This window comes from Hypanus sabinus, chromosome 2, assembly GCF_030144855.1.
Source record: "Hypanus sabinus isolate sHypSab1 chromosome 2, sHypSab1.hap1, whole genome shotgun sequence".
Classification (NCBI taxonomy): domain Eukaryota; kingdom Metazoa; phylum Chordata; class Chondrichthyes; order Myliobatiformes; family Dasyatidae; genus Hypanus; species Hypanus sabinus.
In genome coordinates, this window is record NC_082707.1 from 66,069,987 (window position 1) to 66,122,250 (window position 52,264).

Here is a 52,264-nt window from a genome sequence, read left to right on the forward strand (position 1 = left end):
CCGTCCTTATTTTGGAAGATTTCTTGCTTCCACACGTTTACCGTGAGCCCGACATTCTTCTCGGATTCTTCCTTTCCCGTCCAGCATTACTTGAGAGTAATATAAAAGGCTTATTTTCCCTGATCCTTGATGAACAACGGCATAACATATGTGTTTAATTATAAGTGGGGAAGCCTGTCTGTCAGGGAAGGTGACGTCAGGGGGCGGGGGGTGTTACTATTATCAACCTGCGGGGAAACAATTAAAGCGAAGCTTGGAGTTGGTGCAGTGCAATGAACGGTGGCGGGTACAGTCGCTAATGTTGCGCAAAGGCATGATGATGAGGAGGCGAATCGGCGCCGCGGAGGATTGCGCCGATTCGGGAGCTGAGACCGGAGGGTGAGTGGGTAAAATTTTCGGCTCCTCTAGTTGGGCCCTTTATGGTTGGAAGGTAACAGGGGCAAAGAGGCGGCTTGTTGCACTGTTTCCAGGCGGGGCACGACAGAGGGGGAGGGGCGCGACAATAATAAGGCTGCTGTCAATGTGGGAATAGTATAGCTGTAGAGGTTGCTCACTGTAATAGTCTTTGAACTCGCCTGCTTAAAACGCAAATATTTAAAACAAAGATGGTAAGTTCCCTTCACAATTCATCCCGTCCCTTACACTGTCAACAAACTTTAAATTGCCTTCTGGGAGGTTGGGGCCACAGTGAAGTGAACCAGAGATTGGTAAGATTAGAAAGAACGGCCCCTTTGAAAATGCTAAGTAAATACATGGTGTGTGCGCGCACAGAGGAAGGACCATTTTCTGGGAGAGGCTGATTTGCAGGAAGTTGCTTTCTTCAGGAAACTTCGCACAATGAGCTTCTCACAATGACAATGTTTTGTAAGACGATTGACTTAAAGAATTATAATTTTCCACAAAATATGTAACAGAAATCTTGGAGCTTTTGTCTCTGACGTAATTTCGCCCCCCGGCAAAGGATAAAGCATTTCGGTATACGCTGGATACCGCAGTTTGACTTCACTCATTGTTCCCAACATGAGATGCCACAGTCTGAGCCAAATTGCAACTTGCATGGCGCGTCTCTCCCGAGGAGTATTACAAGAGATCAAATTTCAAACTTAACAGCATTATCAACAAAAAGTCTTACATAATCGAGGAATATACACTAGTGGTTTTATTTGCTGAGCGGCTATGGGAAAAAAACTGCTTTGGCATTGTACGCAGAGATGTTGGAAAGTTGCGGTCAGATGCGGTGAAAGCAGAACACGCACGCTGTTTGGAAATAATACTTTATCACGCGGTGTAAATAAAATTCTAAATCAAAATTCAGAACACAAAGTTAACAGTAGTTGTCCTGGTAACTCCTGAGAATTTGCATCGCTTTTCCCCTACGGAGCTGGCCTTTTGGTTATTTATGCATGTTATCTCTACACTAGGAAAACAGAATGTTCAAATTAAACATCAAATAAGGACATTCTTTAGCGAATGAAATGAGTTGCATGTTACCCCTTTTTTTTGGAGTCCGATATGCATAAATTATTGAATTTAACCAGACATAAAGACGTACATTTTTAATCTCCGATGAAACTTTTAATGTTTTTCTGCCATAGAAAGTTGAATATTTAAATTTGCTCTATAACGTAGATGATTACTTGAAAAACATTACGAGAAAGTAATTTCATATTTACTAATCAGAATTTTGTTTAATTAACTTGAAGGCTTTTTACTATATTCAAGGTGCAAATTTAATTGATTCACAACGGGGAAGAAGTAAAATATTTCAACTCTGACCTTGTTGGAGACGTTTGAATGTTCTTGCTTGGTGCATTATTTTCACGTTTGTCTCTTTCCTCAGTTCATTTTGCTGAAAGGGCAGCAGTTTTTTTTATTAGAATGTAAACTTTAAGTTGATTTTTTTTTATATAAACAAGAGAAAATCTGCAGATGCTGGAAATCTCACGCAAAATAATGGAGGAACTCAGCTGGCCAGAGTACAGCTATGGAAAACTAAAGTACAGTGGATGTTTCAGGCAGAGATCCTTTGGCAGGTGCTTTTTTCACCCATTGGAAATGCCAGAAATCTATCAAGTTATCTGTCTACTTCTGAGAAATAAATAGAGTTGTAAACTTACTTATTGACCCCACCAGCCACACAAAATCAAAACTGGATTGTAATCAAGCTCAAAGTGTAGAAAAGGAGCCACTAATCCATTTATTGGTTTCCCTATTAGTTGGTAAAGTCTATTATTTGTGCCAAAAACTGAAGGTATTATTAGAAGATAATTTTCTCTCAATGGCAAAGTAAATAAAGGTTGTTGTTGAATAAAATGGATACATAGGTTGAGCAATCTTTATGATGAGGATTTCTGATTTTTTTGTGTAGTGGTTGCTACTGTTGAGCTTTGGTTTCAGAGGAACCTTGCCATGTCATTAAGCTGGCTGAGCAGTTCTCACAAAGCATAACTTTAATTAACTTTTTTTTTATAGATCAGGTAGTGTGTTTTTTTAAAAAAATCATATAAACATATTAATATTGAAGCTGAAAGGCAAAAGAAAGCTACCCTTCTATTTGAAATATTAATTTATTATTCAGATTAGTATGGGTGTGGTTGACTAGATGTAGTTTTCTAAGTAGGACTAATGGCTTCATTTAAACTTTAGCACCTACAGATTGCAGCATAGTGATTCACTGAATAGTGATAACAAATACTGATAATCAGCATGGTAATTGCAAACTTCGAGGGAAAGTGCTTTTAAAATTGTTAATTGTAATGGTGTATATAAATCCATTACATGCTTGATTTAATAGTGAAATTTTAGTTTGCTAATTCTCTGGCCACTCTTTCAGAAAATGAAGAATGTTTGTAAAGACAGCAGTCTAGATTAGCAATGCAAGTTCCGTTGATGCAGGAAAGTATCCAGCTCTGGCATTTTCCTTCTATGTCAACCATTTTAATTTTATCTCTTCTTTTGATAGTGGTCATGGCTAATTAGGATTTTAAACTAAAGCATGCTTACTGATTACTATTGAAACATGCAGATCACTGCCCGAAAAAAGTGTAATTTTCATGTCATTTGTAAATGAAGTTTATTTTGAAATCTTGTTGCAATTGGTTAAGAGATTGACAGAATTATGGCAAATAAAGCCTTGTGCTATGTATCTGAAATGTTTCTAAAATCACTAAATAAACAGAGTTGATCCCTTTAAATGGTGCCAAGATGTTTGAAACAGTCATACTGAATTTGTTTACATTTCCTTCTTATTGGTGTATATTTTGTTGTTTTTTTGTATTGTGCATTATGTTGTCCTTAACTTTGCATTCATATCATTTCTTTGCAGATCTGATTCCAGCAGAATGTCTTCAAGTAGTAAGTACTAATTACATTAGTGACCATTGTATCACCATGTAGATCCCTGGGAAATGTTTAAAAGACAAAACTGTTGTTGATCAAAGAAAGGGAAGGAAGTGCTTTGTATTGTAAGGTGTAAACCTATATGGATGCACTAAGGCATGTGGATTCGGGTGGGGGTGATGGTGGTGAGATGCATATTTACAGAGACCTCAATCTTCATAGTAACTTTTTTCTACCTATGTTGTATTATCGATGATGCCATTTCTAAATTGAAGATAGATGCCTTGATAGTTGTTCTAGTTGTAGAAAGAAGATTTTATTTATTTACATGCTATTTTAGGGAAGCAATTTTCTATTGCTTGGAATATTGAACTTATCTCCTTAAAATCATCGTGCTTAAATAGCCTGACAGAAGAAACAGCATTCTCATCTGTGGATGTTGCTATTCACTTCCATCAGCAATACACACTCATCAGTTAAGTCAATAGCTGCTGCGTTTGGTAATGGAATCTTGCTTATCATTTTTAATCACCCCATAATTTGGCTGATCAGTGAGAGATGTGGTGAGATCATGTAATATGTACAACAATATTATTGATGAATTCAATTAATTAAATACCAGCATCAGGATTATCCATCTGCAATTTTCGGTATACCAAATGAAGATGGCAATCAGCTTTCCCCTTCAATCAGACGAATGATTGCTTTTGTAACATTAATTGCCAGAAGGTCTATATTACAAAACTGGAAAGAAGTAAATCCTCCTACTACATTTCAGTGGTTCTCCCAAACTATTTCTTATCTGAGTTTGGAAAAAATCAGAAGCACTATCTTTGATTCTTCAATTAAATTTGAAGAAACCTGGGGACCATTTATTCGACACTTTCATATGAATTAATTTGGCTTATTTCAGATCCTTTTCTCTACTTATACTTGTTCAGGTATGGAGTTCTGGAGTTCTTTTCTTGACACCTTTATATATTTATAAAGTGCTATTATTGCCCATGTTAGTTTTAGTTTAGTATTTTTTTTCATTATATATTTTTTCTCATATATAATTTCAATTTTTTTTTCTTTTTTCGACGATTATTTTTGTTTTTCATATATATTTATATAGACTTGATTGATTTATGTACCTTTTGTTGATGGATGTTTTAATAGGATATTATTATCCTATTACTAATGTAATCTCAAGTTTATTGAATCTGTAATCTATTCATTATTTTGTGTTGTTTTTTTTATATATGAAATTTAATAAAAAGATTGAAAAAGAAAGAAGAAAGGATTATCCATTATGTTCTACTCCAATGTTCAAGCAAGGAGAGTGTGTTTTTTATGTTTTAATGTCAGGTTGCTTTCAGTAATATAGCAGATACACTTCGCAAGTCTGGTGGTGTAAAGCATTTTCATGAACTATATCCAACAATTTTTGTCTGTAATTCCAAATACACCATTCTCTTGCTGATGCTGAACATATAGTAGAAACTCTCAATCAGATTTATACTCTTCTAGGTTTAGATTGAGTTTCAGCATAAAGCCAAGAAACATTTGGAGTGTCTTTTGTGTCTGGCTTTTCCTCCCGTACTTTACTATTTCTACTCTATTGAGTTTTAGGCTGTTTACCTCAGCTGCCCAAATAAGCACCAGGGTCCCATTCTGATTTTGGTTGCAAGATCAATTAGAATTCTCTTAATCTTGTTCCAAATCTCCTGGAGACCACTGTAACAAGCACAACTTCAGTATGAAATATAGCGGAATGGTTGAATTTTTTCCCCCCACTGGAATTAGTTAATCCTGAGGTATTTTCACGAAACATTATAGAATCATGGTAGAGGCTTTATTCTTCATATACCTGAGATATATTAAGTGTTTTACAAAGTCAAAAGTGAAATGACAATAGAATGCACATAGGCAAGGACTTCGACTATGGCATATGTGAGAAAACTGAAGACTTTAAAAGTGCTGAGTATGCTTTTTAAACACCATTACAGTGGGAAACTAAGGTTCACAAGAAAGTTCTGTGCAGAATAATTTATGTAGTATTGAGTAGTCATTGAGAATGTACTGGATTCCAGGTATGAGTATCAGCTTTAAAGTATAATTATTAGACTATTGTACTGGTTGGTATTTTACTAATTCTTAACTAACAATTATTTTTAAAGTAAGCAAAGTATTTCATATATGCATATGGAACAGTGAATAAAACCACATTAGATTTATTTATCACATGAGTGGCATGAGCGTCCCAACATCTATTTAGCTTGTCAAAGAAAATAGGCAATATACATCAGAAGCTGCTGTATTACTTATAATATATTGAAGGTAGTGCATCATGCCCCTCTAGCTAATTTTCAGTTTACTGAGAGCTAAAAGGATCACTGGGAGCGAAGATGAAATATACGCAAGAATCATTCAGATAAATACTTGATATCTCTTGGAAAGATATAACAAAAGGTGAAAGTGGTTCCGTTTTTGGACTTGGAGCATTTGCAAGGAAATGAAGAGAAATAACACATGATATTAACAATAAACTAAGTTTATACTGCACTGAGGTTTCCTTGGGCTAAATGTCATTGAACCTTGCCCACTTGCAGATAAAGTTCATTCTTTTCTTCCAGTGCTTTAAGATTTTCTGGCACTTAAAATACTCTGGAAACTACATATTTCTTATAACACATGGGTGTGCTCTTAAGCTGAAATATTTAATGGATACTCACCTTTCCATAGGCAAAATGGCTATTCCCAGCTTGAAAATATTCAACTACATTTTGCATGCTTTTCTGTCTTAGAAAATGCTGAGTTGTTTGAACCATAGACGGAGAAATTCTTAATGCTATGATGTCTGTGAGTCATTTCATTTGTCAAAGCTGCCTTTAGCTCCCATCCTCCTCCAGTGTAAACTAAACCACTAAAACTATTTCGGAAAATTAAATAACCACATTAGTCTGTGGCTTTCAGCCTGGAACGATAACTTGGAATGATAATGGAATCAGTTAGGTTTTTACCATCATGAAGGAGAGTTGGAAATTTCTTAGAGAGTGCTCACTGATTAAAAGTAAAATAGTAATAATAGTAGTTGCATTAGGCATTTAATAAATGGAGACTGGCAGAAATTCCAGTAATGAAAATTCATTATGAACTGATGTAGAATTTATGCTGATACACTGCCCTTCACAGACCATGAGGGTATAAACACTTTCCCGTCTTTCTTGCAGTCCTGCCCACACTGACACTGCAAATAGGAAGATAGTTAATCTGAACAGTGCTGTGATTAAAGGGGAAAAAACTGCAACCTTAAAAGGTACAATTGAAGTGAAATCTATATATTTTCTTGCAAATGTGCACAGCACGATTTTCCCCTTTAGTGCTGAAAACCCAGCCTTTTGCATTATAACCACAAAATTGTTTTCCCAGTTAATAGGCAAAAGTTATAAATTGCTGCTGCCCTTAAGTGGAAATGTCAGCTTTGTAAAGGTTCAGTATTCATGCACCGATACCTGCTTTTTGCCAAAGGTGCTCTATGACAGTAGTTATATAACATAACATTGCTTTTGGAAATGCAAGTTGAATTTTGCATATAATGGTATCCTGGTGTAAACTCCAAACCCTCCGAGAAAGATTTTTTTGGAAAGAGTAGTCTGTAGATAATTTAAAGTCAACTCTTGCAGCATTTATTGGGGGAGGAAACAGACCTGTCTGTACATTAAGTCACCTACCCCACATGAGATTTAAAGATGAAAATTGTTGTGCAATTAGACTTGATCTTTGAATCCAATATAATCACAAGGGTAATGCCAGAGCACTGGAGAAAATGTAGATAACTATATTCAAAAGGATAAACTCACCAAATGGAGGTTAATCAGTCTCAACTCCCTGGTAGGGAAACCTATAGAATTGATCATCAGGGACAAAATTGGCATCAAATGTGTTGCTTCCTGTCCGTCTTTTGCCTACTATCATGCCCAGAAATTTATTCCAGTTCAGTAAGGTGTATTGGAAACCATTGTAGGAGTAATACCGGGGATATCTGCATATAAGATGCCAAACTGGTGAAGCAGGATGACATCTGGCTAAACACCAAATCAAAAATTTCCTGTCACACCTCATCTAGTCATATACGGCAAACATATAAAAGTGAAGATACTAGAATCAAAAACAAAAATGTTGTAAGTACTCAGCCAATTAAACAGCATCTCTGGAAACCTTCAACTCTCAGCTTCTTGAAGTTTTCCTTTCCCCCACCGTCCCCCTCTCACTTAGATTCACCTATCACCCAGCAATTCCAGCTCCTCCCCACCCTTTTATACTGACTCCTGCCTGCTTTCTTCCCAGTCTTGATGTAGGGTCTCAGTCTGAAATGTCAGCTGTTTTATTTCCCTCCATAGATGCTGCCTGACCTGCTGAGTTCCTCCAGCATTTTATATGTGTATCACTATATCTCATTACTAATGATGAGTTTTTGACCTGAGATGTTATCTGGTTTCCCCTTCCACAGATGTTGCTTGATGAATAGTGCTAGACAGTTAGTGATTCAAGTAGGTGCCCACTTTTGATACTCTCATGTGGGATTTCAGATGGGCATTTGAAGGTTCATTCCTGACACAAAGGAAAATAGTGCTGGTTGTCAGAGGACAGTCATCTCATGCCAAAACATTACTCACCCTTAGCTGCTTCATCAAAGACCTTTCCCTTTTAAGGTCAGAGTAGGGTGTTTGCTGACAATAGCATGATGTTTAATTCCTTTCAAGTATATAAAGATGAGAATCATAGAATTTTGGGCACATACAGCACAGGAACAGGCTCCTGAGTCGGTAATGATTGAGCATGTATTGCACTAATCCCATTTCATTCTTCCTGTGCTCCTTTAAATTTCCCCAGATTGTACTGCTCGCTACGCACTGCCACTTGAGTTAGTCAGTTAATCTCCCAATCCATTCATCTTTTGGATGTGGGAGGAAATTAGCGCACCACATAGTCTCAAAATTATAATGCAGACTCCACACTGAAAGCACTGTAGTTGAAGAATGAAATTGGGTAACTAGATCTTGTGAAGGTGCAGTGTCACTGACTCAACTGCAATTGAGGTGAAATGTGATTGGACAGATAAGTAAGCTCGAGTTGGAGGATTAGAGAGGCTTCATCTACCATTTGTAATGTTTTGTTTTTTGGCTGCCTCTATGACTCAGACTACATAATAAAAGGTTCAAAGGTCCAATTTAATGTCAGAGAAATGTATACAATATACATCCTGAAATGCTTTTTCTTCACAAACATCCACAAAAACAGAGAAGTGCCCCAAAGAATGGACAACAGTTAAACATGAGAGCGCCGAAGTCCCTCCCCAGTTCCCTCTTCCCGTGTGTAAGTGGCAGCAAGCAACAACCCCCCTCCCCCCACCAGCAAAAATATAGTACCGTCATGATCCCAAGCATGTGCTAAGTGATAGCAAAGACACAGACCACAGTTACTCCAAAGGCTTCGCATTCATCCAACATTCAACAAACCACAGGTTCTCTTTCTCCCTACTAAAGGAGAGGGAGGTGTCCCCCATTTTCACAGTGAGCAGGAGACATAACAACCACCCGCTGGTTTACAATGTTAAAAGTTCGTTTCGTTGCTCTTTTCGAGCTCTGTGTCTGAAGATGGCAAAGGCCTCGGGTCTTTGGGCCCACAGCGTAAGATTTTCCAGCCTCTGCAACGACAGATGAATCTCCTGCCATGACACCAACCCTCGATCCGCCCGTCTCCAGAGCCCCAAGAACTTAGACTTCCAAACACGAGTGAGACTCTCAAGCAAAACCCTTGGCATGTTGAATAACAGCCAATCGTGGAACCCTGAGAATGGGTCCCATTCCCGGATAGAACCAAAGCCTGTGTTTAACTCCATATCAGGGTCTTCAAAAGAACCCTGAAAGGGAAAAATAAAGATATTAAAGGTGGAAATAGAGCTGTTTCTGAAGATGCAAGCAAAGGAGTTGCTGTTGGGTGCCATTAACACTCCAAGCTCTGCCTTCTCCGTCCTTTTTATGGAAGCAGCACCTTTTTTCATACCTTGCTCTAAAAGCAAGCCCCTCATTCCCGCTGCAGGTATGAAGGATTTTGTAGTTCTATGGTATAGAAACAGGCCCTTCAGCTTGACTGGTCCATGCCAAACAAGATGCTCCAAGCAAGCTTGTCCCATTTGCCAGTATTTGGCCCATAACTTCTAAACATTTCCTGTCCATAAAATGGGTCCGGAGGAAGTGGTTGAGAAAAAGTAAATTTTTAAAAGACAATGTGGCAGGTATTTTTTTCCGTACCTGCCTCAACCACATCGGCTGGGAGTTCATTCCATATACATATGTAATTACCCATGTTGCCCCTCAGTACCTATTAATTTTTTTCCCTTCTCCCCATATATCTATGTGCTCTGGTTCTAGATTCCCCAACCCTGGGAAAAAAGACCAAGTGCATTCCTGCTATCTATGCCCCCAGTGGTTTTATACATTTCCATCAGGTCACCTCTGTCTCCAATGTTGCAACAAATAAATATCTAGCCTGTCCAACTCTATTTATAACTTAGTCCCTCAAATTCTGCCAAAGTCCGTGTAATTTTTTTGCATTCTTTACAGTTAAATAACATCATTGCTGAGGCAGGATAACCAAATCAGAACACATTTCTCCAAGTGTGGTCTCACCACTGTCCTGTGCAAGTGCACCATGACCTTCCAACTTTTACACTCAGTGCCCTGACTTTGGAAGGCTAATCACCCTGTTTGCTTGCTCATACCTTCACATTCAGGGAACCATGTACAGTACATGTATTCAAAGCCCCTTCTGTTCTGCACCACTCCCCAGGGCTCTGTCATTCACTGTGAAAGTCTTATTCACCTCTGATTATATTTTTCTTTCGCACTGCCTTGTTTTGTGCAGTTGTGTTTTACTATCTTATATAATTTATATCCTGTGTTCTGAGCCAATGCCTGTTATTCTCCCCCACCCCCACCTCTCAGTTGATTACTTGATGCCAGGACTAGTCTGATGCAGTGTGTGAATTTGTCACAGTAAGATTGGTGCAAAGCCAGAGTCATTATAATGAATTGCACGCAAACTGTACCTTTACATTCCTAGGAAAGCTGGTTTGCAATGTAATGGATTTACTTTGTGTCTGTTGACTTGAGGTGGCCTGTAATTATGAGCAGAACCTGACTACTTAACCAAGCCTGACAGACCCGACCATATGTGTTAAGTTTGGATGGGGTACCAGGGAAAAATTAAAGGGCTTACGTTGGGGTGTCAGATCGGATAAGGTTTACATTTTATACTTACTTCCAGAATCTTTACTGAGTTTTTTTTGAGTTCTCGCATTCTTTTGAGTCAAGCACCAAATGTTATTTGTTAACAACTTTTCAAGGTTAGTCATATTTAGAATATCATTTGACTAAGTAGACGGAATATCTGAAAATTGGCTATAGTTATATTTAAAGGAGAAACTCAAAGGGGAGAAAAAGGAGTTTGACTTAATTATTCAAAGGAAATAGTTGATCAAACAGTACATACAAAATGCTAGAGCAACTCAGCAGGTTAAGCAGCATCAGTGGAGAGGAGTAAACAGCGGACATTTCAAGCCGAGACCTATCATCAAGGCTGGAAAGGAAGGGGGAAGACACCAAGATAAATTGTGGGGGGGGGGGGGTACCATCTAGGTGATAGATGAAACCATGTTGGGGGTGGGTGGGGGAGAAGGGATGGAGGGATGAAGCTGGTAGGTGTTTTATAGATGTGGTAAAGGGCTGAAGAAGTAATCTGATAGGGGACAGTGGACCTTGGAAGAAAGGGAGGGAGGTGATGGACAGGTGAGGAGAGAAGTGGTAAAGGGAGAGCCAGAGAAGGGAATGGAAACATAGAGGGGATAGGAAGAAATTACTGAAGTTAGAGAAATTAATGTTCATGCTATCAAGACGGAGATGTAATATGCAGTTGATCAATCATTTGAAGGTGAATTCTAAGAAGAAAGTTGGATTGACTTTATAAAGGGGGTATTTTGGTGTGGCAACTTCTAAACATTTGCAATGGGTTGTTTTCCTTCTCCCTTTAAAATAAGGTTTAAATTTGAATTATTTTGGAAATTTACTTTGAGCTAGCAATCAGTCAGGATTTCTTGATTGCTACTGCTGTAATGTAGTAAGTATTTTCAAAGACCTTATCAGGCAGCAGCAGAGAAGGCATTACCCCAGCTTCATACTCGGTTACATATCAAAGGCTTGCAGTGCAAAAACTTTGTGAAAGTATTTGTTTCTTCAGGAAACATGCTATCTAAAAATGTTCAAGATCAATCATTGTTTTCACTGAGGCAGTGAGATGGAAGTAATTTTACACGTGACCATTTTTTATTAAAGGGATTTCACTGATGGAACAAAACATTTGTTTTTTAAGCCTCCAGTACTCGTTTGAAATATAGGTTCTATTAACAGTGCTTAAAATTGAGGTAAGAAGAGTTTTTTTTTAAACTGCCATAAAACAAATGTCTCAATTAGAAAACTTTATAGCTCAAAATTAAATATGGCAGATAACTAATTCTGATTACTAATTACAATTGCATATTTTCCAATTATAAAGAGAAGCAATAGTTTTGTGCTGATTTGAGAGCAAACATTTTAGGAGGCATTCCTACCTTGTCAAGAGTTATAATTTATATTGATGATGGTACTATATTAGACACATGTACTATCTACCCTACAAGATAAATAATAAATCATGGACTAACTTACAATAAAAGCAACCCATTTAGAGCTCTAACTATTGTTATCTTATAAGCTACATAATTTAACATATTCTTAACGAAGTTGAGTCATTACAATAATGCTGGAAAAGGTTCAATTCTCTGCCACCTTCCTCCAGGAGGGCCATGTGTGACTATAGTTTCGTACAAACATTTTGTTCTGGGCCTGACTTAATTAAGATAGATTTTGATTGTTTAGTTGTTCATTTGTCTTATGCCCTGATAAAGTCAATCTTCTGGAATCTGTTGTGTGTAGTATAATGCTATGGCCAGAAGATTTACTCAACTATTTAATTACTTTTAGCAGACTAAATTAAAGCTGGCTGTCTCCATTAGCAAATTTAAACTTTTACTTATGAGGTGTAATTGGCTCCAGATTAACCCTGAACTGAATAATTTCCTTGGTTACCTATTCATAAGGCAGGAATGTTAAAAGGGGAAATGTATTACTGGGCACAGTCAAATAATAGTCTCACGCTGAAAGTTAATAAAGTCTAATAACCCTGTTTCTTCTTTCCTTTAAGTTTATTTTCAAAATGTTCATTGAAGAGATTTTAATGAAAAAAGTTACATGATAAAAGTGAATGTGTAGCCCTGAGCATTACTGGGAAAATAATGGGTCAAAAAATCAAGGATTGATTTTCTTTTCAGAATTCTCTGTAAACCATTTTGGACATAGAACTTAGAACATAGAACAATACAGCACAGTACAGGCCCTTCAGCCCACAGTGTTGTGCCCACCCTTAAACCCTGCCTCTCATATAATCCCCACCTTAGATTCCTCCATATACCTGTCTAGTAGTCTCTTAAATTTCACTAGTGTATCTGCCTCCACCACTGACTCAGGTAGTGTATTCCACACACCAACCACTCTGAGTAAAAAACCTTCCTCTAATATCCCCCTTGAACTTTCCACCCCTTACTTTAAAGCCATGTCCTCTTGTATTGAGCAGTGGTACCCTGGGGAAGAGGCGCTGGCTGTCCACTTTATCTATTCCTCTTAATATCTTGTATACCTCTATCATGTCTCCTCTCCAAAGAGTAAAGCCCTAGCTCCCTTAATCTCTGATTGTAATGCATACTCTCTGAAACAGGCAGGATCCTGGTAAAGCTCCTCTGTACTCTTTCCAATGCTTCCACATTCTTCCTATAGTGAGGCAACCAGAACTGGACACAGTACTCCCAAGTGTGGCCTAACCAGGGTTTTATAGAGCTGCATCATTACCCCGCGACTCTTAAACTCTATCCCTCGACTTATGAAAGCTAACACTCCAAATGCTTTCTTAACTACCCTATCTACCTGTGAGGCAACTTTCAGGGATCTGTGGACATGTACCCCCAGATCCCTCTGTTCCTCCACACCACCAAGTATCCTGCCATTTACTTTGTACTCTGCCTTGGAGTTTGTCCTTCCAAAGTGTACCACCTCATACTTCTCCAAGTTGAACTCCATCTGCCACTTCTCAGCCCACTTCTGCATCTTATCAATATCTCTGTGCAATCTTCGACAATCCTCAACACTATCCACAACACCACCAACCTTTGTGTCGTCTGCAAACTTGCCAACCCACCCTTCTACCTCCACATCCAGGTCGTTAATAAAAATCACGAGAAGCAGAGGTCCCAGAACCGATCTTTGTGGAAAACCACTAGTCACAACCCTCCAATCCGAATGTACTCAAGGGGACAACATTCGGTACCGTTCCTGTGGACAACGAGGACATCAAAGATCCTAGCTAGAGGATCAGCAGTCTCTTCCCTTGCCTCGTGGAGCAGCCTGGGGAATATTCTGTCAGGCCCCAGGGACTTATCCGTCCTAATGTATTTTAACAACTCCAACACCTCTTCTCCCTTAATATCAACATGCTCCAGAACATCAACCTCACTCATATTGTCCTCATCGTCATCAAGTTCCCTCTCATTGATGAATACTGAAGAGAAGTATTCATTGAGGACCTTGCTCACTTCCACAGTCTTCAGGCACATCTTCCCACCTCTATCTCTAATCGATCCTATGTTCACTCCTGTCAACCTTTCGTTCTTCACATAATTGAAGAATGCCTTGGGGTTTTCCTTTACCCTACTCATCAGGGCCCTCTCATGCCCCCTTCTTGCTCTTCTCAGCCCTTCTTAAGTTCCTTTCTTGCTACCCTATTTTCCTCAATAGACTCATCTGATCCTTGTTTCCTAAGCCTTACATATGCTACCTTCTTCCATCTGACTAGATTCCCCACCTCACTTGTCACCCATGGTTCCTTCACTACCATTCTTCATCTTCCTCACTGGGACAAATTTATCCCTAACATAATGCAAGAGATCCCTAAACATCGATCACATGTCCATAGTACATTTCCCTGCAAAAACATCATCCCAATTCACACCCGCAAGTTGTAGCCTTATAGCCTCATAATTTGCCCTTCCCCATTTAAAAATTTTCCTGGCCTTTCTGATTCTGTCCTTTTCCATGATAATGTTAAAGGCCAGGGAGCGGTGATCACTGTCCCCCAGATGCTCACCCACTGAGAGATTTGTGACCTGACCCGGTTCGTTACCTAATACTAGATCTAGTATGGCATTCCCCCTAGTCAGCCTGTCAAGATACTGTGACAGGAATTCATCCTGGACACACTGAACAAACTCTGCCCTGTCTAAACCATTGAAACTAATCAGGTCCCAATCAATATTAATATATAAAGTCAATATAAAGTCACCCATGATAACAACCCTGTTATTTTTGCACCTTTTCAAAATCTGCCTCCCAGTCTGCTCCTCGGTATCTCTGCTGCTACCAGGGGGCCTAAAGAATACTCCCAGTAGAGTAACTGCTCCCTTCCTGTTCCTGACTTCTACCCATACTGACTCAAAAGAGGATCCTGCTACATTACCCACCCTTTATGTGTAATAGTATCCCTGACCAGTAATGCCACCCCTTCTCCCTTTTCCCCTCTCTCTATTCCTTTTAAAGCACTGAGATCCAGGAAATTTGAGAATCCATTCCTGCCCTGGTGCCAGCCAAGTCTCTGTAATGGCCACTACATCATACTTCCATGTATGTATCCAAACTCTCAGTTCATCACCTTTGTTCCTGATGCTTCTTGCATTGAAGTACACGCACTTTAGCCCTTCTACCTTACTACCTTTACAGCCTTCCGTTTCTCTTTCCTCAAAAGTCTCTTTATACATTAGATCTGGCTTTACTCCATGCACTATACTTGCAGCTTTCGCATGACCTTTATCCTCCTCCACCTCACTATCTGCTCTAACACTCTGGTTCCCCTCCCCCTGCAAATCTAGTCTAAACCCCTGGAGCAGCACTAGCAAACCATCCCACAAGGATGTTAGTCCACCTCCAGTTCAGGTGCAACCTGTCCCGTCGGAACAGGTCCCACCTTCCCTGTGTCAAGGCCCAACTGTCCAGAAACATGAAGCCCTCCCTCCTACACCAATTCCTTAACCATGCATTTAGCTACATTATCTTCCTATTTCTAGCCTCACCAGCACGTGGCATGGGTAGCAATCCTGAGATTGCAACCCTGGAAGTCCTGTCCCTCAACTTTGCACCTAACTCCCTAAATTCTCTTTGCAGGACCTCCTCCTCCTTCCTATCTACATCGTTGGTCCCTACATGGACCATGACATCTGGCTGCTCACCCTCTGTAACCAGAGAGCCTTTGAGACCCAAAGAATCTTTCTCATTTCCATCACAACACCCTCTCTCTTGAGAATACTGAGAGCTCGATCAGAAATATCGCGAACCCTGGCACCAGGGAGGCAACAGACCATCCGTGATTATTGATCTCTTCCGCAGAACCTCTTATCTGTCTGCCTAACTGTTGAATCCCCTATCACTACTGCTCTCCTCTTTTCCCTCCTTCCCTTCTGAGCTGAGGGTCCAGTCTTGGTGCCAGAGACGCGGCCACTGCAACTTGTCCCTGGTAGTTCATCCCCACCAACAGTATCCAAAACGGTATACTTATTATTGATGGGAATGGCCACAGGGGTGCTCTGCTCATTCTGTCTATTCCCCTTTCCTCTCCTGACAGTCACCCAGTTACCTGCCTCCTGACTTTTTGGGATGATTATCTCCCTGTAACTCCTGTTTATTTCTGCCTCTGCTTCCCAAATGATCCGAAGTTCATCCAGCTCCAGCTAGAGTTCCCTAACTTGGTTTGTCAGGAGCTGCAGCTGGATGCACCTTTTACAGGTGTAGTCATCAGGGACAATTGTGCTCGCCCTGACTTCCCACATAATATAAACGGAGCACTCGACTGCCCTAACTGCTGCCTCCATTACCTACTCCTCAGCTAATTAGAGTTATTAAAGGAACTTACCTGGCCTTACCTCACTGGGAGCAAGCTCATCCTCAGCCTTTGTTCGCTGAAGCCTCTTGAGCCAAAGCCTTCCTACTCTGTCTCCCACTACTACATTGCCCACTCTGTTAATCTCCTTGCTTTTTAAACTCTCCTGCTGTTTCACGGGCCGACTTTCACGCGCTTGCGCAGTCGTGCCAAAGAAATGTACATGTGTACAAAGAAACTGAAGTGTTGTAGAGTTGTTGGAAGAGTGAAATTGATATAAAAAATTAAAGCTGGGGCTAATTTGTTAGAAGTGTCTTCACTGTGAAAGTCATGCAAAGTATCAAATTATTGTGTTGTTTACTACATCTTAACATGATTCTAAAGAGTAACATTTATTTACGTACATGCACACATATGCACGCTTGCTGTCACTCATGGGTCCATTGTCCATACTTCAGTCCTTCCTCACTTTGAACCTGAGACCCAACAATCCAACTTTTCTCTGAACCCTTTTCACCCAGTTTTCTCCCATGCCCGCCCTTGTGCCTGCTCCCTGGTTGCCTCCTACTCTCGCAACAAACCCTTTCATTTAGCCCATATCCTTTCCCTGTCAGGGAACTCATGCAATTATTATTGGGGCTTTCAGACACTGTGCCTGGCCTTCAAGCATCTGTTTGTGCTGATGCATTTCTCCGCTCTTGGCTGGTAGTGTTCTATTTCATTGTCTTTACAGCACTTATTGCAATACTACTAAAACTTTATATAGAGTACTTCTCTTCATTACCACTTGGGCAGTGTAGTCAAGGCTTCAACCACCCTATGAGTGAGGAAAAATCGACAAATTTCCTCTAAATTTTCTGCCTTTTACCTTAAATCTGTGCACTCTGGTCCACTGTCTAGGGGAGAAAATTCTCCCATCTACCACTCACCATCTGCTATCTGGATTCCTTAAAATTTATGTTGTCAGTAAGGTTATTCTTCAGCCTTGGCTGCTCTAAAGAAGTCAATTCCAAACTATCCAGTCTGTGCTAATGTGAATCTCCTTTGCACTCACTCCAATGCCATGACATCCTTCCTATAGTATAGCGTTAATATTGCATTGTGTTTTAATTAGTGTATGTAGCTGTGCTATAATCTCACACTCTCATATTCTATGAATAAATTTAAGTTTCCAATATGCCTTTTGAACCACCTTATCTACTTGTGCCATTGCCTTTAAGGATCCTTGACATGTTTACCAGTATCCCTGTTCCTTAGGGCAGGAAAAGAAGTGATGGCCAGGTCATAAGGCAGGGAAAGAGACATACCTATCACCTCCCTCTGGTTCCCATGGTCCACTGTCCTTTCCTATCAGATTTCTTCTTCACTTTGTTTCACCTGGCTTCTTGTATCATTTCTTGTCATCTGCCCTCCCTACCCCCCCAAACTTTCTCCTCTCAGCTATCACCTGCCAACTTCCCACCTTCCCCTACTGGCTTCTGCACTCGTCCTTTCCAGCCCTCATGAAGGATCTCAGTCCTAAAAATTGATTGATCATCCCCCTCCATAGATGCTGCCTGACTGCTGAGTTCCTCCATCCTCTGTGTGTGTGTTTTCTGAAGAATTCTAGCATCATCTGCACTTCTTGTGTCTTCACACATTATACTCATATAAAGCCTCACCTATTTAGTATTCCATTAATTTGCCATAAGCTGTTTTTTTTTTAATTCAACCGTCGTGTCCTTTGACATCTGGAGATCCTTTAATGCAAATATTTCCCTGAACTTCCAGTGTCTAATTTTTGAGCACCTACCATAGGTCATTATAGAATTAGCTGTATATAGTTTCTTCCACTTCACTTTTGCAAAATTTAGTACATTGCACAGAAAGAGGCCTTTTGGCCCATCACATTTATGCCATACTTTTTCTACAACTACACCAATCCCATTTCAATAGGTACATTTCACGTCGGAAAAGTTTGCACTATACATCTTGAAATTCTTTTTCTTCACAAGCATCCACAAAAACAGAGGAGTACCCCAAAGAATGAATGAGAGTTAAACGTTAGAACCCCAGAACCCCAGCTTCCCCCCCACACGCAAGCAGTGGCAAGAAAATGAAGCCCCCCCACCAGCAAAAAGGCATCAATGCCCTCCACTGAGCACTGAAGCGTGCAGCAAAACATCAGTAAAGACACAGACTTGCAATACCCCAAAGACTACTCGTTCACCTGATAATTTGACATACCACAGGCTCTCTCCCTAACAAGAGAAAAAGAGGTGTCCCCATTTCACAGTGAGAGAGGAGTCATGACAAACAACTTGTTGATTTATGATGTTAAAAGTCTATTGCGTTGCTTTTTCTGAGCTCTCAGCCCAAAGAGTTGGCCCTTGGGCACAGGTGTCTGGACACAGCCCAAGGCAGCTAACCCCTCGCTCCCAATGCTTTGTGTTCTCCCACAATGCCTCAGTCAGGGACACCGGCCTTGAATCAGCCCATCTCCAGAGCCACGAAAATCCGGCTCTCTGAAGGTGTGCTAGTCTTCCAGGCTGTGTCCTTGGGGTATTGAAAAATGGCCAGTTGTGAGGCCCTGAGCACAGGTCCCAGTGTAACTCCGGGTCAGGGTCTTCAGAAGAACCTTGAAAAGGGGGAGAAAAAGAGACATCAAAGATAGAAATAGAACTGTTTCGAAGATGCGAGGAGTCACCATTTAGCGCCAGCTTGACTTCGCTCTGCCCTCCCAGTACACCTGTACTGCACGCAGTACACCTGTATCTTTCTGAGTCTTGCATATTTAACTGTCTAAATGCCTCTTAAATGAATATCATCTTCTCTTGCAATGTATCAGATATAAACTGCTTTTGTGAAGCGGTGTGCTACACGCAGCGCTGAGATTACGACACGTAGTCGCGAAAGACTGCAGTTGCGAAAGAGGTTTATTCAAACTTCGCGGCCTTGCTTTAAAGCCTTCCTGTTCCCGCCCTCCCCAGGTGGGAATACTGTAGGGGGCATGTATTTACAGTCCCGTCCCGCGCGTGGGCTTTTCCCCTTGCTGGTGAAGCAGGCTTGGTGCCCTCTTTGGTACCGGCCTCAATGCTGGCGTGTGCCACTTTGTGAGCCGGTTCAAGTGCGCTGGGAAGTGGGTCGCCACATAACCCCCTCTCTCCCCCCCCCACTCAGAACCGGCGATATACCCCCCAATGTCCACAGTCTGGGTCAGACTCTGTTTGGGAGGTCTGCCTCTGCGCCGCGGTGCCTGAACCTCGACCGGCTGCGCCAAGTCCACATGGGCCGGTTTGAGTCGGTCCACTGTGAAAACCTCCCCTTTCCTCCTAATGTCCAGCACGAATGTGAACCCATTGTTTCTGATCACCGTAAACGGCCCCTCGTAGGGCTGCTGTAGCGGTGTCTGATGTCTGCCCCGTTGTACAAAAACAAACTTACAGTTTTGCAGGTCTTTGGGTACGCAGGTCGGGTTCTGACCATGCTGTGAAGTCAGTATGGGGGCCAGGTTACCGAGCCTCTCGCGTAGTCTGCCCAAGACTGCTGTGGGTTCTTCCTCTTGCCCCCTTGGGGCTGGTATGAACTCTCCTGGGAGGACCAGGGGTGCGCCGTACACCAACTTGGCCGACAAGGTGTGCAGATCCTCTTTGGGCGCCCTGTGGATTCCGAGCAGGACCCAGGGAAGCTTGTCCACCCAGTTAGGCCCTGTGAGGCGGGCCATGAGAGCCAACTTCAGGTGACGGTGGAAACGCTCCACTAGTCCGTTCGACTGTGGGTGGTAGGCAGTTGTGTCGTGCAGCTGTGTCCCCAAAAGGCTGGCCCAGGAAGTCGATGGTGTCGAGCCCGAACTGGCACTTGGCCGGGTTGACTGTTAGGCCGTATTCACTCAGTCGGGTGTAGAGTTAACGGAGGTGGGACAGATGCTCCTGATGACTACTGCTAGCTATGAGGATGTCATCCAAATAGATGAAAGCAAAGTCCAGATCACGTCCCACCGCGTCCGTTAACCGCTGAAACTTCTGTGCAACGTTCTTTAGGCCGAACGACATGCGGAGGAACTCGAAAAGGCTGAACGGGGCGATGAGTGCCGTTCTGGGGACGTCGTCCGGATGCATCAGAATTTGATGGCATCCCCTGACGAGGTCTACCTTGGAGAAGATTCGTGCACTGTGCAGGTTTGCTGCAAAGTCCTGAATGTGCAGCACAGGGTACCGGTCCAGTGTTGTAGCCTCGTTCAGCCTGCGGTAGTTGCCGCATGGTCTCCATCCCCCTGTTGCTTTGGGCACCATGTGCAGGGGGGAGGCCCATTGGCTGTTGGACTGCCGTATGATCCCCAATTACTCCATCCTCTTGAAGTCCCTCACTAGTCAGAGCTTGTCGAGCATGGGCATGGAGGGGTGGTCCTTGTGTCAGGATGTGGTGCTGTACAGCGTGTCTGGGCATGGCTGCCGTGAACTGCGGTGCCAGAACCGATGGGCAATCCGCCAGGACTCTGGTGTAGTCATTGTCGGACAGCGTGATGGAGTCTCAGTGTGGGGCCGGCAACTGGGCTTCACCCAGGGAGAACGTTTGAAAGGTCTTGGCGTGGACCAGTCTCTTCCTGGGCAGGTCGACCAGTAGGCTGTGAGCTCGCAAAAAATCCGCACCCAGGAGCAGTTGGGCTACGGCAGCCAGTGTGAAGTCCCACATGAACCAGCTGGAGCCGAACTGTAGCTGCACCGTATAGGTGCCGTAGGCCCTTACTGTGCTGCCGTTCTTGGCCCTCAGGGTGGGACCCGGTTCTCTGTTGTGGGTGTCGTAACTCGTCGGAGGTAAGACGCTGATCTTGGCTCCGGTGTCGACCAAAAAGTGGTGTCCCGACTGCTTGTCTCAGACATACAGGAGGCTATCCCGATGGCCAGCCACCATAGCCATCAGCGGCGGCTGGCCCTGGCGTTTCCTGGGAACTTGCAGGGCGGTTTACAGCGGTGGGCTTCTGCGCCCCACCACTGATGGTAGAAGCACCATTTTTCATTGGTCTCCTCACCCCTGCCTCTGGGGTTAGTGGGCTCTGTGGCCGGGCCTGGTCTGGTGATCTGTGCGACGGACGCCCCACTCTCCTTGGCTTTCCACAGCACGTCTGCCCGAGCCGCCACCTTCCGGGGGTCGCTGAAATGCACATCGCACAGCAGCAGGCGTATGTCCTCGGGCAGCTGCTCCAGGAACACCTGCTCAAACATGGGGCAGGGCTTGTGGCCTGTCCCCCAAACCATCCAAGTGCAGTAAGTGGGCAGCTCGCTCGTGCCGTGAGAGTCCAAAAGTCCTTATGAGCAGGGCTTTGAATTCTGTGCATTTGCCATCCTCCGGGGGCGACTGTATGAACTCCTCAATCTGGGCGGCTGTCTCCTGGTCGAGGGAGCTCACCACATCACGTGTGGCATCCGAGGTTATCTGCCGAATGTGGAATTGGGCTTCTGCTTGCTGGAACCATAGGTGAGGTCGCAGCGTCCAGAAGCTTGGTAGTTTTAACGAAACTGCATGAACAGATGTGGCATCATTCATCTCCGGTCCAAATATCGTTTGGGCCGTCGGGGTCACCAATTGTAGCGGTGTGCTACACGCAGCGCTGAAATAATGACATGTAGTCGGTGAGCTGCAGTTGCAAAAGAGGGTTATTCAAACTTTGCGGCCTCGCTTTAAAGCCTTCCTGAACCCGCCCTCCCTGGGCGGGATTGCATATTCACAGTCCCGTCCCGCGCGCGGGCTTTTCCCCTTGCTGGTGAAGCAGGCTTGGCGCCCTCTTTGGGACCTGCCTCAGTGCTGGCGTGCGCCGCTTTGTGAGCCAGTTCGAGTGCGCTGGGAAGTGGGTCGCCATATTTGTTTCATTATATTGAAATCAGCCTTTCCCAGTTTCAGAATCTCAATTTCCTTTCCTTGCTGGTCTCCGCGTCAACCTTTAAACATTTCACTACCAATGGAATGTTCTTCCTCTGACAATCTGCTTGCCAGGTTATGTCCCAAGGTTTGATCTACTTCAAAAAAAAGCTGATACTGGTCACTACTACACAGTGGCTTGAAAGGTATCCTGGGTGCACTTTTAAACATTTGTCCACTCTTTCCCCCCTCCCCCCCACCCCCACCCCCACTCCAATTAATTCTTTCACATTATCAGAAAAGTGGAAATCCTCAGATTTGGGCGGTCCGGGAGATTCTCAGCACCCCCAGACAGCCACTTCTGCACCAGGTACATGGAGCTGCAGCTCCTTAGGGACTGTGTTAGGGAACTGGAGATGCAGCTTGATGGCCTTCGTCTGGTCAGGGAGAGTGAGGGAAAGGAGCTATAGGTAGGTAGTCACAGGTAGTCAGGTAGTCACAAATAGTCAGGCAGTTAGCCTGAGGAGACAGATAAGTGGGTAACAGTCAGGAGAGGCTGTACCCCATGATAATAAGTACTCCTGCTTGAGTATTGTTGGGAAGGACAGCCTACCTGGGTAAGCAACAGTGGCCCTATGGCTCAGAAGTGTAAGGAAAGGAAGAGGATGGCAGCAGTGATAGGGGACTCTATAGTTAGGGGTCAGACAGGCGATTCTGTGGAGGGAGGAAAGAAGCACAGATGTTAGTTTGCCTCCCAGGTGCCAGTGTCCGGGATGTTTCTGATCGTGTCCAAGAAATCCTGAAGTGGGAAGGAGAACAGCCAGAAGTCATGGTACATATTTGTACCAACGACATAGGCAGGAAAAGGGAGGAGGTCCTGAAAGTAGACTGCAGGGAGTTAGGAAGGAATTTGAGAAGCAGGACCACAAAGGTAGTGCTGGATTACTGCCTGTGCCACAGGACAGTGAGTATAGGAATAAAGCGAGGTGGAGGATAAATGTGTGGCTGAGGGATTGGAGCAGGGGGCAGAGATTCAGATTTCTGCATCATTGGGACCTCTTTTGGGGCAAGAGTGACCTGTACAAAAAGGACAGGTTGCATTTGAATCCCAGGGGGACCCCATATCCTGGCAGGGATGTTTGCTAAGGTTATTGGGGAGAGTTTAAACTAGGATTGCTGGGGGTGGGAACCAAACGGAAGAAGTGATTAGCTCACAAATAGAGAAAGCTTGGAGACAGTGCGAGAGGGAGGATAGGCAGGTGATCGAGAAGGGATGTAAACGTAAATTTGCCAGATCAAATAATGACAGCACAAAAAAGATTGTTACTTATCTTTCTTACCCATTTATTTCTTCAAGCTCAGCCAGTGAGTGAACTTGGTCCTGACATCAGGGGAGAAGCATTCTTATCCCTCTGGTGGTTCAACAAGTTTACTGTTGGCCTTCCAGAACTGTTACAATTTATAAGGCCACCAATACAAAAGAACAATCAGTTTGATAAACACTCCAGCCACTTTAATTAAAGAAAGGAATATCCTACCTGGTTTGTTGAAGCCAAAACTTAATTACAAAGATAAGAACATCCACCAATTTATGCTTTAATTAAGAAAGGAATGTCCTCTCTCATTTCCATCAGGTACTGCCTTTTGTCTAAACCAAAAGGTGTGAAAAATCAGGAGACATGTGCATCTGTGTGAACTTCAACCCTTATCTTGCTTCAAAGAAGCAGCTACGAGACCTCATTCAAACACACTGCAGTCGCTCACAAAATGCACAGACATATTCGGTACTTAACCCATTATTTACAAGAGTCTGAGAATCCCCCAATTCCCTTAAACTTTATCATTCCCTCCTTTTTATCATTACATGATAACTTTTTCAGAACAGATTGTCGCTTCTACAACATGATACAAAACATACCCAACATGCTCCCCACTCTACTTGCTTAGCATAGGTGTGGGAGAGAGACAGAAAAATGTTAACCTGGGGGCCTCCCGAAACAGGGGCAGGTCCCCTTAGGGTCATTAAAATCATCATTAACCAGTACATTTTTCAGTCCTTATCAGTTCTGCCAGTAATGTGTTTACAGTCCGTTCGATGTATCCACCTTCACTGCAGTAGGTGTTGTCAGTAGCACTTGGTACAGTCCTTTCCACCTTGATTCCAACTTCTTACGATCCCAGTTCTTAATCAGAACAAAATTTTCAGGCTCGATGGTGAAGTAGTCACCCTTAGGCTGGGTGTCATTCTCTCGATAGGCCTGTCGTACCTGTGAATGCAAGCTTTAGAGAGTTTTAGTTAACTTGCATAAATATTTTCCCATCTCCTCCCCTAAGGTATGTATGTCCATCCTTTCAGGAAGGGGAGGTCGGGCCGGATCCGACCCCCATGGGGTTCACATGGGCTTCCCGTAGATAATCTCGGTCGGGGATAACCGTTTTAACTGAGGGTGTGATTCTCATGTGGAACAAGGCCAAGGGTAGATCCTTTAACCAGGTCAGTCCAGTCTCCTGGGTAAGTTTGGCCAACTTATCTTTCAAGATACCATTGGCTCGTTCCCCTATACCAGCTGCCTTTGAGTGGTGGTTGCAGTGGAACTGTTGCTTTATAGCCAACTGCTTGCAGATTTCCTGATTTATTTTGGCTACGAAGTGCGGTCCATTGTCTGAGCTTATCATTTCTGGGAGTCCATAATGGGGAATTATTTCCCTCAGCAATATTTTTACCACCATTGTAGCAGTATTGTCAGTCGTGGGGACAGCTTCAATCCATCTACTAAATACATCTACTATTACTAAACAATGCTTATAACAATATACTTTAGGTAATTCTATTTGCAGACAAGCAAAAGGCCCACCGGGCAAGGGGGTGGTTCCAGAACCACAGGGCACCCCTTTTCCAGCATTTGTCTTTTTACAAATTCAGCATGCTTTATCTCATTTTTCAGCTGCCGTCTGGAATTCAGGGTGACAGCACATTTGTAATAACGTATTAACCATTCCCTCCTTGCCCAAGTGTGTACAGTTATACACTAATCAATTAAGATAGGTAAAAACACAGAAGGGATGCGAACCTGTCCCGCAGGGGTCATCCATAGATTATTCTGAGGCTCAAGGTGGCACCCCATTTGGAACCATAGCTTTCACTCTTCATCAGGGGCGCCCCCCTGTAATTTACGTATTTTCCCCCATATCTGGCATACCTGTCAGATATGGTTTTGTCTAATAAGAACTTGTGGGCTCCCGAGGGGACTAAATTGTGGAGTACAAGGCTGTCTGTTTTGCTGCTGCACCATCACAAGCATTATCCTTAAATATCTCAGATTCTCCCTCATGGGCTGCACATTTAATAGCGAAAACTCAAGGTAGCTGTAGAGCGGTGAGTAAGTTGTTTACGAAGGTAGCATTATTAATGGGGTGGCCAGAGGAAGTCAACAATCTCCAAAGTTCCATAGTCAGTGCATAGCTGGAGTCTGTATAAAAGTTCGCACTTTAGTCTGTTGCTAGAATACAGGCACGAGTCAGAGCAAGCAGCTCAGCTTTCTGGGCGGAGGCAGCTGCTTCAGGGAAAAAAGGCTTGTCTATTACTTCACTGTCCATCAGTATCTCACAGCCAGAACATCGATTCCTTGCTGGATCCACAAAAGAGCCTCCATCCTTATAAAACGTTGCCTCGGGCTTGAGGGGGTTTTGCAAAAGGGATGGGAGGGTCTCTCCTTTTCTCACAGTGATCTGGACGGTGGTGGGGGAGGTGCAGTTGGTGTATCCGACTTAATGGCCTGAATTTGCCCAGAGATGGGGTGCAACAACTTGGGTTCGGACAATATTAAAAGAGTGTCTTACCAGATGTCCCGTCTTCACCTCAGATTCCTTCCAGTATCGGAGTTGGCCCGTGGCCAAGTCTTGCCAGTCTCCCTCGGTGCTGGAGGCTTATTTCGTCAGGGTGTAGGCAAGGAACCCCTAGGCTCTTTGGCTTCAACCCAGGGCAAAGCCTAATGGTGGTATGGGGAACCACCAGTCCTGTCTATCGCCAAAGGAAATCCGGAACTTCGGCCAGTAATACACTGCACTCCCTATCTTTAACCTCTCCAATCTCTGTGACTAGGAACGCCTGTCCCTCGAGGGGTGCATAATACTGGTTTTCCTCAGTTGAGCACCCTATAGGGTCAGAGCAGAGTCACATGAGAGTCTGCCTCTGGCAGAATGGGTCCAAATCCAGATTAAGTGCCCACCACGGGGGTGTCGGTTTTTTGCTAGTCCCAGGGTGATACCCTTGTCTGTGTATAGAATCTCAACTTCCAATGGTCAGAGCAAGTCTCACTCTGCTAGATTACACACCCGGCTGGTGGTGACTGTAAATAAAACCTCACACTGGTTCCCCTGGAATTCCACCCGCAGTGGTTGGGTACATGAATACATATGTTCTGTGCCTTCGAACACGAAGTAATTGTAGCGTCTGACAGATGGCGGTGCGACACAGCTTGCAGCAGCCACTCCAGAGCTAATTATCTGTTATTTGTGAAATGGAGTGCCATGTGCAATCATAATCGATTGAAAATGGGCGTGGGAGCACGGAGGAACATCGGGAAATCTCCAGGAAGACCTTCTTCGTTGCTGCTGCTGCTGTGAGGTCCAGGACTCTGCTGGGAAGAACAGGCCCCCAGTCCTTGGGGTCGCGTTGCCGATGGCTGTTGGCGGGGCTGTCTTAATACGCTCGGCAGAGGATGGTGCTCGGAGAAGCTGTGCCGGAGGGGATGGTCGTCAGCTCGGAGGTTCGACAGACTCGGAGTCCGCTGCGTCTGCGAGGCTGAGTCAGACGGCGCCGTGGAGGTCCATAGCGGGGGTATTCCCTTCTGCCGCAGGTGTGGAATGTTGAGTCTGTTGGGACCCTGGGGACTTGTGGAAACTGGGTGGTGATTTCTTTTGAACTTATAGTCCTTTAACGTGTTTGGATTATTTTTACTGTGCCCATAGTCTGTTTTTTTATCAATTATACAATTGTTTGCACTGTTGTAACTATGTGGTTTTGTGCAGATCTTGTAGCTTTAGTTTTTGGTCTTGTTTGTCTGTGGATTTGGAGCTCCTTTCCGGGGAACGCGCTAAAACAGTAGCGCGATATTAATCCGCAGCAGCCTCTCTGGACTCAGGATTGGGGATTGCCAAATGTCATGTGGATTTTCTGGTGTAGTCTGTTTTGTCGTGTGCTTTTGTGATATCATTCTGGAGGAACGTTGTCTCATTTTTTAACTGCATTGCATTTGTGGTTTCTAAATGACAATAATCTGAATCTGATAGCCCGGTATCTCTTTTCCTATGCAATCATAAACGGAATTAGAATTGCAGAATCTTGCAATATTATATTAGGCTCTTCCTGAGGGGTGGTACTGACAGTAGGAAGCATCCTTGCTTGTCAATCTCTAAACAGGTTGTTGTCCCCACCTATCCCTTGGTAGGTTTTTGTTCCCATTTCTGCTCCCCAGATATAAACCTCTCGCATTCTTCTGCTGAACATATTCACCTTTAATGTTAGTTCCCTTCAGGGTTGATTGGGATTCGAAAGCTGGGTCCCAGTAAAATGGCAAAGCTCGTCGCATTATACATTTGTATAGTACTGCAGACATACTCAGCAAAATGTGCTGGTTTTTCTTTTCTATCGGGGCCTGATTCATGATCGTTATCATCTCTTGAGGCTTCCAGGGTGCATACAAGAGTTACTGAGGGCTGTTCCTCCTCGGCTCCTCGTGGACTGAGCAGCATGGGTAGCCAATTGTCTCTGTGGAGCCATTAACTCTGGGGTTTTATTGGATTCCTCCCTTCCTGTCTCGGAATAATCCTTGGTGTTCCCCTCCTGGATCTCGGGGTATAGGGACCCTCCCCTTCCCTGCTGCTGCTGTTTTGCCCCAGTGGCCACTGTATCTGAGTACCGGGAGGATTGGGTTTGAGAAGCACTGGGTGCACTCAGCCCCTGGTAAAGTAGGGGATGAGGTGGGTGCCCAGTCCTCATCGCGGTCACTGTCCTCAAATGGTCGCTGCGCCAGATATGGGTTCGGGATCCCATATTGGCCCTAGATCTTTACGCACCGCTCTGCCGATTTTAAACCTTCCTGTCTATCCGGATCTGCTTTTGCCTGTGTTCCTTGTTTCTCATTCTCTCTTTCTTCTCCCTTCCACCCATTAGCACTGCCTGCAGTGCCTCCTAACTCCTGGGAGTCCTTTCTGCCGTACTTACCTCTATCCCTTTATCACAGGCATTATTCCTCCAGCAGGCCAGTCAGGTACCATTCCATTTAGTATAGTGTTACGAATGAGGAGCAAAGTCCCCCTCCGCCTTTTTGAGAATCGCAAAATCGCTATTATTTCGGGTCTGATACCCAGGAAATGAGAGAGATACACAGCACGTCAGTAATGAGAGAGAGACACAGGATAACAGAAAAAGCAGTTGTTATTGACAACGCAGGAATACACAATAGTGGAATGTCTCCTAACAAAAGCAGAACGGAACCACTGATTACTGCTATTGTCTCTTGGAGAAGGAATTGTGTATTGAGTACTGTACTATTCATTGAAACCCCTCAGAGGGCAACCAGAGTGGTCTGGTTGAGGGATTGCATCATCCCAACCTGATTGACACCTGAGACCCCATGAGTGAGGATAAAAGTAGGGTCTGGGGAACACCCCTCAGATACACCAGGAGAGATGCTACGAGACCGGTGGGGGCTTTTGTGTGTGTCCACCCTTGCCTGAGTGACGAGTCCTCCACGGAACGGTCTAGCTAAAGGACGGATACGGATCAAGATTGTAACAAGGAAAGTCGGCAAGTTAATAGCTGTTACCTCTCTCTCTCACTCTCTCTCTCACTCTCTCTCTCACTCTCTCTCTCACTCTCTCTCTCACTCTCTCTCTCACTCTCTCACTCTCTCTCACTCTCTCTCACTCTCTCTCACTCTCTCTCACTCTCTCTCTCTCACTCTCTCTCTCTCTCTCTCTCTCACTCTCTCACTCTCTCACTCTCTCTCACTCTCTCTCACTCTCTCTCACTCTCTCTCACTCTCTCTCACTCTGTCTCTCACTCTGTCTCTCACTCTGTCTCTCTCACTCTGTCTCTCTCACTCTGTCTCTCTCACTCTGTCTCTCTCACTCTGTCTCTCACTCTGTCTCTCACTCTGTCTCTCACTCTGTCTCTCACTCTCTCTCTCACTCTCTCTCTCACTCTCTCTCTCACTCTCACTCTCACTCTCACTCTCACTCTCACTCTCACTCTCACTCTCACACTCACAGCTCAACAACAGCTGCAGCCTGTCTGAACTGAACTTTATATTTCCATCGGACAATTCATTATCCCCAAGACAAATTTCTTAATGATGATTATAATACCCGCACTTTTAGGTTTAGTATTGATGACGTATATTATCTGTATATTTGCATTGATATTATTTTTGTGTATTTTTACTAATAAATACTGTTAAAAATAGTATCATCAGACTTCAATGGATACTCCTATCTTTGCTGGTAAGACACCCAGATACATGGTTCGTAACAACTTGGGGGCTCATCCGGGATTTGATACCAAAATGGAGGGCCAGTAAATCGAGCTTTTAAGACCAAACTTGGATCTGGTTGCGTGGGTAACCAGCAAAGATGGACGTAGATGAATTTACACAAAACCCGACTTTGTAGGCGCTAGAGGGGGCCACAAAGTCGGACTTGGTAAATATTGTGAAAGGACTAAATCCCGCAGAGGTGAGGTTGTCAATGAAAAAGTGGGAGATGCGGAGGGCCATAACTCAGTATTGTATTGAAAAGAATGTGTTTTCGGCTGAGGTATTGGGCAATATCCCTGTAAAGGTACCAGCTATTGGGACGGCTCAGTTAGAGTTGGAAAAATTGAGGCTGGATGCGGAACAGAGGAAGAGGGAGCATAAAATTAGGTTAAAAGAGCTGGAAGCAGCTGAAAAGGAGAAGGAAAGAGCTGAAAAAGCAGAGGGAGTATGAGGAGAATGAGAAACAGAGGCAGCATGAGCTGGACATGGAGAAGTTAAGGCAAGAGCAAAGAGCTCAAGGGGCAGACCGAGAGGAGAGGTTTAATGTTAGTAGGGAGTTTAGGTTAGTGCCTCCATTCGAGGAGACGGATGTTGATAGTTAATTCTTGCATTTTGAAAAGGTGGCAGTGAATCAGAAGTGGCCCAGAGATCAGTGGGTGGAGTTGTTACAAAGTGTGTTAAAAGGGAAGGCACAACAAGCATATGCGGCGTTGTCCACGGAGGAGGAGGAGGAGTATGAGAATTATGAGGAAGTAAAATAGGCCATTCTTCGGGCCTACGAATTGGTACCTGAGGACTATAGACAAAAGTTCAGAGATTTAAAGAAAGTGTGGAATCATACGTATGCAGAGTTTGCCTATGAGAAGGGTGTGCTCTTGGATCATTGGTGTGCAGCAGAAAGGGTGGAAGAGGATTTTCGGCGTCTCAGGGAGTTAATTCTGATTGAGGAATTTAAAGGTTGTGTTTCGGATGATATCCGGATGTATTTGAACGAGAAGCTGAATAAGTCCATATCCGAATTTGCCAGATTCGCAGATGAATATGCCCTAACCCACAAGACAAAGGTTTCCTTGACTAAGAGTTACCAGAAAGACCGTAGGAACGGTAGAGAAAGCCCGCCGGCTGAGGTGGAAATTTAGCCGGGAGCTAGTGGTAAAAGTAAGGAGGAAGAAAGGCAAGGTGGCAGGAGGGTTCCTGGCTTGACCTGTTTTAATTGTGGAAAGGTGGGTCATATTGCATCTAAGTGCTTTGATCCAAGGAAGGAGACAGGAAAAGGGAAAGCAGCAGTCCCTACAGGATGTATTGCGTTGATCAACAAATCAACGAGAAAGCCCCAGGTAGATAGAATACGAGAGGGGCGTGAGAAATTTATTTCAGAAGGGGCAGTGTCTGTGAAAGAGGGAGAAACACCAGTTCCAGTGCGGATCTGGTGAGATACTGGAGCTGAGCAGTCATTGATTCTCAGTAAGGTACTAGATTTTGGTCCTGAGACTGGAGAGGTAGCTTTGAGAGGCATAGGAAAACGGACAGAAGCTGTGCCTTTGCATAGGATCATTATAAATTGGGATCTGGTATCTGGACCAGTTGAAATAGAGGTGCAATCAGAATTTCCGAGAGCTGACGTGGATGTCCTTCTTGGTAACGGTTTAGCAGGTGGTGAGGTTTGGTCAGCCATGAAGCTGACGAGCAAGCCTGTAAGTGTTGAGGACCCGCCCCTAGATTCCAAGATCTATCCCGTATATGCGATCCCTTGTAGCATGTCGAGAAAGGCAGCTGAGAAAGAGACCAGTTTAAATGAGTCCTGTGTGGATTTGGCTGAGACGTTTTTACCAACCCTGTACCAAGAGGGGTTAGAGGGTGGTAAAACGGAGAATAGGGAGGTGAAAGAGAGTAAAGGAGAGGAGGTAGACCTACCATTAGCCAGGAGGAAATTTATGGAGGCATGGAGTAAAAATGAGAAACAGATAAGACTGTTAGAAGGTCCAGGGTTGGGCATGGATGATCTGTCTGGCTTGACAGAACTGTTTGAAGAAGTTGAAAATTTTAAAGGTGTTCCCGATAATGAAAGGAGGGCGGTCCTAGATAAAAAGGATGCCATTACCTTGAAGGAGTCTGCTGGGTTGGCAGATGAAGTTGTTTCAGCCTGCAGAGTTGAGTTTACTCCGGAAGGGAGTTGCCCAGAGAGTAACTGGGAAGATCAGGGGAACTTAGAATTTGAAAAGGGGACGGGTATTAAAAGCCTGGAAGAGGCAGTTGTCCCGTTTGAATGTGTTCAAGATGTGGATGCACATGGTACTGAACCTAGTAATGAAACTCAGGAAAAGTCTGAGGTATCTGATTCAGTTAAAAAGGAATGCAGTCCTTGTGGGTCAGGTGGACTTGGTTCAGTGAAGAAAGGGTTAACCTTGGTACTAGTGGGAAGTGAGAATTCCCAGTTGTTTGTGTTCGAAGGTGTGTTAAAATTTAGTGAGGAGATAAAAGGTGGTGATGTGAATCTTATTATTGAAGGGGAAGGGAAAAGTGTAGTTCCTAAATTGAATGAAGAAAATTTAAAGTCTGGATTGGTGTCAGAAGCAGCAACCAGACTGAAGGAACAATGGCTTGTTAACAAGGTGCCTGCGAATCAATTACAGTTTGTTTTGGAATGTAAAGGTGCCCCACTCACTAATGTTATTCAAGGGTGTGCTGTGAAGAGGCAGAATTTGAAATGTTGTTTGGACAAAGAGGGATCGCTTGCAGATATTAAACTGAAAACTAATAGCATGAAGGGTCCTGAAGATAAAACTAATGACTTGCTTAAAAATAAAGAATTGTGTGGAAGTTCAGAAGATGGGCTAAGTTTGGAAAACATTGTTGATAAAATAACTCTTATGAAAGGAGCATGCAAAAGCCTATTCCACACTGGTAAGCAAGATAACCACGTGAGAGTTAACTGGAAAAGGGGCGAAGGATGAAAAATGCCACTTTAAATAACAGGATCTGGTTTTAAGGGATTTCGACAAAGCATGTAAATAATAAAGACAACACCATGGAAGATTGACTGTTGAGTTTAAAAGTAAAATAAAGATTAGTAGTTGCATAAACTTTTGTAATGTACTACAGAATAATCACATGTATTGGTTCACATTTTGTATTATATACTTAAGATCACAACTCTTTAGTTTTGTTTTGCTGAAGAAAAGGAATAAAAAATAAGTGGTTATTAAATTGGAGTCTGATGCTACAGGAATTTATTAAAGTACAAGATATTAAGCTATTAAAGGAAGTGACAATGTAATTGCTAAATGTTTATCTAGATGCTGAATTGAATGTATAACTGTATTACTCTCTAGTGAATAAAAAACTTTTGTATTGTGTTAGATTCTGAAATTCTGTAAGACTCTGTATTAGTTAATTTTTCCCAGTGGTAAAAATCCTTAGAAGGATGGGGGTGTTACAAATGAGGAGCAAAGTTTCCCCCCCCCCCCCCACCTTTTTGAGAATCGCAAAATCGCTATTATTTCAGGTCTGATACCCAGGAAATGAGAGAGATACACAGCATGTCAGTAATGAGAGAGAGACGCAGGATAACAGAAAAGGCAGTTGTTATTGACAATGCAGGAATACACAAAAGTGGAATGACTCCTACTAACAAAAGCGGAACGGAACCACTGATTACTGCTATTGTCTTTTGGAGAAGGAATTGTGTATTAAGTACTGTACTATTCATTGAAACCCCTCAGGGGGCAACCAGAGTGGTCTGGTTGAGGGATTGCATCATCCCAACCTGATTGACACCTGAGACCCCGTGAGTGAGGATAAAAGTAGGGTCTGGGGCAACAACCCCTCAGATACACCAGGAGAGACGCTATGAGACCGGTGGGGGCTTGTGTGTGTGTCCACCCTTGCCTGGGTGACGAGTCCTCCATGGATCGGTGTAGCTAAAGGACGGATACGGATCAAGATCGTAACAAGGAAAGTCGGCAAGTTAATAGCTGTTACTGCTTTTTCTCTCTCTCTTTCTCTGTCTCTCTCCAACAATTGCAACACAGTGATCAACAACGACTGCAGCCTGTATGAACTGAACTGAACTTTATATTTCCATCGGACAATTCATTATCCCCTAGACAACGATAGAGCTTATTTCCTATTGATTATTATTATACCTGCACTTTTTGGTTTAGTATTGATGTCATATATTATCTGTATATTTGCATTGATATTATTTTTGTGTATTTTTACTAATAAATACTGTTAAAAATAATATCTTCAAACTTCAACGGATACTCCTATCTTTGCTGGTTAGACACCCAGTTACGGGGTTCGTAACAACTGGCTCTACCTTTCCATTCTTTAATCAATAATTTCCACTTTTTACTGCAATTCTTTTCCCAAATTAAATATACTGCCTGTTTCCCTAGTTTCTTTGTTAGCGCTGTACTTAACATCCAGAGGTCCTTTTCTTATCCAGTATTCGTTCACACATAGCTATATCAAGGGCCTGTCCCATTATTGCCCTTATTAGTTGTTCTTATTTATCAAGTCAAGTATATAGCACATTTAAAAGTATATAGTATATATAGCACATTTAAAAACAACCCACATTGACCAAAGTGCTGTACAAAGTAAAGCAAGTAGCCAAAATCACAAATACATGAAACACAGATAAACCAACGAGGCAAACAGCTTATAGGCACTAAATACACAATACAAGGGCCTAGACACAAACCAAAAGACAGTCTCTGTTTATGCCACTAGGTGAGAAATTTAGCCAGCCTGCCTGCCTCCCCCTTAATCAATTTCAACCGGCCATCTTATTAGGAGGCAGCTGATATGGTCAAATGCGTCAGGTAGCAGTGGCTGCCTCTCCTGACCAGGGTCCCCAGTCCCGACTCTTTCCTTAGGAACAATACAGAATACACAATGTCACCCGCAGCCTTTAATTCTCACAAAAACTGCTAGCCTATTTTCTGTCAATACTCGTGGAAAAAAAACTCTCACATACTCTGCAGGCCTTTCCTCCTTTATCCTGAACTTGTCTCATTAAATTTCAACCAGCCACATTTCTGCTGCCAAGGTGAGAAATTTTACTGGGCTGCCGGTCTCGTATCATTTTCAAATTTCAACCGGCCGTATCCTGTCACCTGTAGCAATGTAAAAGAGCAATGCTTACCTTAAATCCTGTGTCCAAACAGGTTGTCTGATCCCGTCAAGGTACCGGTCTCAATGGGCGAGCCAAAAGGGGTAGGAGGGCGGGGTGTATACTCCTGAGCAAGTGTATGTAAATATGGAATATCAGAGTGCCACATGGTTGGCAAAAGTGTGGGAATGTAAAGACTGTAATGGAAACATTTGTAAAGGACTGAGAGTCATTGAATGGTTTATTGTACATAATTTTATTTTTGAATAAAGTATATTTTGTTTAATTAAAAAATACTCGGTCGGACACAAGGAGTAGCCAGAGGAGTACCTCGGCGCGCCCTGCCACTCAATTGTGTTTGATTCATGCCCCCTGTCACTTACTCAGCCCAGAGAGACGTTCCCTCTGTTGGGATCTGAGTCGCGGCACGAAATGTAAACGTAAATTTGCCGGATCAAACAATGACAGTACCAAAAGATCGTTACTTATCTTTTTCACCCGTTTATTTCTTCGAGCTCAGGCCACAGGTGAACTTGGTCCTGACATCAGGGGAGAAGCATTCTTATCCCTCTGGTGGTTCAACAAGTTCACTGTTCGCCTCCCAGAACTGTTACAATTTATAAGGTCACCGATACAAAAGAGCAATCAGTTCCTACCTGGTTTGTTGGAGCCAAAACTTAATTACGAAGATAAGAACATCCACCAATTTATGCTTTAGTTAAGAAAGGAATGTCCTGTCTAATTTCCATCAGGTACTGCCTTTTGTCTAAACCAAAAGGTGTGAAAAATCAGGAAACATCTTATGTGGATGTGTGTGAACTTCAACCCTTATCTTGCTACAAAGAAGCAGCTCTGAGACATTATTCAAACACACTGCAGTCACTCACAAAATGCAGACATAATCGGTACTTAACCCATTATTTACAGGAGTCTGAGAATCCCCCACTTCCCTTAAACTACCTCCTCCCATAGATGCTGTCTGGCCTGCTGAGTTCTGTCAGCATTTTGTGTTTTTATTTATTTCCCTTAAACTTTATTAGGATGCACTCAAACCAGTGGTTTGAGATGTGTCTACTTTAATGTAAGGAGTATTATGAACAAAGTGGATGAGTTTACAGCATTAATTAGTACTAGGAGCTATGATGTTGTGGTGATTAGAGAGACTGGGATGGCTCAGGGACAGGAATGGTTACTTCAAGTGCCAGGCTTTAGCTGTTGCAGAAAGGACAGAGGGATGCAAAAGAGGTTGGGGCATTTCATTGTTGATCACAGATAGTATCATGGCCATAGAAAAGGAAGAAGACATGGAGGGATTGTCCGCAGAGTCTCTATGGGTGGAAGTTAGGAACAGGAAGGGTTCAATAACTCTTCTGGCTGTTATTTATAGACCATCCAGTAGTAACAGGGACAACAAGGAGCTGATAAGGAGACAGATCCTGGAAAGGTGTAATAATAACAGGGCTGTCATGGTGGGAGATTTTAATTTCATGAACATCAATTGGTATGTCCCTAGCGCGAGGTGTTTAGATGGGGTGGAGTTTGTTAGGTGTGTTCAAGAAGGTTTCTTGACACAATATTTAGTTAAGTCTACAAGAGGAGAGGCTGTACTTGATCTGGCATTAGGAAATGAACCTGGTCAGGTATCAGATCTCTCAGTGGGAGAGCATTTTGGAGATAGAGTTGTGATCCATAGCACTGGAAAGGGATAGGAACAGACAAATTAGGAAAGTGTTTAATTCCAATGTAAGGGGAAATATGAGGCTATCAGGCAGGAACTTGGAAGCATGAATTGGAAACTGATGTTCTCAGGGAAATGTACGGAAGAAATGTGGCAAATGTTCAGGGGATATTTGCGTGGAGTTCTGCATATGTAAGTTCCAATGAGAAAGGGAAAGGATGGTAGGGTACAGGAACCATGGTGTACAAAGGCTGTTGTAAATCTAGTCAAGAAGAAAAGAGATTACGAAAGGTTCAAAAAGTTAGATAATGATAGCTAGATGATTATAAGGCCAGCAGGAAGGAGCTCAAGAAAGATATTAGGAGAGCCAGAAGGGGCCATGAGAAGGCCTTAGCGGACAGGATTAGGGAAAATCCCAAGACATTCTACAAGTACGTTAAGAGCAAGAGGATAAGATAATAAGAGAATAGGACTAATCAAGTGTGACAGTGAAAAAATGTGTATGGAACCGGAGGAGATAGCAGAGGTACTTAAGGAGTTCTTTGCTTCAATATTCACTATGGAAAAGGATCTTGGCGATTGTAAGGATGATGTATAGTGTACTGAAAAGCTTGAGCATGTAGATATTAAGAAGGAGGAGCTTTTGGAAAGCATCAGGTTAGATAGGTCACCAGGACTGGACGAGATGTACCCCAGTCTACTGAGGGAGGAGATTGCTGAGCTTCTGGCAATGATCTTTGAATCATCTTTGGGAATGGGAGAGGTTGCAGATTTTGTTCCATTATTTAAGAAAGGGAGTAGAGATAGTCCAGGAAATTATAGACCAGTGAGTCTTACTTCAGTGGTTAGGAAGTTGATGGAGAAGAGCCTGAGAAGCAGGATTTATGAACATTTGGAGAGGCATGATATGATTAGGAATAGTCAGCATGGCTTTGTGAAAGGTAGGTCGTGCCTTATGAACCTGATTGAATTTTTTGAGGATGTGACTAAACACGTTGATGAAGGTAGAGCCATAGGTGTAGTGTTACGTGAATTGCAGCAAAGCATTTGATAAGGTACCCCATGCAAGGCTTATTGAGAAAGTAAGGAGGCATGAGATCCAAGGGGAAATTACTTTGTGGATCCAGACTGGCTTGCCCAAAAAAAGGCAAAGAGTGGTGTAGATGGGTCATATTCTGCATGGAGGTCGATCACCAGTGGTGTGCCTCAGGGATCTGTTCTGGGACCCTTACTCTTTGTAATTTTTATAAATGACCTGCATGAAGAAGTGGAGGGATAGGTTACTAAATTTGCTGATGACACAAAGGTTGGGGGTGTTGTGGATAGTGTGGAGGGCTGTCAAAGGTTAGAGCGAGACATCGATAGGATGCAAAACTGGGCTGAGAAGTGGCAGATGGAGTTTATCTCAGATAAGTGTGAGGTGGTTCATTTTAGTAGGTCAAATATGATGACAGAATACAGTATTAATGGTAAGGCTCTTGGTGGTGTGGAGGATCAGAGGGATCTTGGGGTCCGATTTCCATAGGAAACTGAAGCTGCTATGCAGGTTGACTCTGTGGTTAAGAAAGCATACGGTGCATTGGCCTTCATCAATCGTGGGATTAGAGTTTAGGAGCTGAGAGGTAACGTTGCAGGTATATCGAACCTTGGTCGGATCCCACTTTGAATACTGTGCTCAGTTCTGGTCGCCTTACTATTGGAAGGATGTGAAAACCACAGAAAGGGTGCAGAGGAGATTTACAAGGATGTTGCCTGGATTGGGGAGCATGCCTTATGAGAAAAGGTTGAGTGAACTCCGCCTTTTTTCCTTGGAGCAACGGAGGATGAGGTGTGACCTGATGGAGGTGCATAAGATGATGAGAAGCATTGATTGTGTGGATAATTAGTGGCTTTTTCCCAGGGCTGAACTGGCTAGCATGAGAGGGCACAGTTTTAAGGTGTTGGGAAGTAGGAACAAAGGAGAAATCGGGGTAAGTTTTTTACGCAGAGAGTGGTGACTGCATGGAATGGGCTGCCAGCGACGGTGGTGAAGGTGGATACAATAAGGTCTTTTAAGAGACTCCTGGATAGGTACATGGATCTTAGAAAAATAGAGGGCTATGGGTAACGCGAGGTAATTTCTCAGGTACAGACATGTTTGGCACAGCTTTCTGGGCTGAAGGGCCTGTATTGTGCTGTAGGTTTTCTATGTTTCTAATCTGTAAGATTGTGCAAATTACCTCATTTGATCATTAACATTCAGGTTATCTACTACTATTATCCTTGCGTTCTTGCTCCTCTCTCTCCCTTTGTGTAGCTGAGCCTCATGTTTGTGCTATGATCTTGGCTCTGGCTACACATTTAGAAGAACGTTCACACCCACTATTTTCCTACACACAGGCACACAAATATTTCTAAAATAAGATGTATTTTAAGGCTTCCTTGTCTCACTAGCTATCGTCCTAGCTTCTTCCCAGCGGTTACCTATTCCTGCTTTAACTGCAATCCTTTAAGCTGGCAGGTGACCATCTCCTTCAGCAAAATTACATGTAATCAGGGTAACTCAGACTCACAGATTGCAATCAGTGCTTCCAGGTGGTGCTCGTGGAAACTCTCACTGAAATTCATCAAATCTGACATTTTCAGCAAATGTGGTCTTCCATTATTCAAGGACTTCCTCAGACATTGCACATGCTGTAGGCTGTCCAATTGGCAGGGCTGGGCTTCCTTACCACATCTTTAACTTCACACGGAAATTAAGCAGGAAAGATTACCTTTGAATCCAGTTCCTCGCTACCTCTGCTAATTAATATGCTAAACACATCTGAGGAATGGGAAAGCCTACAAAAATTGGTGGATACAGCCAAGTCCATCACAGGAAAAGCCCTCCACACCATTGAGAACATCTACAAGAAGCACTACCACAAGAAAGCAGCATCCACCGTCAGAGACCCCCACCATGCTCTCTTCTTGCTGCTGCCACTGGGAAGAGGGTACAGGAGTCCTCCATCCTCCATGCCACCAGCTTCAGAAGCAGTTATTACCCTTCAACCATCAGGCTCCTGAACCAACTTCACTCACCTCTGAATGAAGTGAGTGAAGTTATTCCTCAGGCTATGGACTCATTTTCAAGAACTCTAACAACTCATGTTGCCATTTTATTTATTTATTATAATTATTTTTGTATGTATGTGCACATTATCCTTTGCACATTGGTTGTCAGTCTTTGTGGTTTTTCATCCATTCTAGTATATATTTCTTTGTTCTGTGAATGCCTGCAACAAAATGACTCTTTGGGTAGTGTATGGTGACATACATGTGCTTTGATAATAAATTTACTTTGAACTTTGATCTGCTCTTCACTCCCATCCACACATCTGCACCCATTCTCAGCCCACATTGCTAGCTATGCTGTGTCCCTGCATCTTCCATTGTTCCTGGCTACCTAATGTCAGCTCCGATTGGTGACCACACACCTACCCTCATACCCTTTCGTGCTCTGTTTATGTATCTGGTGCCCTTAATGTCTGCACTTTGTCTGAACATCTGATCACACTCGTGCTATGCTGACACACTTGAGCACCTCACTTCATCTGTATATTTGTCCACATTCCTGTCTATAATCTTGCCCTGGTCCCTGGCCACTTGGGACTGATAGGAACAGTCACAGGCTCACAAGACTTAAGGTGAAGAATGCTGTCTTGGACTAATGCTGCACTTCAGTGAGGTTGTATCTTAATGTTTTTGTAATACAACAGGAATTGCTATTTATCTCCTTAATGATAAGTCTATGGCACTTCACTTTAATGTTGAGTTCTTGGCAGAAGTCCAAACAGATTTCAGAAGCCTCCTTCAGGCTAGCACCGTGTCATTGCCAAGACCATAATTTTAGTTAGGAGGAGGGGTTAAATTTCTAAATCTCCTTTATCTGTAATCTTGTGAAGTCAATTTAATTCTATCCAACTTTACAAAGTCTGTCACTGGCAGTCATGTTCTTTCATGCAGTCCTAATGTAAAATAATTAATTAAAAGAGGTATAAGTGAGCATGTTTTAAAGATACTAACTTCTGTTTCTCTGTGAAATGATATTCTTGGTATCTTACCTTTTTGACATGCATAACCAATGCGGCATTTGGCTTTTGTTAATGGTATTTCTTCCATTTTTAAGGTGAACTGGTGCAAGAAGAGGGTCAGGACCCTTTCCAGGTGACTGTACATCTTCTTGCAAACCCTGGTGAATCTCGAGGATTACAGCAAACCCTAGACTGTCTGTTGCATTGGATTAGCCCAGATATCCAGTTGTTTCACGTTTCAGAGCGGGCAAGTCCAATGATACGTTGCAAGTCACAGCACAGAAAAAATTCTGGCTATCCTTCTCTCTCTGTTATCCTCTTCCTACATGAAGACTTTGGTGAAGAACGAATTTTGCAAGTTCATGACTTTTTCCAGGACCCACCATGGCAGTATCATCATAGCGAGAGTGTTGGTGGCAAAATTCTTCCTTATATGATTTGTTGTCAGGATTTCTACTCGTTGGATGCTAACATGCCAATCTGGGCTGTAAGGCAAGTACATTATGGAAATGAAATCTTGCGAATCACTGTGAGCTGTAGCTATGAGAACTTTGAGGATGCAGTCAAACTTTATGAATTAATTTTGCACAAAAAAGCTGCTGTGCAAAAAACTGATTTCTGCTGTTTCACCATATACTCCAGCCACAATTTCTGTATCCAGCTCTCGTTAAAACAATTGCCACTTGGAACTCCTGTTGATCTCAAAGAATCTGCAGTGCTTCAGTTCAGAGTGCATGCAATAGGAGAGTTGGTGCCACTTCTTCCAAATCCATGCATCCCTATCAGCAACACCAGGTGGCAAACTGAAGACTACGATCGAAACAAGATCCTTTTCCAAGTAAGTATTGTGTATTGAATAACTGTAGAGAGCTTCTGTCAATGGAATAAAGAACAATACTGTAATTACACTCGCATCGGGTAATTGAAATGAAGTTTCTGATCCTTGTAGATGACTGAGCAGGGATAATTAATCAACATTCATGCCTTGTACCCCAGTGGCATTTTTAAACTGGAAACAATGATGATGAGCATCTTTAGACCATAACAATTTCCTTGCATTTAACCCACTGTTATTTTTTTCAAAAGATATTCGATCTACTGGCAGCTAATGCTTGAAACATTGAACAGGTCAGGCAGCATCTGGAGGGAGGAAAAACAAAATAAATGTTTCAAATGGAAAGTTTATTGTAAAAATTGTTATTTTCAAGCAATGCACACAAAATACTGGAGAAACTCAGCTGGCCAGGCAGCATCTATGGAAAAGAATAAACAGTTGACATTTCATGCTGCGACCATTCATCAGGACTATGTTTGTCATTTTCTTTGCTGGTTTCAGCTCAAAAAGCATTGGTATCACATTTCATTTCCCAATTTATTATTAGATCACTTAGATGCTAACAAAAAAATTGGATTTTGTTTGGTAAAAGATTATTCATGGAAAATGTAATATACTATTTGAATTGAGATCAATGATATTCACTTTTGGGTCACTTACATCATCCTAAGTCAGGAGGTGTCTACCTTGTGTCAGTTTGGGACAGCGCAGGGTCTGAAGTTGGCAAGGTGAATCCACTCAATGCCTTTATCTCCATTATTGAGATTCTCAGTTCAATACATGGAAAATCACAATGGTTGAGGTGCCCATTGATCTGGTGCATTCTACATTGCAGAATCATATGGAGTCTGTAATTGTAAAGGGCAACATAAGGTCATTTTCATTTTAAAATCTTTTTTATTAATTATTATTGAAGATTGACGAAAAATGCATTAAGTCAATATGTCATTATGTGCAATAAGGAATTAAATTACCAAATAAGCAATACATCAATAATAATTTAAAAAATAGTGTTAATTTTTTTTGAAAGAAAGAGAAGGAAAAAAAAAGAACCCCTACTAACTAAAAAAAACCTCCTAACTGGGATAAAACCCCCAAAAAAACCCATTGGGAGTACAACCCTGGAGCTATACATCACACGCTTCCATTTTAAAAAAAAACATCAATCTGCCTACTCAAATCCACTTAAAGAAAAATCGGAAGGAAACCATATTAATTAACTCAAATCAGATGATAGCAGCGGGCAAATGAACCCCACCTTTTCTCAAAATCAAATCGAGGATCAAAAGTTTGTCTTCTGATTTTCTCCGAACTAAGACATAACATCACCTGAGAAAACCATTGTATCAAAGTAGGAGCAGAAGCATCTTTCCATTTCAACAAAATAGCCCTTCTGGCCAATTACATGTTGGTCTGATGGAGAAATACCATGAATATATTGAGGGATTATACCAAATAAAACTGTCAATTTATTAGGTTGTAAATTAATTTTTAAAACTTTAGAAATTGTAGAGGAAGCAGACTTCCAAAAATGTTTCAATACGGAACACGACCAAAACGTGTCAATGTGGCTGTCTCGGTTTTACAAATGACTATCAACATTAGGAAACATTTTAGACAGTCTCTCCTTTGTCAAATAGTAATGGTGTACAATTTTGAATTAAATTAAAGAGTGATTGGCACAAATCGAAGAAGAGTTAACCAATTCAAAATCCGCAACCAAACTTCTGTTATCAGGGTCATGTTAAGCTCTCTCTCCCAATCTTGCTTAATCTTGTGAAGGGTAATTGTGCTGTTGTAACAATAAATTATAAATTTTCCCAATAAAACCCTTCACTAAAGGATTAATTTAAAAAATAATATCTAACAGGTCAGAATCTTGAATATATGGAAAATTACTTAAGTATTTTTGTAAGAAGTGTCTGACCTGAAGATACTGCAGGAAATGTGAATATGAAAGAGAGTATTTAGTTACTAATTTCTCAAAAGACATCAGTTGGCCATCTTGGAACAGATCCGTGAAGGAATAAACCCCTTTATTCCTCCAAAGAAGAAAGATAGGATCACTTAATGAAGGTTTAAATAAATAATTTTGATAAATGAAACTAAAAAGTTTAAATTTTTTAAGATTAACAAAATTACGAAACTGGAACCAAATTCGTAATGTCTGCTAAATCACAGAATATAAATTTAAATTAGTAATTTTGGCCATTTGTACAGGTAGAGAAGTTCCTAACAATGAGATTATGTGAAACTGTTTCACAGCATTCAATTCCAAATCAGCCCAAGGTGGTCTTTCATCTCTATGAGCCCAATATAACCAAAAACACATAAAATGTATGTTAATAACCCAATAATACATTTTTAAATTAGGCAAAGCAAGACCTCCATCTTTTTTTTAATTTTTGTTAATGATATTTACCAATTCTTGGTCTTATATTATTCCAAACAATAGATGAAATAATAGAGTCAACCTGATCGAAAAAATTCTTAGTTAAAAAATACATATAAAAATTTTGGTAGTATCATCATTTTAACTGCATGAATTCAGCCGACTAGTCTAAGTGGATTCCATCTACAAAATAATTGCTTCATAAAATCCACTAAGGGAACCAAATTAGCTTTATAAAGGTCTTTATTATTTTTAGTGATAATAATAATGATGATGATGATAATAATTTTAGTGATAATAATATAATAATAATATTTAAATGAGTCTGTAACTCTAAAAGGAATGTCATCATATATAGAAGCAGAATCATTTAGGGGAAATAATTCACTTTTATGAAAGTTTAGTTTATATCCCGAAAACTTCCCAAAATCGTTTAATATTTTCAATAAACTAGGAATGGATTCTTCAGGATTCGAAATATAAACTAAGAAATTGTCAGCATAAAGAGAGATTTTATGAACAGTCCATTTATGAAAATTCCATGAATATATTTAGCTTCACGAAGTGCAATAGCCAAGGGTTCCAGCACCAAAAAAATAGCAAAGGACTTAATGGACATCCTTGTCTCGTAGCCCGTGAAAGCCGAGAAAAAGGAGATCTGCAATCATTAGTAATAATACTAACAATAGGGCTGTTATATATCATTCTAATCTATTTATTAAATTTAATACCAAAGCCGAATTTCTCTAAAAAATTAAATAAGTATTTCTATTCAACTCTGTCAAATGCCTTTTCAGCATCAACAGAGACAACACATTGGGGAGCCTTAGAAAAGGATGAATATATAACATTTAAGTCTCCGAACAGTAGAGAAGGAATAATGGCCCTTTACAAAACCTGTTTGATCTTGAGAGATAACTTTAGCTAGAAAATTCTCCAGCTGATCAGCCATTATTTTTGAGGGAATCTTAGCATCCACATTTAATAATGAAATAGGTCTATATGAAGCACAGTCAGTAGAATCTTCATCTTTCTTAAGAATTAAAGAAATAGAAGCTTCATAAAATGTGAAATGTCAAAAATAACTTTCTGAATTTCGCCTTCAGTAATAGGAGCATCAAGAGTTTGTTGATCTTCAACAGAAATTTGAGGAAAATCGATCTTTTGTAAATAGGCATTCATTTTAGAAGAATCAACTGGAAACTGACATATATAAAGTTCAATATAAAAGTCTTGTAAAATTTTATTAATATCTACATAATTACATGCTAAATTACCATCTCCCTTATGCATTTTTAAAATTTGTCTTTTAGCTCTAGCTGCTTTTAATTGAGATGCTAATAGCTTCTTATTTTTATCTCCAAACACATAAGATTGACTTTTCAATTTAAACAAATTTCTTTCAATAGGATAAGTTAATAAAAAAATTATATTGTGATTGGAGTTCAACTCTTTGTTTAAATAAATCAATGTTTGGAGAGATTGCCTAAATATGATCCAAGTCTTTAATTTGTTTGAAAATCTTATCTAACTCTGTTTTTGTCTGTTTTTAAAACTTAGCTGAATAGGAGATTATCTGACCGCGCAAGTTTGCTTTAAGTGTATCCCATGTAAACAATTTCGACACATCTCCCGTATTATTAAAAAGAAAAAAATCTTTTATCTGAGTCTCAATAAATTTGACAAAGTTCGGATTTTGTAATAAATTTTCTGGAAAACGCCAAGGCAAATTTGCAATAGTGACATCATTCAATTCAAAGGCTAAACTTAAAGGTGCTTGATCCGAGAGAACTATAACATCATGTTCACATTTCTGGACTTTGGACAAAAATCAGGGTCCATAAAAAGAAAGAAGGTCCATATTTTAAAAGTACAGTACAGGAACAGACCGTTTGGTTGAACTGGTCAAATGACTTGATTCACGCTGTGCATAAACCGCCTTCCACCTAATCTAGCTCATCCCTTGAGTACTCTGCCTGTTCTTCTACGTGCCTGCCTTTCCCTACCACCCTCTCCCGGTGCTGATGCAAGTTCCACCTACGTGGATTTATGTTCAAGGCTGAAAATAGACCACATTTTATCTCTTGGGTAAAGAGATCTGTCATGAATTTCTATTGGATTTGTGGAATAATAGATTTATTGAATATTAGATGTATTAATTGGTAATTTTTTCTAACTTCTGATCTGGGTCTTTGTCTATTTAAACTTCTAGTTTTGTAAGGTAATCCAATGGCCCTATGTTTTCTAGAGATTAGAACTCAGTCTTTTCTGTCTTTCATGATAACTTTGTTATCAGTAATAGGATGGCCTAGATTTTTTTGTCCTTTCAATAATGTCATATGCACCAGAAATATGCCCAGTGTTCTCAGTGGAATTTACAGTTGGAGTTATTCATTTGTTCTATCATTTTCAATGGTGAAAGGGGTTTCATATTGGTCTAGTAATAGTACTACCATGCCAAGATCGAACTTTTAATCTGAGAATGCTTTTAATACTTTTTGCTTACCTTTTTCAGTCATGGTATCACAGTGGTTAGTGCAGGTTGAGTAGAATTTTAATTATAATTGAAGATGTATTTGTGCGGGGCTAGGATCTAATTCAGTCAGTATAAGTGCAATACACAGAAGTTTGTTGCCAGAGTTCATTTCTTTGTGAATGAGCGGTTAAATGGAAGCATCTAGTAATTTTTCCAACAAGTTAATTGAAGATTTTTCAGAATACTGCAGCCTGTCAAATGAAATGTAGGTATCTATAAAGTGTATTCCTTCAGTAGATAGCTGATTAAGCTAGCCAGCTTTGTAGAATATAAATATTACTTTAAATTGCTCTATCTTCTTATTTAGCAGCTTCTCAGAAATCCACTTTTCTGGTAAGCAAATTAAATTTAGTAAATGTGTGGATTTTCATGGTGCTTTATTTAACAGATCTCTGTATTAAACAGACTCCACAAGACCATGCCTGGTCCATCCACCATTCCATCATGGCTAATTTATTAACCTTCTCAACCAAATTATCCTGTCGTCTTTTCATAACCTTCAACATACTTGCTAATCATGAACTTCTGCTTTAAATGTACCTGATTTCTTGGCTCCATGGCTATCTCTGATAACGAATTCCATATATTCACCACTCTCTGGCTAAAGAAATTCCTCCACAGCTCTGTTCTAATGGAACATCCTATTCTGAGTCTGTGCCCTTTGGTCTTACACTTCCCCATTATTTGGAAAATGCTCTCCACATCCACTCTTTCTAGGTCTTGCAATATTCTGTTTATTTCAATAAAAGCCCCCTTTAATCTAAACTCCAGCTAGGACAGGCTCAGAGCCACTAAACGCTCATTGTGAATAAACTTGACAAATTTTGCATTTTTGCTGCAAACCAATATCATGTATCTTTTCAGGAATCCTTGTGCTAATGTGTTTATTTTTCTGCAAACAGGTCAGAGGGAGCATTCAACATTTGGACATAAACAGCTCTGCTGGTCAAATGTGTCTTAACAGTGGTTTTAGCAATCATTCAAGTAGTTCAATGTCTTGCAATCAAAATTCGCATTTTGATACGTTACCCTACAATCAAATGCCTCATGACAGGATCAAAATGTTTTCTGCAGAGGAAAGGAAAGATGTGAAAGGCAAACAAAGAAGTAATTTGCATGGAATATTGGACAGAAATGAAAGCAACACAACAGAGAGTTTATGCAGCACCCCAAAAAGCAGCTCCTGCTACTCATCACAACGGAGCAGTCCAGCGACAACATCTCGCAGTGATCAGTCATTCCATTTTAACACGCCTATAAGGGTCCGAAATCTTGATCATGAAACTACCACTGGAGTACAAAATGCAGAAACAGATGTTGACACTGGGATCATTGTTACAAAGTCAAATCCATTTGCTGGTGCTAGTCCCAGCTGTAACTCAAGTATGAAAAATCATGCACTAAAACCAAAAGATATTTCTTCTGAGACTAGCAGTATTTTAAGCAAAAAGTGGCAAACTTCAGATGAAGAAGAAAAGCTGGCACCACTTGGTCAGAAATCACCAGAAGCACCCCAGCAGTTTTGTGACAGCACAGAAGAGGAGTTTTTTATTTAGACTGACAAATGTTATCTTATTAAATTTCACTTTAATCTGTATGGTGAAGCTTCACTTTGTAATAATGCACAAATACTTGCAAGAGGTTAAGTGCGGAACAATAAATTACAATTGTTTTGTCACCTTTTAAAGCAAATATTCATCTGACTCGTGTTTTTATTAATTCTGTTAACGTTTCACTTGCACTCTGTGGATTTATCCTGTAAAAATAGAACAAATACAGTGGTCTGATGTAATTTGAAGAAAATCTCATTATTATTGTTAAATGAATAATTTAATTCTAATGTTAGCATGGAGTTGCAGAAACTGCACATAATATGTAGCTCTAATGTGCTACATACAATAAGCACTTCAGCAAAGTCTCATTTTGCTTTTTTTTGAAACTGATGTACATACTATAGGGCCTTCATAATGATGTCTTTAAAAAGATTTAAAAAGAATAACTTGCTGCCTGTTCAGATTGCTTTTCTGTTGTTTTTAGTGTCTGGTATTGGAAGATCCGTTCTATGGAGTATTTAATGTGTTGAACACAACATGAATGTCAATATATCTGTCACGCATTTTGTTATTTCGTTTGATGAATGTTATTAATTCAGTTCATCTCTGCTCAATACTAAAACAATTTGTTGGAAATATTTAGCAGGTCAAGCCAAATCTGTGTAGAGAGAAATGGTGTCAATATTTCTCGTCAGGATCTGATCAAGCCTCTGACCTGAAAGTGAACTGTTCCTCTTCCCACAGATGTGGCCTGACCTGCTGAGTGTATCCAGAATTTTCTGTTTTTGTTTTAAATTTCCAGCATTTGTGGTTTTTTTTGATTTTCATCTCTGCTCAGAAACTTCATCAAGTCATCACTTCCTGTGCCATAAGCACTTACAATTTAAATAAACAGAGAATTTGATGTAAGATCTGAAAATTTTTTTCTACCAGTTTAGTAATTTTTAAGAGAATGCTGCATTTTTAAAAGATATTAAACTTGATGATTTTGCAAAAAACTAAAAGTTTATCAATTTAGAAAACACTCATCACCATTATAGATGACAAAATCTACAGGGTTTCTTTTTTCTTTTAATTAGTAACGCCCCTGTTCCCCCCTCCAAACCACCTAAACCACTTTTCCTCTTTGAAGGAAGCAGTGCCATTTAAATTTTAAATCTGGCTTTGATAAATATTTTTTGTAACAGGAGGTACTGTAATTTACAATATAATAAATCATTTTGAAAATCCATTCATAAAAAATTGTAATCACAAGATGAGGAAAGGTAGTCTGTATAAGAAGCCTATCACCTCAATGTCAAATCTTGTCATTGTCTGTGGCACAGTGGTCAGAATGGTGGTTAAACTGAATTGCTTTGAGTACTGTATTTCACTATCTTGGGAATAATCACCAGTAAGTATTCAGTTCCAATAGCTGTAGGGCCAAACAAAACACCATTACAGTACATTGTCATTTTAAATGCACTTTTCCCCATTTCTATTCAAACCACCATTGCTGAGAAAGAAATGTACACTTTTAAATCCAAGTGCCTCTCCACCTTATGTCTCCTGAGTATCTGTATTAGCATTTATTCATCATTAGGTCAGTAGCATCAGCCATTGAGAACTGCAGTGCAGTCATTAGCTGCAGGAGTGCAGCAGTTGAAAAAGGCCTATCTCTGTCACGTAGGAGATGGGCAGTTCATGAAACTTTGCCAAATGTATTCACACGTTTCAAACAAATTACAAAGAATCATTCAGTATTGGTAAGAAGAAAAGACTTGATGGGTTCTAGATGTTATGATAAAATCATGTTCATTGCTAATTCTTGTTGAAAATTCATACGCCCATCAAAAAGTTACATGTTTATCATTGTCCCAGTTTTGAAAAAATTATATATATATTGTGTTCAATAAAATGCAATTGCTTTTTAATATTTGTATGCAATTGTTGGAACAACGAGTGCATTAATTCCAGTACATATGTTGTGTGGTTGTGATAAGGTTCAATTAAAAACTTTTCTAATTTTAGCTGATTATCATATTTTAATTTAGTTCATTTGTGTGAAGTAGTCTCAGAATTTAAAAATGCATAATGTTAAGTATTTACATTTCTATAATAATTGAAAAGCAAATTTAGTACAAGACAGAGTAGGCTAAGAAAGTTTTTCATTTACAGGTATTCTTCAGAGTAGATCAGATTTGTACATAAGAAAAACTTGATGCTGGATTCTATGCAAAATAATATGAACGAGAGAATTAGTGGGTCAAGCAGTGTCAGTGATTTTGGGGGTGAGAAGGAGGAATTATTGAAGTTTTAGGATGAGACCCTGCATCGGGACATGTGTTAAGTGCTGTTTTTACATGGTGAGCTATTATACTAGTAACTAGGCTGATGACCTCGTGTTATTATCCTGCTCCGTACCAAGGACTTGGTAGTCTGAAAGCAAGCATACATCAACATGCAACCACACAATATACAAACGTAGAAATAATCTTTGTAAAAGCAGTAACTTCCCAGTAATTTAGAAATATAAATATTAGCTTTATTTGTCACATGTACATTGAAACATTAAAAGATAGAGTGAAATTTGTCGCTTGCATTGGGCATGTGACAGTCAAGTGTTGCCACAATTCTGGTGCCAACATAGCAAGTTCCAACTTATTACATTACTCTGTAATCTATTGAGATACAAGTTTGTTCGCACTATCAGGTCTTATGAGAATTAAAATTATGAGATCATTCCACATAACATCTTGGTGATCTTACTGTCAGAAATATTTTTTACATGAAACATCGGGAAAGGAATTTAAAATTGTTGCTGCTACTAAAATTTATGTTAGAACATAGAATAGTACAGCACATTACAGCCCCTTCGGTCCACAATGTTGTGCCAACCCTCAAATCCTGCCTCCCATATAACCCCCCACCTTAAGTTCCTCCATATACCCATCTAGTAGTCTCTTAAACTTCACTAGTGTATCTGCCTCCACCACTGACTCAGGCAGTGCATTCCACGCACCAACCACTCTCTGAGTGAAAAGCCTTCCTGTAATATCCCCCTTGAACTTCCCTCCCCTTACCTTAAAGCCATGTCCTCTTGTACTGAGCAGTGGTGCCCTGGGGAAGAGGCACTGGCTGTCCACTCTGTCTATTCCTCTTAATATCTTGTACACCTCTATCATGTCTCCTCTCATCCTCCTTCTCTCCAAAGAGTAAAGCCATGGCTCCCTTAATCTCTGATCATAATGCATACTCTCTAAACCAGGCAGCATCCTGGTAAATCTCCTCTGTACCCTTTCCAATGCTTCCACATCCTTCTAAAATTGCTTGCGAAATAATTCAAGATTTTGGTGAAATCAATTTCTAATTTGATAACATAAATTACCTAATTTTGGTTGTCATAAACTTTGGAACTAAACATAGAGACTTTTTTGTATTAACTCTGCTGCCCTTTCAGTTTGTTTACAAGATTGGTTTAGAAAGCATAGGCTCTTCATCTACAAATCTGTGATGCAGCATATAGCAGTTATTAAATGAGTTCGCTGTCATTGCCTTAATTCCCTTCAAGGCAACCTTATTCGGAAGTACCTCCTTGTCTCTACCTCAGATATCTTCATTACCCTGGGACTATCTTCTACTGATATTTTGCTTTGGTATATTGATAAGTGCTATTCTGTGTTTATTATTGAGCATTTTTCTAAGCCCACTGCCTCCATTAAAATGTTTCTTTGGGGGCTGAACACTAATAATAATCTAGTTCAAGAGCAAAATACTATGATAGAAATATAACTAGATGAAACTAAATTTGCAGCATTTTCTGTTTACACTTGCAACTCATAGTCACAGAGCACAGAAACAGGTCCTGCAACCTATCTAGTCTGTGCCGAACTATTAGTTTGCCTACTCTCATCGACCTACACCTGGACATAGCCCTCCATGCCCTTCCCAATCATGTACCTATCCAAATTTCTCTTAAATGTTGAAATCAAACCTGCCTCCACCACATGCACTGGCAGCTCGCTCTACACTCTCGCCACTCTCTGAATGAAGAAGTTCCCCCTCATGCTTCCCTTAAACATTTCAGCTTCCACCCTCGTCCCATGAGCTCTAGCTCTAGTCTCACCCAACCTCAGTGGAAAAAGCCTGCTTGCATTTACCCTATTTATACTTGTAATTTTGTATACCTATATCAAATCTTGCATAATTATCCTACGCTTTAAGAAATAAAGTCCTAATCTATTCAACCTTTCCCTATGACTCAGCTCCTCAAGTTCTGGCAACATCCTTGTAAATGTTCTCTACACTCTTTCAAACTTATTGATATCTTTCCTGTAGGTAGGTGACCG

At 41.4% G+C, this 52,264-nt stretch overlaps 1 protein-coding gene across 1 annotated transcript; it reads left to right on the forward strand.

Annotated features, from left to right (window-relative positions):
- The first annotated feature begins 236 nt into the window (after positions 1–236).
- LOC132379527 (protein FAM124B) lies at positions 237–49,988 on the forward strand. Its single transcript, XM_059947514.1, has 4 exons — positions 237–378; positions 3,326–3,354; positions 40,716–41,458; positions 47,286–49,988. Exons 1-4 carry the CDS (start codon positions 299–301, stop codon positions 47,937–47,939), a joined length of 1,506 nt encoding a protein of 501 aa, XP_059803497.1. The 5' UTR covers positions 237–298; the 3' UTR covers positions 47,940–49,988.
- Positions 49,989–52,264: the final 2,276 nt, after the last annotated feature.

Bases quoted from the DNA above. Each gene is read 5' to 3' on its own strand.
- LOC132379527 (XM_059947514.1), top strand. From the start codon at position 299: ATGTTGCGCAAAGGCATGATGATGAGGAGGCGAATCGGCGCCGCGGAG. The intron at 379-3,325 runs GTGAGTGGGTAA...ATTTCTTTGCAG, and splicing joins TCGGGAGCTGAGACCGGAGG to ATCTGATTCCAGCAGAATGT. The intron at 41,459-47,285 runs GTAAGTATTGTG...TTCTGCAAACAG, and splicing joins GAAACAAGATCCTTTTCCAA to GTCAGAGGGAGCATTCAACA.